Raw genomic sequence first — 72,089 nt, 5'->3', positions numbered from 1 at the left:
ACAAAATAGACGGGGAGGTTAAAGACAGTAGAGGAAATGGAGAAATCAAAGTACTTATATGTACGACCCATGGGCATGAACTAAGGGTGGGGGAATGCTGGAGGGAAGGCGGTAGTGGGTGGAGGGGGCAAAAGAGAAAAATTGGACAACTGTAATTGCATAATCAATAAAATACACTTTAAAAAATAAAATAGGTGAATGAAATGTTTAGTATTCTGAAAAGATAAAGTTGCCTTCTCTTACTTCCAAATAAACTAGACAATTTAAAGAGTGAACCAGGTATCATTTTTACCATTCTAACTTAAGTACCTCCTCAGTAATTCTACCTCATTTATATGGTTCATATTCACTGACATTTATATGAAACTATTTTTAATTTGGAAATATAAAATAATGGATGAAAACTATATTACACTGGAAGTTCCTAGGTAGGACAGGCCAGAAGTGTAGAACGGATAAGAAAGTTTAAGGGCCACAAAAATACTTGTGGTTATAGATCTGACCCCCTGAGGGAGGAGTGGACCACCTAAAACAAGAAGTCATGAGAAGCTTATTCTTGACCTGGTTTGTTACCTTGGCTTCAAGGAGTCTGATCTGTTGTGAGGTGCAGGGGTAATAAAAACTTCTAGGTAAAGACAGTATTGAGGTTTCTGAAAACACCACTTCCTAGTAATACTTTATTAGGAGCCGTATCACAGGTCACTACTTGGTGAAAAGAGTATCTAGGAACTAATAACCACTTTTTAAAGAAATAGCATTAAAACTGTGTCAATACAAAAACCTGCACAAAGATGTGTAGAGTCAGTTTCTTCATAATTACCAACTGCTAAGCCATCCAGATACCCTTCAAAATGTGAATGGATGAATAAAGTATACTACATTTCTACAAGGAATATTATTTAGTACTAACAAGAAATAAGCTATAAAGACATGAAAGTCATAGAGAAATCTTAAATGCACATCTCTAAGTAAAGGAAGCCAATCTAAAAAGGCTAAATACTGTCTGAGTCCAACTATGACATTCTGGAAAAGGCAGAACTGTGGCTACAGTAAAAGATTGGTAGTTCCCAGGAGTTTCTGGGGAGGAGGTGGTGACTAGGGCTTGGGGGTTTTTAGGTCAATGAAACCAAATCTGTATGACACTGTAATAGTGGACACATGCCATTGTACATTTGTTAAAATCCACATACAATACAATACCAGGAGGAAACTTCAAGGTAAACTATGCACTTTAGTGCTGATAATCTGTCGATATTGGTTCATCACCTGTAACAAACGCACCATTCTGGTGTGAGATGTGATCAAATCGCTTGGGTGATTCAGCCCCATTACCCAGATTTGGTGTTGTGCAACTTCTGGCTTTTCCCAAAACTAAAATCACCTTTGAAAGGTAAGAGATTTCAGACAGTCGATGAGATTCAGGAAAATACAACAGAGCAGCTGGTGGTGATTGGGTCTGTGTGAGGTCCCAAGGTACTTACTTTGAAGGGGACTGAGGCGTTGTTCTCCTGTGGACAGTGTTTCTTTTATCTTCTTCAAGAAATATCTTTAATTTTCATATTTCATGAATCCCTTCTGGACAAACCTCATATGCTCACTTTAGTTTATGAATCGCAAATTTCAGGGATCCTTCTATTGTGCTCCTTATTATCTTAAAAAATAGCAGTGTATGGTCTGTGCTAGTAAATATCACTCTCTGTAATCTGTAACATTAATTTATTAGATATTAATTTAATTAGAGTTAGCTATTGCTGGGAAGGTCTTCAACTTCTGCTCTTTGAATATGGTGGCAAATCATTAGTTTATAGACATGTGTGTAAGTCAGAATAACCCATGCCTTTTCAAAATAAATGTATGTATCCAATGTTTCCACAAGTAGTTTGTAATACAATGTGTCTAAAATGTGGAATAAGCATATGTGTTTTGGAAAAACAAAACCACATCTGCTATTTGATTCTTTCAGCGCATGCCTTTTTTTAAAAATTTATTTTTATGTCTATGCAAAGTCTTTTATCTTTGTTTATAAATAACAAAAACATGGAACTGACCCAAAAGCAAATTCATCAATAAACCCTGACTATGTTAAATTCATACAATGCAATGTTATATATTGGGCTAAAATAGCAATGCACATATTTGCACATTTACAAAACACGATATTCATTCTAAAAAGTGAAAAATTAAGCTAAAAAGCTATGTACACATATACATAGGAAGGTATAGAACATGCCTTTTAAATACACATTTCAAAAAATAAAACTCAAAATAAGTTCTAAATTAAAACACTGGCTTTATATAAAGAGATATAACATTATTTTGTATTATTTCAAAATGTTAGACAAAGTTGAAAATATCACAATATGGTATTATTTTTTGATCTCATAAAAGTGTTTTTAGAACTCCACAGTTCTAGTCTTCCAAATAAAAATAAATAGGAGTTTTAATTACAAATCATATGGTTGATAAATAAGAAAGTGTTATATATGTAGCCTTGAAACTTACTCAGTTTTTTATCATTTGGGATATGAAGAGTGATTTAATCATTTAAGAGATTAACTGCATTTACTTACAATTATACTAACATTTTACAGATATGATTTGTGCCTAACACTAGTATTCTTGGAATAAATACTGACATTTTACCTTTTTAAACACTGGAACAGTACACAATGTGACCATATATGTTAGTTTACATTAAACCCATTTCTGCATACCTCTGCGGGTGGGAATCTTCCCATTGATTCATCGCTGGAAACATTGCAGGTGAGGGGGTTTTATTGCTTGCACACAAGGACTTAACTGGGACAGGAGCTCATGCCAAACCTCAGAATTTTATTTCCAAAGGTTCTTTAACTGCATCAAGGAGAGATTGTAAAAGTGCAGCAGTAGGCTGTAAATTATCTCCCATCTTTTCCACTGAACCCAGAAAGTATTCAAATACTGAACCTTACAATTACAGGTTCAAGCCCTGGCTTGAGTTAAATGTTAAATGTTAATTAAATGTTAAAGCCCTGGCTCTCAGAAATATCCAAATAGATATGCTGCATTTAATTAAATAAGCATTTTATGTGGTAGTTTTAAATTTTTAAAAAATATCATTTCTATATCAAATGTGTCTGTTTATTCACTAATTACCTTAAATATAAAAGTCATGTGAATCATTCACATCCTTATATATTCAATAGTTTTTGCATATATTATATTCTTGTCTGGAAAGTGAATACACAAATCTGATTTTAATATTGAATGGAATTAAATATAAGCCTAAATTTTGTGGGGCTTTTATTATCTTATTTCAATATGATTTAGACTTGGGTAAAGTTTAATAAAATAATTTTGTAAAATTGTGATTTCTTTTAAACCATTCTAAAACCAAAAACATTATATATGTATATGTATATACATATACATATATAATGTATATATATATATTACTATTTTTGGCCTACAAGATGCGATTTATATGTGTGTATATATTTATTTACATGTAAACTTTTTTACACATATAATCTTTTTAAATGGAGATAGCCTTTCCAGAATGGAAATAAAAATTGTATGAACAAGATATTCATGTGTCCATTTTTTTCTCTTTGGTTTCTAAATCTTATTTAAGAACTTATACAAAATATTCTAGATGAGTGAGTTTTAATCCCCAATCCTTTTTTTTGTCTTTGTCATCCTGGTTAATCCAGGAGTAATGGTAATTCATAACTGTCTTTGATCTATTTCAGTAAATACATGCAACCAATCAAGCAGATTGTTCTTCTTTCAGATACTTTTGCTGATGTATTTCAAGTACTTTTCAGGAGGAGAAGAAGCACCTCTGCAGTTACAGTAAACCTTGCTCTTGCTCCTTTCAATCAGTGTTTACAACTCCTCCACTGAGTCCCAATTTTAACCATTCACTTTGATCTTTGATTCTTTCCTGAAGAAATTGCTCAAAATTAACAGCATCCATGATTCCATCTTTTCCAGGGTGGGTGCAGTCAGGGGTTCACTTCACAGCCTGCTTCTTTTTTGTGCCCCCTTTCCACAAGTTTTTTCACAGGTTCCCTGGAGACAGCTGAGGCAGACAGTCCATTTTCAAATGTAGCACCCAATATACCTATTGCACGTGTTAATAAATAAAAAAAATGACTAGAATCTTAAAGATTATTATGCAACACTAATGTCAAATTCTACAATAAGCTGTGCTATAAATATCGATCGTATGTGTGAAAATGTACATCAAATTCTCATGATTGTTTTATAACTCTTATTTGTGAAAAATCAGCGTCTGTTTGAATTTCTACTGCCCTTAAGAAACATAAAATTAAAGATAAAACATGTAATTTTGCTCATGCTTTCTGCAGAATGACAACAGCTATTTAAAGTGTACTCTTGTCAGGAAGAAAAAAACCTTTGAGCTATGTTGTTTGGGACTGTGTTGAAAGGGAAAATTGAATTTCAATTATTTATGAGAAAACCTGCATAGATAGCCTTGACAAACAAAACCATGCTCTGAAAATGTTCAGGGTGAGCTCCTTAAATTTCCATGCAAAGCTCTTAGCAGATGTTTCTCAGAATCTCTTTTCTCTATGGTTAATTTTATTTCTTTCATTATCTTACAATCTTACACATCTTTCTCATAAAATTTAGAAGAAAGTTCTTAGAAAATTTGAATGTTCATTAAAATATATATATATATTTTTTGTGGAGTCTTCAAAGTCTGTAAACAAAATATATGTGATTATTATGGATCTATTTAACAAATTTCAGCAATGTATTGTGATTTTTTGATGAGATAAATTGTAAAGGATAAATCATAATTACAGTTTCACTGCAGGAAAAACTGCAAGTAGAATTTGTTGCAATTCTTGCTATAAATTCATTCCTTCTCATCATTGTCATGTGTGAATATATTAGCATACAAATATTGATGTAAATTTTAAATTTAATGTATGGATTCTTGAGAAGCAATAGTACTGATGATGATGATGATGACAATTAAATTAAAAATAAATGTTTGTGCAAAATAACTTATGTGAAGTTGTAAAAAAGGCAAAGATATATGTAAATTCATTGTCACCAGTGATCTAACACTTTAAAACTAGAAATTTACCATTCATTTAATTCAAGCTTGTCACATTTTAATGAAAATACAAACACAACCTTGAATGATTCAGTGACATAGTTATGTTCTCACAGACACGTGCTGTTGTACACACACATCAACTGGAGTTACATTCAGTGCAGGCGTAGATTTAATGGGTTCCTAAGAGTAAGAGCTTATGTAAGCCCCTATATCTCAAAGTCACTGAAGACATTAAATGGTTTTATAGCATTCCACTATTTCTTTCAATTGCCAGCTGACAACTTAATAGAACCTAAAAAGAACACATTTGGTTGGCTGATGGGCCCTGATTTATTGGTAAAGATCTACCAGTGAATGAAATATATTTTGGTCATGAGTGCCAGGGTTGAGGGGGTGGGGAGGTGGGTGAGGGTAAAGAGAAATAAGTGATGATGGACAGAGACTTGACCTGGGGTGGTGAACATACAAGACGGAGTACAGATGGTGTATTGTAGAATTGTGGGCATGAAACCTGTATAATTCTGTTGGCCAGAGTCATCCCAGTAAACTCAGTTAAAAAAAGAATGTGAGCTTCGGCATCAAACTGTCTTCACATCTCAGCTCTCTAACTTTCTAGCATGAGAAAATATATGCATGGTTACAATCTTGGAGGCCAGAGCCAGACAGCTTGGATTTGAACACCAGCTTCAAACATTTTTTTAACTGTGAGCCTTCAGCAATTTATAATATTTTATGTATTTTAGATTTCTCCTTAGAAAAAATGAAAAATATAGTGGTACCTGCTTCACGGGGTTTGTTGTTCATATAAAATGAACTATTGTATCTGAAGCTCTTAGAAGCTCACCTCCAATGATTATATATTGGTGAGAATAATATCTGTGACATAAGGCACTTAGTACGGAGTCTGACAAACAGCAAGTACTTATTAAATATTAGCTTTGTTATTTCATTTATGTAAAAAGAGACAATCACACATCCATAACTTTGTGGATATTTGGGATACATTAGCAAACCAAATATTTCTGTTTCTCTGCTAACAGCTATTAGGAAAAATAAAAATTACACAAAAAGCATAATTTAAGTGCAAAATAATAAGTTAGAACATGCTAAGGGTATAGGGGGAAATGTAGAGCAGGGCAGGGGGGTTGAGAAGGTCAGGAATGCCACAGACTGCAATTTTATGTACATTGAGCAAAGAAGGCCTAGTGACATGGTGGTTATTTGGGTAGACTCAACTGTGAGCCATACGGATATGTGTGATGGATGGAGAAACATTTGGGACAGAGGCAACAATTTGTGGAAAGGCTTTGTGGCAGAAAGGGCCTCCTATGGTATTGGCCCAGAAAGAAGGTCAGCATGGTTTTTAAAAAGTGAGCAAGACAGAGGCTATCAGAAACTGGAGTAAAAACAGTAACTGAGGGAAATCATATAGGGCCTTGTAGGTTCTTGTTGTTGATGTTATTGTTTTGTGTGTGTGTGTGTGAAGTGGGAATCACTGCGTAGTTTTGAATAGAGTAATCATATGATCTGAACTACATTTGAAATGGACCCCTGTGATGCTATATCAGAAGGAGATTCTTGAGAGTCAAGGGTAAAAGCAGGAAGATCCGTTAGGAAATGATTGCAACAAGGTTGGCTAAAGACGTCCGCTGCCCAGAACGTGGAGGTGTTGGAATAGGGGAATTGGGAAAAATTAGTAAGATTCTGGATATATTTTGAAGGCAGAAACCACAGGATTCTCTAACAGATTTGACATAAGGAAATAAAGGATATTAAGAATCATTCTGCCCTGGCTGGTGTAGCTCAGTGGACTGAGAGCGGGCTTGTGAACCAGAGGATCGAGGTTTGATTCCCATACTATACAAATGACATATAGTATGTCATTTGTATACTGCATTGTGTTTATCACCCAAAATCAGGGCACATGCCTGGGTTGCAGGCCAGTTCCCAGCAGGGGACATACAAGAGGCAACCACACATTGATATTTCTCTCCCTCTCTCCTTCCCTTGCCCTCTAAAGATAAATAAATAAAATCTTTAAAAAAATCATTCTGTGAGCTTTGGGTCTAGTTGTCATTGAGAAGCAAAAAGCAGTATGGGTGCAGTCATCATTGACTGAACGGGGAAAGGCTGTGAGAACAGAGGTTTATGGGGGGAAGAGCAGAAATCCGACTTTAGGTGGCAAAGATTGAAATTTCTGTTAAATATCCCAGTAGAGAGGTCAAGCAAGTAGTTTAATACACCATTGAGCCTGAAGTTCATGAGAGAGTTCGAGCAGGAAATTTTAGCAGATAATAAAATCAGAAGAGTAGACAAGATTGAAAAAACATTGTAGCTATTGAGAAGGAGTTCAAAGCCTTAGCCCAGGACAACATTAGATTGAACAGATTGAAAAGGAGAAAAAGGACCACCAGAAAAGATCAAGAATGGATAGTAAGTAAAGCAGGAGGGAAACCGAGTTTTGGTTTCCCTCCTGCTCTTTCATAAAATCTGAAAGAAGAATATGCTTGAAGGAGGATAAAGGAATCAACTGTGTCAAATTCTGCTGATGAATGCCGAACATGGGTCAAGTTGACCACTGAAAATTTAAAAAGTATGTTTAGCACTATGGTGAGTATAAGGTTGCTTTAACAGGAACATTAACTGGAGTGTTGTTTAATTAAATTTATTGTGTAACATTGGTTAATAAAATTATATGGGTTCGAAGTGTACTATTCTATAGTATGTCATTTGTATACTGCATTGTGTTTATCACCCAAAATCAAATCACCTCCCTCCACCATACAGTCGAACCCCTTTCACCCTTTGCTCCCTTCTCCCCAACCTCCTTTTCTTCTGGTACCATAGACCGTTGTCTCTCTATGAGGTTTTTTTGTTGTTTATCTTGTTTGTTTCTTTGTTACTTTCAGTTTAGATCCCACATACAAGTGAAATCGTATAGTTCTTGAGTTTTTTGTCTGACTTATTTCACTTAGCATGATATTGTCAAGAGCCATTTATGTTGCCACAAATGGCAGTATTTCATCTTTTCTTAAGGCAATGTAGTATTCCATTATGTATACATTCCATATATTCTTTATCCAATCATCAGTCGAAGGACATTTCAGTGTTTCCATGCCTTGGCTGTCATGAGTAAGTGGAGTGTTCTTACTAAGAATATAAGCAGTGACTAAACACTGAAACAACTCTTGAGGTGGTTTGTTATAAAGAAGAGTGAAGAGAGGAGTATTAGCTGATGGACTGTCAAGATGGGAAAGTAAGGAGATATTGATATTCTGAAAGGAATGATAGAGTATAGATGACTTAATGTAAGAGAGGGAAGAATTGCAGATGGATGTCATCAAGTAGGTGGAGGAAGATATGATCCCATGCATAAATGGAAAGAGTCTTTAGCTAAGAGAAGGTGGGAAGATAGAGCTTATGGGTAAAGATGTCAGCAGGTAGATGAATATAATGTTGGTGATTTCTTTTTTAAAGATTTTTATTTATTTATCTTTAGAGGGGAAGGGAAAGAGAGGGAGAGAAATATGAATGTATGGTTGCTTCTCGTGGGTTCCCTGCTGGGAACTAGCCTGCAACCCAGGCATGTGCCCTGACTGGGAATCGAACCACAATCGTGTGGTTCACAGGCCTGCACTCAATCCACTGAGCTACACCAGCCAGAGCTGATTTCTTTAAGTTATCTTAATATTCTCAGTTAATTAGGCAGTAACATCATCACCTGAGAAGGCAAATCAGTTACATAGTAACTGGAGGCTTCAGGAAAAAAGGAAACATGAACTAGTCATCCAAAGCAATTGAATAAGGGGTGTAGAGTACGCCCACCAGGCAACAGCAAAGCCCCGTTTGTTCCTCAGCCATAGCTGAGAACCCATGGTCCAAAGGAGACAGTGATGGCTATGGGATTACCACAGAGTGGGTGGTGGGCAGGGAAATCAAAGTTTACTGGCAGGGGTGATTGTAGTTCTTGATAAAGTAATACAAAGTGAGCGAGAGAGGAATCTGCACTTGAAAAGATTTAGAGGAAAAAACGTGGTAGTATAAGTGGTCCAAGGTGGGTGGTAGGATTGCTGGATTCAGTGTGCCTAAGATTGAAGGAAAATGATAACGTAATTAGTGAGATAATGGGGCAAATGATATTGACATTAGAGTGTGTGTGTGAAATTACTGGTCATATCAAGATCTTGGTAACACTAATGGGAGCGAGAGGCTGAAGTGTAATGGAAAATAAGATCTTAGGAGGAAGACTTTCAAGGAACTGAAAGAACAGGGAACTGGAAGGATATCTTTACTTTGAAAACACCGGGACTTAAAAAAAAAAGTAGTATTAGCCTCACCTGGTGTGGCTCAGTAGATTGAGCACTGGCCTGCGAACCAAAGGGTTGCCAGTTTGATCCCCAGGCAAGGCACATGCCTGGGTTGTGGACCAGGTCCCTGGTGAGGGGCACATGAAAGGCAGCCACGCATTGATGTTTCTCTCCCTCTCTTTCTCCTTCCTTTCCCCTCTCTGTAAAAATAAATAAATAAACTCTTTAAAAAATGTAGTATCCCTAATTAACCAAACAAACGGGCAAGCAAAATATAGCCGGAGACATTGAAATTGACAGCAAACTGACAGTACCCAGAGGGCAGGGGAGAGGGAAGTATGTGGGAAAGAAGGGAAAGGGATGTAAAGGAAGATGAATGAGGGCCACATGGATGGAGACAAGAGGGCCTGGGATTGAGGGCGGGAGGTCGGGGGGGTAGGTCAGGGGAACGTGGGGGTGGGAAAATGCAGACAACTATATACAAACACCAACCAATAAAAGTAAAAATAACAATAATAAAAAGTAGTATCAAGAGAGCCAGGAACTAAAATCTTCTTAGCAGTATCACTCTTGACTATTTCAAAGATTTTCTATGAAACTTGAATCTGGGAGAAGTGATGATAACTTGTGCTTTATAGTTATATTTTCCAACAATAGTAATCAGATTTGAATAAAATAAAACCATTCATATGGGCTATATTGAACACAAACAATTGATATTTTGTTAGTTAATGAATATACAGGGGTAATTCTGACTAAAGAAAAAAATTTACCAAAGTCTGTGTTTGGTGAAAAAATACAAGAAGCATATTTTTATTTAAAATTGAGTTTATGGTTATTAACAGTATTGTTTTCTTTTAAGTAACCAATTTATAAGAGAACCATTAATACATTCTATTTAAATGCATGAAAGTAACTCAAATAAAGCTAGATATCTGTAGGTAAAATTCATTGCTCACTACAGAAAAACAGATCAAACTGTAAACCTGCATATGAATGTACTGTAGCACAAGGCTTCATTTTATGTAAAATTTGTAAGAGATTTATACTGAGCTGAGTATAATACTCACTGAATTATCCTCGGATGTTTCAACATCAGATCAGCATGATACTCTGAAGCACAAATTTCAAAACCTAATAATTCAGTTGGCACTATAGAGACAAAAACATTTGTGACTAGTGAAGTGAGAAACATGACAGAAATGTTTGGAGTACGTGGAATTTTTCCTTTGGTAAATCTTTAAAAATCTGTAACACTTGACCAAAACCAGCTTAAAAGCCTCTGTCCTTAATGTGATGTTTATAAAAGATAACATATACATCCCATTATGTTGTCTTATTAGGATCATAAACAACAGAAATTTTTAATACTACAATTAATGCATTACAGATTTTAATGCATAGATTTTAATGAAATGTTGCCCCTGACTGCCCAATTCCTGCTTGCTTTTCTCAGATCCAACAGGGGTTTAGCCTCTATTTGCTGACCAGTAGAGAAAGAAAGACTCTTCTCAGTAATTACTTTTTAAAGATTTTGTTTAGTATTATTTTATTTTTAGAGAGAGGGAAGGGGAGGGAGAAAGAAGGAGAGAAACACTAATGCATGGGTGCCACTCATACGCCCTCAACTGGGTACCTGGCCCAAAACCCAGGTATGTGTCTTAACTGGGAACCAGTCCAGTGACCCTTCTGAGGCTCACCAGCCAGGGCTCAGTAATTATTTTTAATGGCCTTTCTACAAGACCCAAATTTACCATAATTCATAGGATGGCCTACTAGGCCATTTGAAGATCTGCCTCATTACCTGTCTTCTATCATCGTCTACACCTCATTCTTTTTCTCTCTCTGCCTCAGACACACTCATCTCTTGAACACACCTTGACTTTCCAAATATTTTTTTAACATGTCATCTCTAGAGTGAGATAACTGGCAATAATTATAAAGCCTCAACTTCTCTTATTTTCTTTCTCCTTCACTAGGAGGTAGGTTCCATGAGATCAAATATTTGTGTTTTATGATCATCCATTACCAACATTTTAGTGTCTATCATGTAACAATAAGAAATGTTGGATTTCCCTGGCTGCTGTAGCTCAGGGGATTGAGTGCAGGCCTGCAAACCAAACCACTGCAGTTCCACTCCCAGTCAGGGCACATGCCTGGGTTGCAGGCCAGTTCCCAGCAGGGGGCGCAGGAGAGGCAACCCTACATTGATATTTCTCTCCCTCTCTCCTTCCCTTCCCCTTTAAAGACAAATAAATAAAATCTTTAAAAAAAGAAATGTTGGATTATTGAATAAAAATTTATAATCAGTCTGAAACTGAGGGTTTATAATCATATTCTTTTGAAAGATCTTAGTAGTTATTTAATTCTATTTTTACACTTTTGAAAATGAGGTGCCCTAGGTTCAGGAAATTCAAGAAATTCTGATAGTCAATCAGAAAGTTAATGACTGAGCAAATACTTGACGACAGCTCCATTCTCTTCAGGTAAAACTGATTCTGCGCCCTTTCCTTCTTGATTGTTAAGCTTGGATAGGCTTTACTTTCTAACCAATGGGCATTGTCCATTCTTCTGGACATAGCTGCTGTTTCAGGAGAGGTTGTAGGCCAATCAAGATGAATTTTAGGATGGCTGTTGGGAAGGCATAAACAAAAGTCTTCTCTTGCACAGGACATTTATAAAGCAGCTCCTAGATGTAACTGCTGCCGGTTACCACCCTACAACTCTGGGCGTAACTGCTCTGATGGCAAAGCAAGGAGACAAAATAGCCTCTTGAGAGAGCAGTGAGCCAACAGATCACCAAACCTGGAATTCTGCCCTACACCTGAACTTCCACTTATACGGACTAATGCATTTTCTTTGTATTAAAAGAAAGCAAGTTTTTTACTCTTGACACTTTTCCACTCTCCTTTCCCCATGAAGATTCTAGAAGAGTCAGAAACCATGGAGGATGAAGAGTTTAACAACCAATCAGAGAAGAGAAGGCAAAACATACGGCCATCCCCAAATCCTGACTACTGGTGGCTCACCTACAGTAGACCGGATGAGGGAAGGGCACTCACTCCCTGTTAAGTTGGATGTGTGTGTGTGTGTGTGTGTGTGTGTGTGTGTGTGTGATTTGCTTTGCTTCATGGACTGGACATAATTATTGGAGTTTTCACCAGGGAGCAAGATTGGCAGCCAGGAGCGTTAGCAGGCATTGAACTCACAGACCCAGGAATATCAAAGCACTGAGGCATCCAGGTATATGAAAGCAGTAGNAAGAGTCAGAAACCATGGAGGATGAAGAGTTTAACAACCAATCAGAGAAGAGAAGGCAAAACATACGGCCATCCCCAAATCCTGACTACTGGTGGCTCACCTACAGTAGACCGGATGAGGGAAGGGCACTCACTCCCTGTTAAGTTGGATGTGTGTGTGTGTGTGTGTGTGTGTGTGTGTGTGTGTGATTTGCTTTGCTTCATGGACTGGACATAATTATTGGAGTTTTCACCAGGGAGCAAAATTGGCAGCCAGGAGCGTTAGCAGGCATTGAACTCACAGACCCAGGAATATCAAAGCACTGAGGCATCCAGGTATATGAAACCAGTAGCCCCAGCAAATATTGATACATTTAAAGTAACAGTAAATATGTTTTTTGTGACTGTGCAATATATTATTATTTAAGTTTTCTTAGGATAAAAGGAAAACAAGTTCAGTGGTAAAAATAAGATTTTGTGAATACTATAGTTTCTTTAATTCATCCTCCATCCTAGATTTCACCCCATTTCAGCAGCAAACTTCACAAAACACCCTGTTATCTGATGTGAGTAGAGAAACCTCTTTAACTTTCTTTAATATGATCTCTACTAAATGTTTTGGCCAAAATACATTTTATTCCCCTGGAGTACTTAACCATCTTTAAGGGCATCAGTAGACCACAGAAGAGGATTTGAAAAAGTCACAGGCAATTTCTCAGCTCACTGTTTGCACAGGGGTACTGCTTTTATATTACTCAGTATTCGATCACACTCTATTCCTTAGAGGTCATGTTTATGGCCTCTTTGACTTACTCTTTTCCTCTTTCAGCACTTTGCTGTGGTCTATTCTTTAAAATTCACCAATATTCGGTAACAACAACACGTTGATTTCTCTTTCTGGTCCCATGTAACCTTCCCTGGTAATCTACCACTGGAAATGCCATGTGAACAGTCTATCTTGTTCCTCCCCTCACACCTCACTATGATACCTTGAAGCAAGATGAAGAGTTGCCATTCCTCTGTGCCTTAGCAGAATATATTTCTGTACACCTCCAGAGCTTTTTGTCAAGAAAATTAGTTTTGATGTAAAGCCTGGTATTCATCCTAACAAAGACTGAATTTATACATGTACAAAAAAATTTATGACAACCCCAAGTTAATATTAATATACATTTTATGTGTTTGGGTCAATGTAAATTTTTCTAATCATACATAAACCACAATATCACCAAGAAATGAATGTGTATGTAATGTTGCAGTTTTAAAGTTCTCGTATAGACTAGTCCTCTTTGGCCCATTTTCATTTTTCTTAACAATTATCATATTCTTTGTTTACTCTTCATTTCATTTGCTAATATCTCTTAATATTATTTAATAATATTACATTTGTATAAGACTGGGAAAACTGTACAATGTTTCCCATAAGGATTACATGTTACATAACCATGACACTTATCACAACTTAGCAGTTAAAACTGTACAATAGTGTGACCCAAACTACAGCTTTAATTAAAATTTTACCAGTTTTTTAAAGATTTTGTTTATTTTTAGAGAGAGGGGAAGAGAGGGAGAGAAACATCAATATGTGGTGGCCTCTGGAGCGCCCCCTACTGGGGACCTGGCCCAGAACCCAGGCATGTGCCCTGTCTGGGAATCAAACCGGTGACCCTTTGGTTCCCAGGATGGAGCTTAATCCACTAAGTCACACCAGCCAGGGCATTAAAGTTTGCCAGTTTTTTTTATTGGTATCATTTTTAAAAACTATATGATACCTTGTTGCATTTTCCACTTACTGTTCCCCATTTGTTAGTTCTCAATATTTTTTTTCATAAGCTTGACATTTTTGAAGTGTACTAGTTAGGATATTTGTAGAATGCTCCTCACTTTGGGTGTGTCTGCTGTTTCCTCATGATTAACTGGATTTATGAATGTGGGGGGACAATACCACCCAAGTTAAATTCCTTCTTCATCACATCACCCCCATTTCTTTCTTTAATCTAAGCTTCCCTCTGCTTCACTCTCACAGCACCAGTTTCTTAAATGGATTTATTTTCTATGACCAGGGTTTGTTCATAGACCTGGAATTTATATATTCTATTATTTAACTCTATGATGCTTAATTAACAACCATGATTTCAGATAATTTATAAAAACCAACATCCTGACTTGTAACAATATATTCTAATGATTTATGTAACTCATGGGTATAATGTATTTAAAACCCCTTTTCCCATTACATAGAACTTTACAGATTTATATAAAAACTTCAAAAATAATTGTGTTAAATTATGAACTCAAATGATTGACACAAATTGGTAAATTTCCCTGACAACTTAGACAACTCACAGTTAATATAAAATTTTATAATACAAATGAATCCAATGCCATTTATTTTAATAATCGCTTCTCAAAAATCTAAAACTAAATAAGAAAATCTATTACCAAGGGGATAAAAATGCAAAAAAGGGGGGCTAATATTCTAGATTTAAAAGATTCCTCTAAAATTTTTTATTTTAATTTTATGCTCTTTTGAGTTTGATTGAAAGCTAAGAACTACTTCTCATTAGGTCAAATTAGATAAAATGTGGAATGACATCCATCTTTACTTACATCTCTTATTATTTTTTTTCTTTTGAGTTCCCATACATAGACACATACTACTTTTTAACTTGTAAGAAAAGCATTTTGAAAATATATTACCTTAAGATAATACATCTGCATGATCACCACTTTAGTTAAATTATGAAATATTTGATCATGTCACTTTTGGAGCTCCTTCTCGTCTGTAAGGGTAGAGGAGAGCCCAGCAGGCAGATGAGGAGGTGGAACAAGGGCGTCTCCTGGGAGCCCCTCTTGACTCACCCAGAGCAACTTCACCAAGCTCACTCTCCATATTTGGTTTCTCCCAAAGGCTTGCAGGTCTCCTTTTTACCTTTTGACCACCATGCCTCAGCAGAAAAAAATTTCATGTAACCTTTTGCAATATGGTAAATAATTTCTTTTAATAAATAAGCATAGAGCAAAAATAATAAGGTAAATTTGATAAAATCTGGATGCGATTCTCCAATATGTATATAAAAAGAATTATGAGTTCTAAGAAACAGCAATACTACACTTTCAAATACGTATGTATATTTTCTATAATAAAATTGTCATTTTATTCTGTAATGTACATATTTAATGTCAGTATTAAATTTATTTTTCTGTAATCTTGTTGGAGATTAGGCTTCTTTGTTAATAGTTATCTTTACTATTATATTCACTTAACTATTTTATGGACAATAACTTCAGTTAGAATGAACTCATTTATTTTCAAATTAAAATGTTTTTCACATGCCATTTTATTTCGTTTTTATTTTTTATTTTTAAATATATTTTATTGACTGTGCTCTTACAGTTGTCTCATTTTCCCCCTTTATTCCCCTTTGTTCTACAACCCCCTCTCACCTGCATGCTCCCACCCCTTAGTTCATGTCTATGGGCTATGCGTACAAATTCTTCAGCTTCTACATTTCCTATGCTATTCTTAACTTCCCTCTGTCTACTTCCCTCTTAACTTCCCACAACCCCTACAGGTTTTTTTCAGTCAGTGGTTTTGAGGCTTTATTTCCTGGTGCTGGATCCCTGGATCCCTTGGTCTGTCTTGCTCTCCAGTTGTTCCTCCCTGTTCATCTGTACACAAATGTGACACTGCCCTATCCTCCAGCCACTGCCTTGCCATGGGTCCTCTCCACCTTGGCTGCCTGTCTCTGCCCCTCCTACCGGTCTGGATAAATATTTCTTTTTTTAACTCCTTGGTTGTCAGACTTAAGTACAGTTCAATTTCCTGGCAGTTCTGGTTGTGGTTTTTTTTGTTTGTTTGTTTTTAACTGTTATTGTCCTTCTTTTGACTGTGCAAGGAGGCAAAGTATACATACCTCTTCCTCTATCTTGGCCAGAAGTCCATTTCACAAGATATTTAAAATATTTTATCTTTTATATATAACTTGAAGCTTTAAGCTACTTGATTTTAAATACGGCAATTTTAATTCTTTTAAAAAGAAGTTATTTCCTGTCTTCTTTCTTTCTTTCTTTCTTTCTTTCTTTCTTTCTTTCTTTCTTTCTTTCTTTCTTTCTTTCTTTCTTTCTTTCTTTCTCCTTCCTTCCTTCCTTCCTTCCTTCCTTCCTTCCTTCCTTCCTTCCTTCTTTCCTTCTTTTTCTTTTATTTACTATAGCAAAATCCCCCAGGCTGTTGTAGCTGTGGCAGTCCCCACACAAGTAAAAGTAAAAGACAATGAGAGAGGAGGAAGAAAAGGAGGATTGAGGAAAGAAGAGAGGAGGGCTCTGTTTTAGAAAGAGGAAAATAAGTGATTTGGGTAGAATATGAATCTTAGTCCATAATAGATACAATGTACCCAGATTACAGATTTCCAACTAGTCAATTGTTACGGGTAAGACAGACTTATCTAAAAGTAAATGACAGACCCTATAAGGCAAATCATAACAATAAAAATAATAAACTTGTTATATAGGTTTATAATCTTTGAAAAAAACTAGTGTTTATATTGAGATATATTGACATATGACATATTGTTTTCAACAAAATGATTAAGTATATGTATATATTACAAAATAACAATAAATCTAGCTAACATTGATCACTACACATAGTTACAAATTACTTTTTTTGCAGTGAGAAACTTCAACATCTACTCTTCAATGACTTCTGAATATAAAGTACAGTATCACTTAGAATAGACACCGTGTGCACATTTTGTCCTAGGACTTAGGCTTTTATAACTGCAAGTTTGTACCTTTTGAGAAGCTTTGCCCATTTTGATGTTAGAATATAGAATAGAACTGAAAGGATATGGTTATTGTTTATCTTTGTAACGGTTATCATGGTGGACCCTGTCCAGCAGAGTCCACCTGTTGTGGCTGAGGATGAGAGTGAATGCACAGGTGAGAACAATCCTGTGGAGAAAAAGGGAACGGCACAACTACTCTCTCAAGGGGAGAGTGCCTATGGTGCCTCGGCCACTCCCTCAAGAGGGGAGCACCCTGACCCTTGCCTAGACAGGCTTTTATTGTTTTCCTGGGGTCTTACATCATGGAAAGATTTATTATCTATCACATAGAATATTATTGTCTACATTCTAGGTACAATCAAGGAAATGAAAATAACATGCAGAGGGGAATGGTGATGAGCGATCAGCTCTGTCCTTGGGAAAATTCACACAGACTTTGGAAGTTACCTTGAAGATAGATAATACACATTTGTTGCTTTAGACCAGGGTGATGGAGTTTTAGCAAGAGCAAGCCATAGCAGCATTTTCTAGGCCTGATTCCCACGGGAAAACTCGGTTTGAAGATCTGGCTCCTGCCCACCATTTTGCTTCTGTAGGTTTTCCATACAGAGCTGAGTCACATTTGCCAGACTTAAACAAACCGGTCCCCTACAGGTTATTGCTAATATATATATATATAATTTATATACATATAAATATACATATATATGTATATATACATATATGTATATATAATTTATACATATATATATTTCATTTTCATATCCAATTCATTATCATGTTTTACATTTTATTTTTTATTTTTTCTTTTATTTTTAAAATATTTTATTTATTTATCTTTAGAGGGGAAAGGAGGGAGAGAGGGAGAGAAATATCAATTCATGGTTGCCTCTGCTGAGGACACACAATGTATCCTGTGTCCCCTGCCGGGAACTGGCCAGCAACCCAGGCATGTGCCCTGACTGGGAATCAAACTGCGATCCTCTGGTTCGCAGGCCCACGCTCAATCCACTGAGCTACACCAGCCAGGGCTATCATGTTTTACATTTTAGAGTCAACATTAAACATAAATTGGCAGTTATGTTGTCAGCATGGTCAATGGAGATGGGTAATTTATGTTTAAGAGAGTTACCTTATCTATTGCAAACTAAATGATTGCCAAATACTCCTAGATTATTACAATTTAATGTAATCCTTTACTTCACTTTTGTTCCAGTGAAATATTAACCAATATCAACATCTGTGGAAAGCAAATACTTACTAAACTCAGTTGTTTTCAGGTTAGTCAACTTAAAGTGAAAAATTTGAATGGCTTTCTTGAATAATGTATTAAAAGTATGACTACATCTGCCTTAAGCAAATGTATCAGGCATTCTATTTAGAATGCTTTTCACAGTTGATTGTAGAGTTAACAGAGAGAAAATACAAAAAAAAATCCCCAAAACCTTCTGACATGCATTACTCTGTTTCTGCACAGAGCCAATTTCAGACATAAACCCAATAAGCCCAGAGGCACACTCACACACATGCACATGGTATAGCATATTCTAACCACCATCTAAAAGTTATTGCAAAATAGTCATGGGGATGTAAAGCACAACTTGGTGATATAGCTGATAATATTGTAATAACTGTGTATGGTGTCAGGTGGGTACAAGTCTTACCAGGGGAATCACTTCATAAGTTAGATAGATGTCTAGCCACCAAGCTGTACACCTGAAGCTAATATAATGTTGAATGTAGCTATAATTGAAAAGTCAATATATTAAATAAATGCATTATATATATACATACACACACACACACACACACACACACACAAAACATGTTTTGGCAAGAAGTTTATGTCCTCTTTTTCCTTTTTCTTTCTTTTTAAAGTAAAATGGTAGGTTACTATTACTAAAATAAGAGTACTATTATCAATCTCAAAACTTTTACCCATTTTGTTTTGGTTTATGGGATCAATTTATTTAAATAATTCAGCATTTACTAAATCTACCTTTGGACCCTTAGATTAAACAACTCAGTAATGAAAATGAATACAACTCTCTGACAAAAACAACTCAATGTTCTTGAATACTTAATATATTCTATTTTTATTTTTTCCTAGACAAAGATCTTTGGTCAATTTCTTAATTCCTCTTTTGTTTTCTCTCACAGATAGAGTGTCAACTATTGTTTGAAAGCAATTCTCTGTTACTTTCTAATTTTACCTCTGAGTTCAACATAGAATTCTATTCTATCAAGTTTTTATTATAATAGATTTTTTTATTGATCAATGACTTTAACAGAGTAAACATGCCTCCTTGCTAATAAAAGGAATAACATAACAGTAAACCAACAGAACTAAAATAATCCAGTCAGATACAAAATTACAATGACAGTTTCCTTTCCTGTAATCAAGTACTTATAATACAAAGTATAGAAAATATAAAATATTAGGCTATTGACTTTGCCATTATTTTTTCCCTGAGTGGGATTAACAAGGAGATACTTTGGGCCAATGTAATCAGTGCACACCATGCTTCTTTCAATTCTATGTGCTTGTCAATTTCAGTGAGAAATTAATAATTTGTGTTTATAATCAAATGTTTAAATAACTTAGCACAATGAAACTGATAATATATATGATTTAAATCAAATTCAGTGAAGGATTTTTTTTTGGAGTCACATATTGAAATAGAATATTAAATGATTCTTTTCAGTGTTAATCCAACTTGATTCTCCTTATCCTAGAAAACCTGGGCTCTTTGTAGCTGAAGATAATTATTCCTGTGTTTGATATTGAAAATGAAAATTTTCTTTTCATGTATATTGACTGTAGGGAACTTCTTATAATCACTGTTAAAAAAGAAGAAGAATCTCAGAGCATATTTGGAGATTTGCATCATAAAATATTACAATCTTTAAAAAGCTATCTTCCCATATGTATTTCGACAATCCGTTATTTCTCTACTGCTGCCCTTGCTAATTCTACTGCACTTCTCTATAGCAAATGACTTCTTCAGACAAATGCCTCTTTTGTTCTTTTTTTGGCCAGTATTACAGCTAATAATACGCATAAGTGCTTTTCATCTTCAAAGTCCTTTATAAGTATAAACCCACTTTCTCAGCAACCAGAAAGGGGAAATTAACATTATCTCCATTTTACAGACAGGAAAACTAAAGAACAACAGAAAAGGGTTGCACGCTGATGCCAAAATACAAGGCACAGAAAGACATTTAAAAAGCAGTGTTTTTCCATGTCAATGAAAGAACATTCAGTTTCCTAAAATGTCCAAGTGACTGTGGGGCTGTTCAGGCGAGCTCACGTAGGTCCCCTGCGTGCTCTTCTGAGTGTCCTTGGATGCATTCCTCCAGAGCACCTTCTCTAATTAAGCCCTGAATATTTATTTAATCTATAGGTTTGAGCCCATAAATGTTTTATGACAAATTAAAAGCATACCAATATGCATCATGTGCCATACGGTATGTATTTTCTGTTTTTCATACTTTTGTCTGTAATTATGTATCTTCTTTTATGCTCCTTTACCCTCTGACAGAAGGCATGATCTTTCATTTTAATAAACTTGGTATTGAATTGAAGTAAAAAAGTGATCTACTTCCAGGAAATACTTTGGATGTTTCAAAAATATTTCCCAGTGTATCTATAAGTGTTGTTTCTCAAGCTAAAATACCAAGGATCTCAACAAAAAAGAATCGGTCTGCTTAAAGAGGATGGGGAATGTGTGAAGCCTGCTACAGTGTCAGACACGCCGTGCCTCCAACGGCAGTTGGATGAAGGATGTAAGTAAAAAGGAGATGGGAATAATCAGTGTTTTTTAAATTGGGAATAAGGTAAAAGGTATAACTCACTGAAATAAGGAACACAAAATAAAGTTAGGAGAGAATGTTTGCTTTAATGGTAGACCTATTTATTTGAGATACAGGTAAATATACACGCACACATTCATGCATGCATATATATATATACATATACATATGTGTGTGTGTGTGTGTAGCAAATGCACATTTGAAGGTCAATTTGAAATATGTTATGAAATACCCAGAAGTTGTCAAACTAAAGAGTGCTGCTGAAATGATACTGGAAACTATGATTATGTAGGTAAAAAATGTAAAGTTACACAAGAAAGCTAAGGTTTGAATCTGGAGCAATTGCAATATCCATGATATAGGCCAAGAAGAGAAACCTTCAAAGGACATTGAAAAAGTAATTGAAGAATTAGGAGAAGAACTAAGAATTTTTTTTTCTATCACAGATATTAAAGAATTGCCGTGAGAAGTGAATTTGCCAAAAACGTCAAGTGTCATTTTGGAAGGAGACACAGCAATGTCTCAGAGTCCACTCATCTTTGACTAGCAGTGTAGTTTGTGGGAGAGCTCAGTGAATGCCTTTCTGCAGTGATGGCAAATGCCATTTCAGGTTTTCAGCAATCAAAAATCAAGCAAAAGCAATCATTATTATGCACTTCAGTAGTGCTATGAACAAGATGTGTGTGTTCCATGAAATCCATATAAAGAAATCCTGCCTTCTGATGTGATAGCACTAGGTGGTTTGGCCCTTTAAGAGGTGATTAAGCCATGTGGTTGAATAAAATCAATGTCTTTATTAAAAAGACCCCAGAGGATTTTCTCACTCCTTCCACTGTGTGAGGATGCAGTGAGAAGGTGACCATCTGTGAATAAAACAGTGGCTTCTAACCAGACATCAAATTTGCCTGTGTCTTGATCTTGGACTTTTCACTCCCCAGAACTGTGGAAAAGACACGTTTGTCATTTAAGATACCCAGTTTATGGTCATTTTGTTATAGTAGCCCAATGGACTGAAGCATATTAAAGAAAAATAGACAGTGAAGGTATAGGGAACCCTGAGCTAGAACCAATTCAAAGTCCTATAATCAGGGTGTGGAAAGATTTCTGAAACATTACATATTTACAAATAAAGTGAAAGGTTGATATGATTGCTTTAAAATTAAAGAGTTATGTATTCTAGTAGTGCTATGAGTAAAGTAAAAAGGCATGTCCAATCCTTGAAGGAGGTACAAGTAAGGAAAATGTTCAAAGTTGTTTTGTATTTAAAGGACATGTATAAGTAGATAATAAATATAAGTTTTCACAAAATCCTAGATATAAACAGTCAATTTACAATTGAAGAAGTGCCAGAATATATTCAAATATTTCCAACATTTAAAAGTTTTGCAACGTCCATCCAGAAAAAGTCCAGCCATTGGTAATATAATAAGAATGGTTTGGGCGACATCTATGTAAACTGGCAGCCGAGGAGAGTGACTGGAATGTGCATGTGTGAACAGTGATGACTTCACTGTACTAGTCAGTGGGGGTGGTAGATGCTGTTGAGTGAGCATGTGTCCTGTGTGGCTGTCACATTCAAAATGACTGAGTGAGAACAGTAACGAATCTGCATCAGATTTCACATTAAGCTTGAACACTCCTCCACAGAAACTATTTGGATGATTTTAGAAGCCCGAGGCTATGAGCAACTGGTGATCAGTAGCTTTAAAACAACAGCGTACCCACTCTGCATCACGTCTTGTGCAGAGTTTTATGGTGACACATTAAATCACCGAGGTGACTCAGCCCTTTTACAGCCTAGATTTGGTGTCCTGAATCTCCTGGCTTTCCCCACACTAAAATCACCTTTGAATGGGAAGAGATTTCAGACAGTTGATGAGATTCAGGAAAATACAATAGGGCAGCTGACGGTGATTGGGAGAAATGCAGGAGGTCCCAAGGTGCCTCCTTTGAAGGGGACTGAGGCATCATTGTCCTGTGTACAATGTTTCTTATATGTTGTATCTTCTTTAATCAATGTCTCTATTTTTCATAGTACATGGCTGGATATCGTCTGGGCAGACCTCATATATCCATTAAGTGACAGATTTAAATATCAAAAAAATACCAAACATTTAGAAGATACAATTAAATGAAAATCAAATCTTGGAAGTAGGTTAGATCTTTGATTAGTATGCATATGATTTGACAGTCTGATCTTTTGTGTCACACAGAGTCTAAGCACCAACCGTACTGTCACCGGACCCTTGCCTCTAGGGAAAAACTGGCTGCAGTGTCAGCCCCTGGGGTCCTCAGGCTGTAATGCATTTTTTAATGAAAAGTGCACCCTCCTCTGACTTCTTCCAATTCCCTGTTATGCTCCCTTGTCAGTTACTTTTATGGCACTTTCTTATATAAATCGCCTGCGTATGAATTTTTATCTCAGCATCTGTTTTTCAAAAAACTGACCTTCTATAAGCTATACATTACCTAGTGAGATATTTAAACTTTAATAGACTTTTATGCATACAAAAAGGGAAGCCATTGAAGGATTTGAGATAGAAGAAGAATTCCTAAAATGATGAGAAATGAGCCATGATGCATGCCTTGAAGAAGAAATGACCACTTTTCCTTTCATTATTGATTTTTGGACCTTGTTTCGTTTATCTTTTCAGTTCTTCATTTTATGCACTGCAGTGTTTCTGAAGCCCAATAATATAAACACTGAGTTTGAAAGACAATTCAATTTTTATAAGGAGCAGCACTTTAAATGTGTTAAGATCAAACAAATAAAGTAGGCGATGATCAGAAAACATTTCTTCTGGGTAGTATTCTATAAATGGCAATATATACATTAAATATGAAATCCTGCGAATTACCAATTGAAAGAACCAATTAAGCTAGGGAAAATTTGAAGAGTTATAAAAACAAATCAGTGCCATAATGATTGTTAGAACATCAGTTCATTGCTCCAGATACTTTAGAGACATCTCAGGCCTAATCGAGACAAAATAACTTCCCAATTCAATTTGATCCAGCATCTCATTCATTATGTCTGATTAAGTGACAGTGGGTGCAAAGACACAAAATTCAAAGGGGATCCCCAAAATGGAATTATAATGATCTTCTGGAGGGTGGGCCCCTTATAGTACAGGCTTCCTCGATAGGTGAGTATTATAGGAGCCCATCTAGATCAGTGTACTAGCTGGTGTTGTTGTGAGAGGATGCATTCAGCTTCAGTGAATACCTTTTGAAGACTTTCAGCACATTTGCCCATTTCACAGTGGGTAATTTATGAGCATACCCACAGCACTGAGTGTTCATCAGTTTCTGATCTAAACAGCATGACCCCAAGCCCCACCCTACCTATTCACCCCATCTTGCCCTGAGTGACTTTCTTTTTGGTTTTATCAGATGAAAAAATGTCCTAAAAGTGAAACATTTGTCAATGTGGAAAAGATAAAACAAAAACTGCAGAAGCATTGAAAGGCATCAAAACCAATGAGGTCAAAAACTGTTTTGAGCAGTGGAAAAAAGGTCTCAGTAGGTGTATTGCATCAGATGGAAAGTACCTAGCAGGTAACTGAAGTCTAAACATGTGAGAATAAATACACAATTTTTATATGTAAATTCTGTTTTTTGCATCACACCTTAGATGAAGGATAGAAACAAAAATATATTCAGGAAGTAATTTTATATTAAGAATTTGTTAAGGTCTGTTATTTATTTACAACCTGGGATATGAAAATAAAAATTATTTAAATCTAATTTATAAAGACCTATGGACTGTCTCCTATAATAGATTAATAAGAAAATTTTAAGTCTTGGATAATAAACGTTTGTCTAAAATATTCTTGAACAGAAGAACAAATTTTTGTATATTAATTGTTTAATGCTACTGCCAATTCAATTAACTCACGTATATCTCTGCTAAAACTGACAAATGTAATTTAATTAAATTTCAGCATAACACTTTCAACAAGAAAGCATAAGAAAACATGTGCCTATTTGAAATAATAAGATGAAATGATTGAAATAAAATGAGACCAGTTATACAAAGGCAACATAGCTTGTTGAAAAGTAAAGAATATAAATATATTCTGTCTGGGTTCAATTCTTAGATCTGATATTTAATAGCAGTATGATCGTGGGTAAGGCACCGAACTATATGTCATTTTTCCATTCTCCAGAGCAGAGATAATCACCGTATCTGCCTCACAGGGTGGTTGAGGACACTACAGATAAAGCCTTTAACAGAGTATATGGATCATATGTAAAACACTTAAAATGGGGCTGTTACAGAGCAAAGCACCATCTAAGTGCTTATTCCTGAATAATAACTGAGGAATAAGACAATGGGTAGAAAACGGTATTTAAAAATGTTTAGAGCCCTGGCTGGTGTAGCTCAGTGGATTGAGCACGGGCCTGTGACTCAGACGATCGCGGTTCGATTCTCAGTCAGGGCACATGCCTGGGTTGCAGGCCAGTTCCCTGCAGGCCAATTCCCAGCAGGGGACGCACGAAAGGCAACCATACATTGTTGTTTCTCTCCCTCTCTCCTTCCCTTCCCCTCTAAAGATAAATAAATAAAATCTTAAACAAATGTTTAAATAACACATAGGTAAAATATGCTAGTACTTAAGTTAGGACACTAAAAATGTCAGGCCTTTAATATTGCCTTCTCATTAAGCAAATAAATGTACTTGTAAATATCTGATTATTTTTCTTTTAGACTTGCTCACTTTTGTCACCAGCATTTTAAAATGCTTATGTAGGAATATTGCTTCAAAATATTTATGAGATAATATGTCCACCTAAGCAAATTAATTTGTTAATACCTACGAGAAATATAAAAATGAGAACTGTTAATATCAATTGCTACATTAATTAAACTACTAATTCTGTTATGAAATTCGGAATTTCATAAATATTACTAAAATTCTGTTATGTTTCTGACCCTGCAATACTCAGAGGAAATACACAAGTGAATGGGACAGACTTTCTACTGTTGCACAAGCCCACCAACCTACCAGATGATGGAGACACTTTTGGTTCCCACGTGGTCTGGTAGGGTTTTCTCCAGGGAAACAAAGACATGGACCCCTTCCCCTTGCAGTTGGAACCAAGTATGGCGTTGCATAACTGAACATGATTACACTGAATTTCGTTAAGTTCTACATATGAACTGTTATTTGTCTACTATAAAATGGACTGTGAAACATTTAAGAGCTTCATAAAAACACACCCATCGTATATATTGTAGGGGTCCTTATTTAGAAGCACCACAGGCATTTTGAACAAAATATGAAATGTCTGTCAGCAGATTGGCCTTGATTTAATTTCAGAATTCATTCTATCGTATTTACTGCAATGAAAGGTTAACTTCTCTACTGATATTACTAAATGTGAACACAGAGGGAACCCACCTCTCTGCATTTTCATATCTGTGAAATACTGATAGGTAAATAGACATAACTGCCAAGGTTTTATTATAAGCTGCAGTGCCTGGAAGATACGTGAAGTAGGCATTCACTATGCGAAGGCTAGTACTTACATTGTTGCATTCTTACTATTGTTAGGAGCGCATTAAACTTAACAGTAAAAGCCGTGCAAAAATAAAATTTTATTCTTTATCATATTGTTCTTTTCTGGAAATAATGGCAACCTGTCATAAACCAATGTCCTTCGGAAGTTACTTATTATAAGATGAATAATAAATACAAATCTTCTGGGACTGGACAGAAGCCCGTAAAACGTGGTGTTTTGCTTTGGGTGTACTCATGAATTACTCAGAAAATCTTAGGAATGTTATTTACAATCATTCCAAATGAATAGATGTATGTATGTATATATATAGTCTTTACATAAAAATGTCATCGAGCCAAGGTTAAAAAACATAAACACACATATACACATATATGAGGTTGGTCCAGAAAAAGTCCAGCCATTTTTAGTACAACAAGAATGGTTTGTGTGACATCACTTTAACCTGGTAACCAAGGAGACTGGATTAGAATGTGCACGTGTGAGCAATGACGACTTCACTGTACTAGTCAGTGGGGGCGGGAGACGCCAGTGAATGAGCATGTGTACTGTGTGGCCGTCACATTCAAATGATTGCATGAGTAGAGCAACCAATCTGCATGAAATTCTGAGATAAGCTTGAACATTTCTCTGCAGAAACTATTTGGATAACTCAGAAGGCCACAGCTGTGGGCAACTGGTGATTGGCAGCTTCATCATGACAATGCACCAACTCATGAATTACGTCTCTTGTAGTTTTTTTGGTAAAACATGAAATCACCCAGGTAATTCAGCACCCTTAGAGCCCAGATTTAGTGTCTTGCAACTTCTGCCTTTTTCCAAATCTAAAATCACCTTTGGAAGGAAAGAGATTTCAGACTAACAATGAGATTCAGGAAAATATAACAGGGCAGCTGGTGATATTAATTTTTAATAAGCTGGCAAATATTAATTTTTTATCTTGATTTTATTGTCATGTGTTTTTAGTATTTATTTATTTAGTTAGTTAATGTAGTTAAATATATTTATTTAGTTAATGTAGTTAAATTTATTAATAAATGTTCTAATGTTTATTAATGTCTTCTTTGGAATAAAATGCTGCTGCATTTTATACTATAGATTCTTAGAATGCTAATAAATAACTGGTTGAAATTTCACTGGTTGAAATTTTCTAGTGTTGTATGAAAGGAGAGAAGGTAGCACTCCCCTTGACAAGGATGGAAGAGGCCCTTGGGCCTAACAACATGCATACGGTTAAGGCATTGCCACCTACTTTATGGCATCTAACCACTGTTTTTCAAAACAAACAAGCAAGCAAAATATGACCAATGACTCTCAAATACGGAACAGGCTGACAGGTGCCAGAGGGGAGAGAATCATAGGGGAAAAGAGGATGGACTCACATGAACAAGTATAAAGGACACATGGACACTAACTAAGGTGGGGGTGGAAATGAGAGGGAGGTGGGGAGCACTGGGCAGGAGCAGGGCTGGGAATATGAGACAGAAAACTGTACTTGAAAAAAAATTAAATAAAAATAAAAATAAAAATAATATAGGTTAAGAAATGCAAATATATTCACCAACAAAACAAAACAAAACAACAATGGCCAAGGGACAAATTCTCTCTAAACCATTTTCACAAATCTTTCAAAGAGTATGGACAGTTTTAACAATACCGATATTACAGATGGATACCTCAGAACTGAAAAAGCCATGACACAGAAACACATGGAAGTGTTTTGAGAGTGAATCCTTACTCTCTTACCAAAAAGACCAAAGAAAGTAAAGTCAGAAATTAAAGTGATTGATTTGAAAAGTTGTCTTCAAAATAGCCATACTGTTTGGTCATCCTTATACTACTTTCTGTATTCCTACTGCCCAGTGGCACAATATTTCCCGATCTGAAGACAAACAAAGATCCTCCAGGTAAACTTTCTCAGAAGAGCTAGAGCCCTCAGAGTGAGCCTTGGTCTCACCCAAACCCAGTGTGTTTGGCTCTTGATGACTTGGGATGAAGCTGTGAGAGAGAAAACCCACATTCTTGCCTCTCATCTGTTTACCATAAATTTTGAATTACTAGTCCAAATACAGTAGCTACTTACAAAAAGAACTGCAATAGATCTCAATCATAACAGGATAGTAAAAGTAGAGAAAACATATTGATAGAAGTCAATCCCTAATTTTATTTATAAATAACCATGAGTGGAGCCAAGAAGAGATACACTCAAGATGTAAAGAAAAGTTTTGGAAAATGCTAGCTGTGAAAAGAAGACAGATAAGTAGAAAGAACATGATTTCACAAAATTCATAAGTATGTTGCTGAAATGTAAAAAGAAAGTTACAGGAAGAAATGATAACATTTTCACATTTCGCGGGATAATTTTCTTATAAAGTGGGGCAAAGAAAAATTCTCAAGACAATCCATATGTAACAAATAGGCATTTAAAGAAGAAAATGGAGGAGAGTAGAGTATGGAAGAAAGAAAATGATTTTAAAGTTAAATTTTACCAGAGTTTCAGAAAGACAGAGCTAATCATGTGTTGGACAACATGGATAAGTCATAGTCTACCGAGACATTTGTGTGACATTTCTGAACACCGGGGCTAAAGAGAACATCCTGAAAATTATCCTGACAGAGAGCACAAAGAAACACAAATTAGATCCATGTCAGTTCTCACCACAAGCACTAAAACTAAGTCAAGTCTTGGTAATCTAGGAGAAAATAGTATTGAGCATAGAAACATATCGATTAAGTGTGAGAACAAAGTAGAGTCATTATATGCAGGCAAGGACTGGAATATTTTTCTCAAATACACACTTTGAAAGAATTAATTTAGAATAAATCCTAACAAAATGAAAAGAAAAGCCAAGAGAGAAATCAAAAGAGAACTTAATTGATATGTCAGGGATATTAATTACTTGAATTTATTATATATTAAGCATTATTTTGAGATGGCTGGTGAAAGATGAGGGTGGGAAAAAGATTAAGGGGTTTGCTACATTCTTTATTCAGATATCAAGGTGTCCTATGTAGTTAAGAAAGCAGAAGCTAAACACACAAACAAACATTGAAACACACAATGTTTCAAATTAAAAGCAGAACTGGTTGTGGTATCTACTGTCAGTTCTTTTTGCATATGGCCTTTTCCAGAAAATCGAGACACTCAATTGAATAGCCTCTTAATAATTCACTTGGGAAACATGGGATCAGAATTTTTTGATGATGATTAAATTGACATTTTATATTAAACAAACATATTCAAGATTGAATTTTATATTTGTATTGAATATCATATCAAATGTAGATTATTTGAACTCCAGGGAAGTTTGCTGCTTTGTCTCGGACTCAAATCTATATTTTTCTAAAAAAACACTCCTAGCCAAACACTACTCCTGGCCAAACGACTCTAATAATTCCACGTTAAAGACGTTTCATGAGTTCCTGACAGTGTTGCCGCTGCACCTTGGTGATCGGGTGCCTCTGTGTGCCTTTATGTATTTCTACACAGTAACTGAGTTATTTCTACAAGTAACTGAGTTTACTGATGAAAGTTCAAAAAGTGGATGTATAAACTGTGATATAACACAGGTTATATGCATTCCATATAGTGTGAACTATGTAATGCAAATAATATGATTGACGCAAGTAAAAATTATTCCCTCCATAGCGTACTCTGTAACTTAATTCAATTAATGCAGTTTTCTAATAATAAAGGCTTAAGAGAAATATAGTCTCATTATATAAGAAACCACACACCATATTCTAGCTTTGGGGACATAATTCATATTTTTGGGAACATAACATTTTGACCATTGCTCTGGGGCCCGTTACAGTAACAGGGGATCCTTTTGGTATCGTTTTTTGGAGGAATTCACATAACTCAGAAATATTCTTTTCCAAGATAGCCAAAACAGAACTTCTTTAAAAACACATACTGGATATTTTGAAAGGGAGGTCTCTACACTAATCTTTATATACTCTAATTTTAAAACACTTGTTTAACACTGTGTTTAAAACACTGATTTTGTAACTCCTTTTGATATAGTTAACTTATATTTTAGCTCCCAGAAATGCAAAAGTGATTGTGTTTCCTCTGACTCTGTGCATCTAGGTCTCCTTACAAATCTGCTCTCTTATAAGTCTGTTGTGGGAAAATATCCTCTGGACTCAGTCATGTTTTCACGGAAGCAAAGTAAACTGGTAACCAGTTTTCCACCTCTCTTAACCATGTCTGCACACACTTTATCACAAAAAAACACATATTTACTTGAAAATAAAGATATGCTCTCCAAAAACGATTTGAAAAATCACTCTCAAGAGAAATAAAGTAGTTTTAAAATTATAGATGATTTTAAAGATTCTGGTGATTTATAGGTGATTTTAAAGATTTTATTTACTTATCTTTAAAGGGGGAAGGGAAGGAGAGAGGGAGAGAAATATCAATGTATGGTTGCCTCTCGTGCATTCCCTGCTGGGAACTGGCCTGCATCCGAGGCATGTGCCCTGACTGGGAATTGAACCTCGATCCTTCGGTTCTCAAGCCCATGCCCAATCCACTGAGCTACGCCAGCCGGGGCGGAAATAGAGTGGTTTTAAATAACTGTTTCCTTTGTTTACATTCTCTGTTGTCAATCCGTGTGTACATGTTTACCTTAAAAATATGTATGTAATATGAAGCCTACTTTGGTTTAGTTAGTACCATCTTAATGAAACCCTTGGTAACTAAACTGAGCAAAATTTGTTTGGGATGTGCCCATGCAAACCAAGCGAATATGAAGACAGCCATTACTCACAGAACGAGACTGTCTCAGGAGAACAAGGGAAACCCTGAAGTAGGTCTGAAAATGGCTTGAGGAAGCTTGAGACTGACTTGGCTGTTGGGAATGTTCCGATTGCACAGGATGGGTCAGCTTTGAGGGTTGGGTGCCTTGAGCTTCAGGCAGCAGCCAGGGAGCACTCAAGCTTTCTTATCAGTTTTCCTGGATTTGGAGACGGGGAAGAGGAACGGTTGAGGCTTAAAAGCTATCAGCCAACAAACATATTCATTACAGCAGGAGATGAGACACTTGCATATTTCCTGTAGTCTGGGGACAAAGACTCTATCTCATTAGCAGATCTAATTTTCACAAGTCTGCATATTATAGTTAAGCTTATTGAAAAATAGGCATTCAGCATCCTACTCAAGAAAGCCAGATACGATCGGGTCTATCTTATTATATTCCACTCACCAAAATTCATTTGTTCTTGTTTGTTTGCTTTTTGTGTGTGAGCTGCTGTACTAGGAAAGAGTTCCAGATGTCAACAGATGAATCTAATACATCCTGGCAGTGTTTTACTATTTATCTCCTTAAAGAGATAGCTACCAATTGTGGAAGCAGGCTACCAGGAGCACAGTACTTCGTAGGTCCCAGAAGAGAATTTTTACCAAAATTATACAACTTATTCAGATATTATTGTATCAAAAAATTCTAACATTGGATGTTCATATAGTAGATGAACAAATTACTGGTTCATCAGAATATAATACTGCAAAATGAATGGATCTTTTTGTTGTCAATTATATTCACCAAGGGGGACTATCATTTTATATTATGTTGTTGTATTTCAATTTATTATTGAATTGATGTTATTTCAATTCACCTACTGCATGAGGTTAAGATGTAGAATTGAGTTACATTTACTGTGGTTTTAATAAACAACTAAAACTAATCCTTACTTTTCTTTAAAAAATTACTGCCAACAGATGCAATAGGTATAGCATGTGAAGTCAGTGAACCTCAGTGTGAATTTATTAGTGACTTGCTTCCTTCGCTGTAGCTGGCACCAATCAGCAGTGAGAAGGGGCGGAGGTTCGGAGAAACAGAGTAAAATCTGAGGAAACAATAGTAAGTTGCCAAAGAAAAGTGAGTCAATTTCTGTGACTGCGTGTGTTCACTTTGACTCTGAGTCTCCATATTCCGGCACCAACAGCTCATTGGAAAGAGCAGCTTTTCCTCAAACAACACTTCAAAAGTCCTGTGCATATCGGGTATAAAACAATATGAATTTTTAAGGAGAATTTTTTGCCTAAGATTAGTGAACACCATTTTCTCTCAGTCCCTAGATTAATTAATAAATTATTTTTATAGAGCACCGCAGTGGTTTCAGGATTCCAAATGGCAAACTCTGTGAACAAGGCCTCCCAGCTTTTTTATTCGAGATAACATTGAAATACTGGGTAATCAGATACCATTTTTCTTATTTCTCAGTCCCTTGCTGTTAAATTCTCACTTTTTGAATTGTTTCCAAAACCCATGAGACCGAAGATACATGTTTGAAATATGTAAATTTCACAACAGTTGGCCAAAAATTAGTTTGTCCACAGTAAGACTTCAGGAACATAAACTTCTTGCTACTTAATCCTTTTGAAATGACCTTTTTATTCCCAAGATGATTGAGAGTGATGCTATACATTTCCAGTTTTATTTCTCAGTTGAAGATGTTAAAATTTGGATATTCTCCAAAATACAATATTTTATATCTCACAATATACTAAAAATATAAATACTGATACTTTATCCCTATTCAATTGCAAAAGCATATAATAAATTGATAAATGTCAATATTAGACCTCATTTCAATGTGATCTCTTTGTTAATCCTCAAAATTTGCTTACCAAATAAATGTGGTCATATGGCAAATGGCAGGATTACCCCAGAGTCCCGGATGAAAAAGTGCTAGTAAGTCATTGTGTCTTGTAGTTGATATATTTAAAACTATAAATATTTGCAAGTACACTTAATTCTTTACAGCAGTTTCTTTTTTTAGATGATTTTATTTTTATTTTTATTTTTAGAGAGGGGAAGGGAAGAAGAAAGAGAGAGAGAAACATCAATGTGTGAGTGCCTCTCGTTACCCTCTCCTGGGGACCAGGCATGTACCCGATTGCGAGTAGAACTGGTGACCCTTTGGTTCATAGGCCAGTGTTCAACCCACTGAGCCACACCAACCAGGGCTACAATAGTATCTTGCAAATGTATAAGGCAGATAATTTTAGTATATCCTCACTTTAATAATTTCTTGATATTACATACTTTCATTGAGATGTAGGCTTAGCACTTGATTATCACAAAACATTTACCTTACTTGTGATCTTGCATACATTATATAACTTGGAAAACCTCTATTTTGAATTATACAAATAAACAACAAATGTCTGGTCTGTCTTAAGGCTATATAGAGATGAGTTCATTTAATCTTCACAACTATTCATTTGTGTGGATATTTTTATTATCCCCTGTCAAAATACATAGGCAAAAATTAAGAGGCCTGACCAGAGTGGTTCAGTTCACTGGACATAGTTCCACAGGACAAAGGGTCACAGGTTCCATTCCTGGTCCCGGCACATATTAGAGACAACTGACTGATTTTTCTCACTTCAATGTTTCTTTCCCTTTCTCCCTTCTTTTCCCTCTCTCTAAAAATAAATAAATATTTTTAAAGTTAATATATAATTTGGTACCTGAAATGAGTACAAATTATAACACCTACAATGTTCAGCCTGCTGAATGTGAAAGATAGAACAATACTGGTGAATAGACAGGTAGTGTCTGTTTTATGTGGTGGCAGAGCATCTCATCAAACTGTTACTGCTACACGTTGTCTCCCAGAATATAGGCTGAGGAAGGCTGTAGTACTAAAATTGATCCATCAGAATATCATATGATAAAATGAATGTACTTTCTTGTTGGCAATTACATTCACCAATAGTGATTATCATTATATTTTATGATAGGACTATCAAATATATGATAGTGTATAGATATGTGTGTATCTATCTATTTCTCTATCTATGGGTATGTGTGTGTGTGTGTGTGTGTGTATGTATGGAACATACAAATTTATCACCACTTTCAACAAGTCTTTTAAGAGACACATATAATTCCAAACTGGAATTGATCTGAAATCAGGGATTAAAGAATATAATGTTTCCTAAAAAACTCAATCTCTGCCTGTAATCCACTGTCTAAATTAACTTAGAGTACCAAAATTTGAGGTTTACAGAGTTTAAATTCTGAGTTTTGAAACATGCACTGATGGTAACAAATGCTTCAATATAAGGGAAAACCTTAGCTTTAGGATTTTGTTAAGCATCTCACGTTAATATTTTTGTCAAGCCCATGTAGATTGAGAGGATTGCCTTTGGACAAAAGGTTATTGTTTTGAAATACTTCAAAGCAGTGGCCATTGAACTAAACCAAGACTAATGGAAGAGGAGAATGCATAAAATAGTAAGATAACAAAATAGAAACAGAAACAACAACAAAAAAACAATCCTCAGGCTTAAAATCTGTGCCTAAAAATTCACTGGCTACAGTTAGAAGGAACCGTAATGGCAAAATAAACAAAGGGAAAACAAACAAACAGCAAGACATTGTTAACTGCCCGCCCAATAAAAGCTCTAACTCTTCTTTATTAATAAAATCCCAATTTTATTAAGGGTGACTCTGGACCCAGCTTAAGAAAATGGGTCTTGAATTTATATAACTCAATTGTGTCTTAATAAGAATGATTACATCTTCCTAGTACAGTATCAAATATATTTAACAAGATGAAATTTTAAAGCCAGATTGCACATAAGAAAAATATATAATTTGACTGTGTCTAGGCAATTTGGAACTCCATGCTACCAACAGGGAGGCCAACTGTGTGTGTCCCTCTGTGTACGTGTGTTTGACATTCTGGGAGGAATGCTATTTTCTGAAAATTTCACCAGCTGTTATTCAGAATCCAACTTTTATTATATAACGAATATTCTCATTCAATAAAGGAAGTGCGCATCTCCATTTCTGTGGAATGCCATAAACTGGCTGTTTGCCTTTTTCCAATATTTGCTTTTGCCTCTGCAGAGTGAAAATGATCACTACTGGTATAAATTTGGATGATAAGAAATGACAGAGAACTCTGGGTGCTAGATACTTAGAAGGATATGCACTCTCTTTTCATACCTAGAACTTTGATTAAGATATAAAATTAATGGGTGGTTGTATTAATTTTTAATTGCTGGGTAACAAATTACTGTAAGTCTAATATCTTCAGTTTCTGTGATCAGGTGTTTGGGTACTTATTAGTGGGTCCCTAAATTAGGGTGTCACCAGGATGAAATCAAGTTGTCAACAGGGGCTGAAGGACCACCGGAGGCTTGAGTCCTCTTCCAAGCTCACTGGTCACTGGCAGAATTCAGTTCTTTATGGTTGTATACTGAGACTCTCAAGTCCTAGAGGCCACCTATTGCTCCTAGTCAGGTGGTCCTCTCTGTCTCATGGATGTTTGTTTCTTCAAAGCCAATAAGAGATTGTTCAGTTGCATTGAGTTTTCTTAGTTCCTGTCTCAGATATCTAGATGCTTTTATGGAACACGCACTGATTTGGTCAGAACCACCCAAGATAATCTTTCATTAATTAATTTAAAGTCACTCGATTACAAATCTTAATTACCTCTGTAAAATACATTCACTTTTGCCATATAAGGTGATCACAAAAGAGATATCCCATCATATTCAGAGATCCTACCCACCCTCAACAGCAGGAGATAATATAGGGCATATACATCACATCAAAATATTGGGGGTCATGATTCTGCTTACCACAGAACTAAACTAACCCAGCAAAACAGAGCTCTCACATCATTAGTAACATGGGTAAGCAAGCACCCATTTGGAATAAGAAGTCATCTCAGCAAAGTTGCTGAGAGAATCTCTTGACTATTGCAGTGATACCACTCAAATAAATTGGAACTAGCCCTGCGGGCACCTGCACATACACACATAAGTCTTGCATGAGCAAATGGTTGACAATGCTCTTCTCAGTGAGTTTTCAGTAAAGCAATGAAGTATCAGTCCCTAAAAGGATGTGATGATGTGATGTGTTCCACCTAATGATCTCTCATGAGATGGGAGATAGTGAAGTGAGTTTGTTTAAAAAAAAAACACTTAGAAATAGAAATTAGATCTTGTGATATACATGAGGTGAATGTTCAGAACTGTGGCCCCAGACACCTGGGACTGAGTGGCTCTATTGCTGATGTGCATTGCATGAATGGGCCCTTTTCAAAGCAATTCTTTGGTAATGAAAACTTAGCAGCTGGTGTAAGAGTCAGCATAACCTTTTGAACAGGTATTGTATATGTAAAAATGTCAGGCATCTTTTCAAAAAATGAAACCAAAGATTCTTCTATAGGATGCTGGTATGTCTAACTGCAAGATAAATGACAAAAAATTGTTTTTTTTAATTCAAATTGTAAAGAAAACATACAACTTTGCTCCTTTGCTCCACAGGAGCAAAGTTTCACCGTATACCCAAATCTGTATCATGTCTATAAAAATTTGGAAGTCTGTTAAAATACTAATAGATGGGCCCATTCCAGACAAATTCAGCTTTAAAAAAAGTTTTAGGATAAGACCCACATATCTGTGCTGGACAACTTATTCAACTTATTTTATTATTTTCTTTGATTCAAATGAATGTATTTCTATTCCTGGAACTTGTTTTGTTTCCAAGATATCTGTGTCTATCTTGATACCAATAATAAACTGCCTTGATCATCATAGCATTATTGTAATTATTAAAGTCAGACAATGTATCTCTTCCAACATTATTCTCTTTTTTAAATAGTTGTATTAGTTATTCTATGTTCTTTGTATTTCCACATGAACTTTAAGTCAGGTAGTCAGCATCAACAACAACAACAAAAATGTCTGCTCTGGCCAGGTGGCTCAGCTGGTTGGAGTGTTGCCCAGTTCCCAGGGGATTACAGGTTTGATCCCCAGTCAGGGCACATGCCTAGGTTGTAGGAGAGTCCTGGCTGAGGGGAATTCAGGAGGCAGCCCACAGATGTTCTTTCTGTTTCTCTCTCTCTCTCCCCAACTCCTCTCTCTCTCAAGTTGATAAATATATCTTCAAGTGAGAATTAAAAAAATGCCTGCTAGAGTTCTGTTTGGGATTACACCAAATCTATTTGGAGAACATTAACATATTTATAATAATGACTCTGCAGACACATGATTAAAGTATGTTGTTCCATTTAATAAAGACTCATTTCTCTCAGTAATATCATATATATTGTACTGGGGTCAGTCCAGAAAGTACCCATCTATGTAATATGAAATGTAGAGATGTTTACTGAAGAAGATACAAGAAACATTGTACATAGGATAACGATGTCTCAGTCCCCTTCAAAGGCACCTTAGGACCACACACAGTTCTCCCAGTTGTCATCATCTGGCCCATTGTATTTTCCTGAATCTCACTGATGGTCTAAGATCTCTTCCCTTTCAAAGGTGATTTTAGTTTCGGGAAAAGCCAGAAGTCACAGGGCATCAAATCTGGGCTTTAAGGGGACTGAGTCACTTGGGTGATTTAATGTTTCACCAAAAATCTCTACATAAGATATAATGAATAAGCAGATGCATCATCACAATGAAGCTGCCAGTCACCAGTTGTCCATAGCTGCAGCCTTCTGAATCGCTGGAATAGTTTCCTCAGAGAAATGTTCAAGCTTAATGCAGAATTTGATGCAGATTTGTTGCTCTACTTGCTCAGTTATTTTTAAAGTGACAGCCACACAGTACACATTCTCACTCAGTGGCATCTACCACCCCAGTGAATCTGTCATTGTTTAATTATGCATATTCCAGTCTACTCTCCTTGGCTGCCAGGTTACATCAATGTCACACAAACTATTTTTGCTATATTAACAATGGTTGGACATTTTCCAGGAAGACCCTGGGGTGTGTGTGGGTGTGTGTGTGTGTGTGTGTGTGTGTGTGATATATATATTAGTATTTTAGCTTTGGGAATTCAAGCCCTGCACATCTATTGTCAGATTTAATCTTGTTAAATTAAATTCATATTTTAGCCCTGGCTGCTGTAGCTCAGTGGATTGAGGGAGGGCTTGCAAACCAAAGAGTTGCCAGTTCGATTCCTAGTCAGGGCACGTGCCCGGATTACAGGCCAGGTCCCCAGTAAACAGCGTGTGAGAGGCAACCACACACTGATGTTTCTTTTTTTTTTCCCCAATTTTTTTATTTAATTATTTTTCAAGTACAGTTTTCTGTCTATTACTCCCATCCCATCCCATCCCCCATCCTCCCCCCTCCCTCCCATTTCCACCCTTCTCAGTTGTTGCCCATGTATCCTTTATATAGGTTCCTCTAAATCCCTCCCTTATTTCCCCTGAAATTCCCTCCCCTCTCCCCTCTGGTCACTGTTTCTTTCTCTCTCTTTCTCCTTCTCATATCCTCTCTTTAAAAATAAAAAAATGAATCTTAAAAAATGTATATTTTTAAATGTTTGTAAATATTATTTAGTTGCTAATTAATCTTTGCTAAATTATGGACCTTAAAATTGATTTTTTCAGTTTTTTAAAATATTTTATATATTTATCTTTTTTATTTTTTATTTTTATTTTTCTAATTTAATTCTTATTAAAGTACAGTTTTCTGTTTTATATTCCCTGCCCTGCCCCCCCAGTGCTCCCCACCTCCCTCCCATTTCCTCCCCCCACCTTAATTATTCTCCATGTGTCCTTTATACTTATTCATCATGTGAGTCCCTCCCCTTTTCCCCTATGATTCTCTTAAAATTGATTTTTATATTACTGGTCTTTATCCTGTAACTTGGACAAATTCACCTTTTGATTATAGTAGTTTTTTTAAGATTACATTTGATTTTATATGTAAATAATTAGGTTGTTTGTGAATAAAGGCAAACACCTATAAATCTAGGTGTTTCTTATTTGTATTCTTGCCTTATTTAACTAGCTGAAATCTCTAGTACAATGTTTTTTAAAAAATCAATGATCAGGCACTTCCTTGTCTTATTCCTGATATAACTGGGAAGAGATTCAATCCTTTTCCACTAAGTATAATGTTAACTTTAAGTTTTACACATGTAACATCTATCAGCTTGAAGAAACCTCTTTCTTTTCCTTCTGTGCTGAGAATTTATCAGCCATCAATATTGAATTTTGTTCAACACTATTCGGCAGGTACTGCAATAATGAGAGGGTTTTTTTTGTTTCCTTTAATATGGCCTATTACAGTGATTGATTTATTAGAATTTAAAAGATTTGATATTTATTAAACTTTATTTTAGTCATGATATGTTATCTTTTTAAAATATTGATAACTCCAACATGATAAAAATTTCTAAGAATTCTTGCACTTATGCTCATGAAGGCTATTACACTTAGTTTTCTTTTATTTTAATATGTTTATTAGGTTTGGATAGTGAAGTGGTACAGGCCTCATATAATGATTTAAGAATTACTTCTTTCTCTTAAATTTTCTGGAGGAGTTTGTATAGAATTGTTTTTATTTAATTTTTAATGTTTGGTAGAGTTTTTACCTAATACAATGCTGGAATTTTCTTTGTGGAAAAAGTTTCAATTAAGTATCAATTGTGTTAACAGGTATATGTACATTTATGTCTTCTATTTCTTCTTGGTAGCCCTTAAAGTTAGTATCTTTCAGGAAATTTGCCCTTTTCACCTCGCTTCTAGAATAGTTATTGGTGATACTGTTTAATTATTCTGTGGATGTCTGAAAAGTCTGTCGTGATGTCTCCTTTCTCATTCTTCATATTTGCTACGCAGGAAGAACTACTGCAAATTAACTCTTTCCTCAAACATTTTCAGAATTACTTTCTGAAGAAAGAATTACTGCAATACATTCGAGTTTATTAACATGACTTTCAAAGTTTGGGTTCTATGATATCTTTTATCTATCCTATACTTTTAAATCCAAAACCCAAGTTAGTTAATTTTAACTTTTAGAAAAAAATTAGTACTCATTAAAAATTTTCAGAGGAAACAAGAAAGAATAATATTTACACAAAGATCAGCTTTCTGGTAATTCAAACTCATCTGTTACTAGAGCTATTCTAGATATTGTGTCTAGATACTAGAATTTGTGTTTGAGTGCTTTATTTGTTAAAAATTTCATAATATATTTTATTAATTTAAAAAGATGAAGCTGTGAAACAACCATCAAAAGACCTTATTGTATAAATGAAAAACCTATTGTACTGTGATATCCAAATATTCTCCCCTGGAGTACCTAACTGGACCAACAATAATTTTATGGCCCAAGTAATATAAATTTTATCTTAAAAATTTTAAAGTTGTCTTTATTTCTTTTGACTACTATTATTGTCTTCTATATCCATATTCAAAAATCAAAGGTTTGCTATTCATTTTCATAAACAAAGACTTAGTTTTAGGATATTAGGAGCATTTGGATTTAGAGTTATTTCACAACATGTAAAATTTACTTATATTGAGTTATGGAATCTAAAATTTAGACAGATGATTGACATTTTCCAGTGATTTATTTTTGGGGTGTTGCCATGAATTAATAAGCTCTATTTTTTCATATACCTTGATATCAAAGATGCACAATAGAATTAATTAAAAAACCAATACTAAGACTATTCCTTCCCACTTTCTACAGTTAACAGGATGGATCAGTAGATGGCAGACATAGTGGCCATGAAGTGCTAAGATTTCTCTCCAGAATCAGATGGACAATCTCAATACACTGAGGGAAGGTTGTTTCCTACTTGACTGACATCATAATTCACCCTAATAATTATGCTATTGTTTTCTATAGACAAAATTCTCATGCATAGTAATTGGGCTGAGGCCGTATGCTTTTTTAAATGATGTCAAATCATAAGCCCTTATCACTATACCTGTTAGGAAAATGTATAGCCCATAGCAACCAGTCTTACAGAAATAAATTAAAACTTAGACCACTATATAAGAGATACAAACACAAACACCCTCGCTTGTTAATCATTTAGAAATCTTTGTCATTTTAGAGTTCTATATTCATGCTATAACTGACCCAAAAAGTAAGAGAGTGATAAGTCAGCATTATACAGTGAACTGTTCTTAATAAGGTTCATTTCAGAAGTGAGAAGGGGGAAAAGGATTCTGCAAAACAACTCATTTAGCACAGAGATGAACCTGGAGTTAGCCACTGACCCTAATTAGACTGCCAATTTTTTCCCTAGTGTTTCTGCTGCCTTGGATCTGGACTTGCCAAGGCTCTTTTTTAAAGAGAGATCTCAGATAATTTGTTTACATCTATGCCCCAATGCTTTATTCCTGCTGACAATCAGAACTCTTTAAGGAAACTTGGAAATGCCAAATGGCCACAGGAGTGGCTGCATGTAAAGTCACAGTCAGACGAGATTACTCTCCATTTAGAGCCTGGTCATTAGGAGCAGCCCTGAGGAAGCAGATAAAGACAAATTGTCTTCATTAAAAATTATCTTCCACTCTGAGTGAAAACATGAGTTTATATTAAATTCATCACATTAGCTGAAACCTGCTTTTTAACTTCAGTAAAAGCATTGGTATTTCCCAAGGCAGACATTTGCTAAAAGATACGGTTACAAACCTCCTTTAGTTCTTGATTCTCTCCTAGGGAGGTGTAAGAAATATCCAATTTTGTCTTGCTTGGTTTTGCTTTCCAAGAAAAATCATAATCTTTTGTGTAGCCTACGCTAGTAAACTCAAAAGTCACTTTCAGCTCCCCTTTTTAGAATCCTTTCCTAGACTAATGAGATCTTTTGTTTGGACTCTGTTGTTTGGGGATCTTCTTCTCTGTTGGTTGGCAAGCAATGTGTTACTTGTATAAAGTGTTACAAGGAAGTTTTGCTTGGAGGCAGGTACTTTCCAAGTGTTTGCTGGTGATGTATGCAAGGGGGTGGGGGACTCCTGAGGGTCACCCACCTGTATTGCAGCCATATGCCCAAACTAATCAGAAGAATTGTTTCTAATCTCAAGGTTTGAGAGGTTTGGTTGTTCACTCTGTATGAGTGAGAAATAACCATAACATACCTGGGGTGAATGGCCATTTCTTCACTCAAACAGAGAAAGAAGAACTGATGAGGACAGTGCCTGAAGCACTCTGAAGTAATGTTGCAAGTAGCACAAAGACATCCAAGTTGAGAGCTTTTCTTTCACTGGAGAATCAGGGGTTTCAGGGAAGGTTTGGGCTGCCAAGTGAACAAACATTTGGTTAGAGTAGGTAAAAAGAAGTGTTTCTTTTTATTGGTGGGGGAGCACTTAGACTATTTAGTACCCATGAAATAAATACCACTTTCCCATTTCCCTTTTGAAATCTAAAATAGAGAAATGTGTGGGATAAAATTCACAGGCAAATATTAATTTCTTCATATATTAGAAATAGGTTTTCATGTTGTTTAGAAAATTCAGACCAATTTATGTCAGTATTTGATTTGTGTGTACTTTTAAAAATTTGACTTGGTGACTACTTTTATTTTATTTTTTTAAATGATTTTATTTCTTTTACACTTTAAAGATCCTATTTATTTTTAGAGAGGGGAAGGGAAGGAGACAGGGAGGGAGAGAAGCATCAATGTGTGGTTTCCTCTGGTGTACCCCCTTCTGGGGACCTGGTCCACAACCCAGGCATATGCCCTTGCTAGGAATCAAACCAGTGACCCTTTGGATTGCAGGCCTCTGCTCAATCCACTGAGTTACGCTAACCAGGGCTGGTGACTACTTTTAGAATCCTACTTTTTGCTTTTTAATAGAAGAGAGACAATCAGTTTTAGAATCTACTATCTCATTTTGAAAGGTGAGAAAGATCTATAAACTTAGTATAAAACAATTAAATATCACATTTTGAATGTGAGTGTAGACTCGTTTGGTGCATCTTTTTTACCATGAATTTGTCAATTGTTTAGTTCAGTTAAAAAAGACAAATATCATATGATCTCACCATTAACAGGAATCTAAACAAACCAAACAAGCAAGCAAAATACGACCAATGACACTCAAATATGGAACAGGCTGTCAGGGCCCAGAGGGGAGAGGGGAGAGAATCATAGGGGAAAAGGGAATGGACTCACATGAACAAGTATAAAAGACACATGGACAATAACTAAGGGTGGGGGGTGGAAAGGGGAGGGAGGCGGGGAGCATGGGGTGGGGGGCGGGCAGGGTTGGGAATATAAGACAGAAACCTGTACTTGAACAAGAATTAAATAAAAATTATATTTAAAAAAATAAATAAATAAAATAAAATTTACCTGAGATTAAAAAAAAATCCTAAATTTGTTAAGATTAATATAGTATAAGAAAAACTGGAACTTAATGGGAATTAAAGTAAACACAGGAAAAAAACAGCTTCTCTAGTTAAAAATACAAGAATACCACTAAAATGGGTTTGCACCTGAGTCTTTCAATGCATTCAAATTATAATAAGCAAGAAAACCCATTATATTTTCTTGTAAAAATATTTGATGGCTTTTAGACACTGCATATATGAAAGTATTTAACCAAGGAAACCTAATTACATTTTCCTCAAATTTTGTGCCTTAGAGCCGCATTGTAGAAAATACCTGGGAGCTAGTTAGAAATCCAGAATTTATGGTCACATTCAGACCTACTGGGTCAGCACTGTCTCTTTAACAAACTCCCCAGGTGGTTACTAAAAGCATCAACATTTGAGAATTGCACATCAAACTATTTATGTAATACATCTAAAAATAGTAAAGGTAATTTTTAATATATACTGAATGTTCACAATGTTCCAAAGATTGTTTGAAAACATATATATACAATTATCTCTTATGTAATCCTGGAAATAAACATATAAACTGTTGCTGTTATTATTATATCATTATTTCTAAAAAGACACAGCTAGTAGTCAGGAGGGAGAGCTCCCATTAAGGGAGTCGGATTCAGAGCTCACACAATCACTACATGACACTGGTTCTCTATTATAGCAACTCAAAGGAATATGATTTTTTAAAGAAAAATGTCACCTAACACTGTATTATTCAGGGAATATTGACTGGGCACCTATTATGTAGGGGACCTTGTTGTTGCCTCCAAGGACACAGAAGTGAATAAAGTGGATAAAGTTTCTGTATCCCTGCAGTTAACTTTTTTTAGCATGGGAGAGTTATTTATAATAATGACAAAGAAAACTTCCTTTGGACTGTGAGGGACAACTCTTAATACTGCCCCAGTATCTCCAATGCCTGCTATTTACAACCCTTTTGTGCTTCTCCATTTGATAGCTGATGGCACCTGTGACTTGCTTCTAGTCAACAGAATATGACAAAAGTGTATGTGATTACATGATGTAGTACTGTTACTCATCCTGCCAGCAGAGGTTCTCTCACTGGCTTTCAACAATGGCCATACTGGGAGCTGCCTGTGAAGTACATGGCCAGGAGTTAAAGACAGTCTCTGAGCAACAGCTAGTAAGAAATGGGGTCCTCAATCAAATAGCCTGCAAGGAAGTAAAATTTTTCAATAACCACATGAGTTTCTCAGCATATCCTCTTGTAGTCAATCCACAGATGAAGCCCTTAATTGCAGGCTTGCCAGAGACCTAGCTAACCCAAGTCTAGATTGTGACCAACAAGAACTGCGAGATAAGTGTGCATTGCTTCAATCCACTAAATTTAAGATAATTGGCTAAGCAACAGATAACTTAAATGTTGTCTCATTACAAATAAAGTTTACTTAGTATTTCATATAGATCTATTATTTTTCTTTCAATAAGCATTTATTATCAATACTGTCATCTATTAGTCTCATTACCAATATATTGAATTATCAAAGAATGACAGTTTCTTCCCATGAATCAAAATCTAAACAGATATTTTAAAAATATCACCAAAACATAATTATTCATATTAAAATGCTAAGTAAAATTCGACCTTTTAAAAATATTTTATTTATTTATCTTTAGAGGGGAAGGGAAGGAGAGAGGGAAAGAAATATCAATGTATGGTTGCCTCTGATGCGTTCCCTGCTGGGAACTGGCCTGCAACCCAGGCATGTGCCCTGACTGGGAATCGAACTGGGAATCCTTTGGTTCGCAGGCCCATGCTCAATCCACTGAGCTGCACCAGCCAGAGCAAATTCAACCTTTTCAAGATGTTTAGTAAATTCAATCAAATTAATTGTATTAGTCAAATTAGATATTTGTTCTAGAAATAAAGTTCTATATACTTCTCATATGTTTTCTAATGCTTATAACATATAGTTGAGCCCAGCAAAATAATTTATAAAGTGTAGAATTTAAGGTTCTCTTACAGATTATTAAGATAAATGACATTTGAAACTGCTTTCTCTAATAAGCTTTAGTGTTACAGAAAACAACTCAGCCACTTTTAGCTGTATGGAGTGGAACTTTATTTCCAAACTCGGACCCAAAGGAGGCAGTCTCCAAATTCTGAGCCCCGAGCTCAGGCAGGGGCTTGTTTATATAGTGTGGCAGGCAGAAGGGAGTTTACTAAGCAAACATGACAGAAGCAGATTTACAGAAGCAAGAAAGCAAGGCTGCTGATAGGGTCACACAATGTTCTTTTGTTCTTAGTTACTTAGTTGCTCACCGTTTCTTATCTTAGTGGCTCAGCCAAGGGACCGGGTCCTCCTGACTTGTATGGGCTTGTTTAGGCAGGGTTCCTGCTACATTAGAATTTTTAATGGTAATATTTATAGCATTTTTATTTAGTCAAAATTCCTAGTTTATCAAGAATAAGGTAATTATGACTTCACATTGTTGACTGCGATTGTCTCTTCATGTTTTAATTCAGTATTATTCAGTAGTTTATTGTTTACAACTGACACTCGAAGACTATAACTACATGCCTTATCTCTGTTCTTCACTGACAGAGGGGAGTAAATCACTTAATGCTGGAGAGCTGATCCTCCAAGGCCTGTATTACCAACAAAAATAAGTCAGTGAACAATATTTGGTATTAATAAATATACTGTGTTTAACTGATCTTAAAAACAGTTTAATAAATCCCTAAATGACCTCTGTCAAAACAAAAACAATCTATGTTCTCTTTACTGCCTTATTCCCATGTTAGAGTTAAAGGAACAATCCTACTCGACCAAACCCGAGAGACAGAGAGAATGGCTTCTTGCATAGAAACTCAGTAATGACAATATCGTTGATAATATTAAAACTCAGCAGATCTTTGAGTAGCTAAATTAGCAGTTATTAAAAGCCCATCGTTAAGTAATGGATCTATTACTTCTTTTTGTCAAGTACAAGCGTGCAAAATTTAAAAGGAAAAAATAATTAAGAGAGATAATATTCTATATAATGACATTAAGCCTGCCGCTGCAAGTGTGACCAACAGACTAGCCACATTAGTGTCACTTGTGAGCCTGTATAAAAATATAGTCTTAAGTTGCATCCCACAGTCACAAAAATCAGAATTTGCTTTTTAACAAGATCTCCAGGGAACTAGTATGCAAATTATAGTTTGAAAGGCAGGTAAAAAAATTAATAACTATCAAGAGATGTGGCAGTAAAAATGTTTCACACCTCTTTATGAGTTCATTTGTACTGTCACTAAAATGTATTTTGTTCTTAAGAGATATTTATGTGTGTTAAGGGTAGGAACGGAATAAAGTCTTTCTGAAAGAAGGTTAACTGCCTCAGAATTCTGCCTCAGAAAGAAGGTAGCCCTTTGCACAAAGATCATAGTCCAAACACCACCCAGTGAGGCTGGAAACTGGTGTGTTCCCTAGTCGATAAAGAATATTTAACTTTTTTATTCTGGTAGCTCCAGATACCAGACTCCAGCTCCATGTAATTCCTGCAAGTCCAATGCAGAGTGGTGAATAGTACAATACTAATAAGTGCAGAGATACATTTTAATAGACTTCCAGAATGGCACCAAGAAGAGTTCCACGGACTGCCCCTCAGTAAACCAAGCACGACATTATATGTAGTATGTCTATACATATACACATATATGAACTCTGCATGCGCACTATGTACACTTACATGTACAGTGAGCAGTAGGTTTCATTCAGTGGCCAAAACCAGGCATTTAACTCTTATTTGAGCCTACCTGTCACCAAGTCTTCATAACTTTATATCGAAAATAGATCTTAATTACATTTCCTTATTTTGATATCCAGTGATACTTTAATTCACATCTCTATGACCGCCGCAGCACTATTATATTTTGTGTAGCTGCTCTTTTATCCAACAACCAAGATATGTGTTATAGAACATAAAGTATATCATGCTATGCTGACCTTGAACTCTTCAGTTCCTTCCCTTTGGACTGTAGGCAAGGGTTACCATGTTTGTCCTTTCCATGGATGGCAATTTCGTGTCTTACCTGGCAACTGTCCACTGCCTGGTATCTTCTGCTTGCACTCTCCTATAGGGTCATTATAATTCAGCCTTAATCCTTTTATCTATCTTCCTTCCTCCACTACACCAAGTTTGTTTCTCTTCACAGTCGTCATCCGGGTTGTATAAACCTACATTAAAATCTTTCACTAGTAGGCTTTTAGGATAAGACAAAGAGAAGTAGTAAAACAGCCGTCAGTAAGATCACTATACTCCGGCCATGTGCTTATTAACTAATCCAGTTTCCCATGAAATAAGTGTTCAAACTCTCAGACTGTTTGGAGGGAGGAGGCTTTCTGTACATAGTTCAGATAATAAAAAATATCCAGCAGAATCTAACAAGAATGCCTAGTTTTTGGCCAAGCTACTCCATCGTAGCAAGCAAAGAGCTAAACAAACTGAAAAATCAACAACTCTTATTCAATCTGTCAGAGAAGTGATGTCACTGGGCAAACCACAGTCCCTCAAATTGGAGAGAACAATAAACGAATACAGAGAATCACAATCCACCTGAGCAGAAACCTGGATAGGAACTAGTACCGGGGTAGAAAGCGCTGAACTATAACTGACAATCTCCTGAAGACTCAGTGTGGGCAAGTCCGAGCAACAAAAATTCAGAGGGGTCCCAGTCATCTGGGAGACCCCCACCATTTCCTGAGTTTTACTTCCTGAAGCTCTACAACATTCTCACAGTGAATGAGGATGAAAAATCCCTTCATCCTTCTGGTTGGGGAGGAGGAAAATAAACCATTTTGAAATATAAAAAAAAATATCTTGATCTAGTGTTTTCAAAACAGAACTGTATTACCTCGAGTCTATCTTTCAGAGCCCAGAAGTTATCTTCCTTCATTTCTTATTTGTGTCTCGGTTATTCTTTCAATGTACTGTTTTATTTCATTCTTCTTTGTTGGTGGTAAAAAAGAACTGCCTCACATTGTATAAAACATTAAAGTAAATCTCAAAGACGAAGTTGATTTCTGGTTGTCACTTGCGTGTTTGAAGGAGGAGTAGTTGAGGGTCACACTCTGAGTCGACAGTTCATCGCTACTCTGATCTAATGTGGCGTCGTGGGCAGGGCTACATATAGAACCAATACTGGAGCCAGATTTCTCCCTTCTGGGGAAGGTTTTACAGAAGGGGTATCATGTACTCATAAAATATACCAAAAAGAACTTATTATCAATCTCTTCAAATACAGCTTAAACATACACTTTAGCATTATATACCTCCCTATGGTCATATAATCAACGTTTGACTATTGAAGGCCACTTACTGGGAAATAATATAAGTGGACATTTTTGTAGTTAACACTGTCAGTGCCCAAGTACTCAAGAACACTTAAGCTTTAGCTAGAAGCAGGCGACAAAAGCCCATGTACAATTCTGTACTAATACAAGCCCTCCTTCAGCATCTATGGCATATGTTCCTTTATTTGTACGCTTGCTCTGTTAATTCTCAAGAGGCCATATCTCATATTTTCCCTGTGGTTACTGTTCTTGCCAAGGACCTTATAACTGCCAAAACCCAACTTTGCTTCTAACATACAGCACAATTTTGAAGGGTTTCTCATGCTTTCTAAGCACCTCTCTACTTTAGGACACTTCTGGTCCTTCTGCAGAGACAGGTCGCAGACTTGCCTGGACATATGAAAAAGGTGAGGCACACAAGCTATTCTGTGCAAGGTAAACATACCTGCCTTACACTCTATTTTTTTTCTGACATCTCTAGCTCTTTCTGCCTTTTTTAATGCCTGTCAAAGTCCTTCTTTAAAACTTAAAAATTACTGCTTTAGCAACATCTGAAAACTTGAGAGTGGAACTAATTGCTACCTTTTTGTGATCTCACAAAGTTTTTTATTGAACTTATGTCAAAGGTTTTCTTCACAGATGCTCTGAGACTTCAGATGAATGTGTACCATTCTTGTCTCCTCCACATCACTATTTCCTGGCAAGGAGAAAGTGTTTTGGTTTTCTCGTAACCACCTTGCACAATATAGTACCTGCTAAAAGACATGCACTTAGCCAACGTTTAGCGTGTGAATAGGTTGCTTTAGTTATTTTTTTCCTACTTTAACTGAAGCACAGAATGAAGGAGCTGCATTATGAGACTGTGCTCACATAGATTTGGAAACTTGGTACTGAAGAACCTTATTCGTCTAAGAAGACAATGTGACGTATGAAAAATTGGAATCTTTTTGCAGAAAACCCTTCAATTTCATCTTTTAAGTAAGATGACCACATGCTAAAATAATAGCTTATTTCATTTATTAGGTATTTTGGAAAGGGTGGTTGAGTAATAAATGTAACATGTAAAAAATGTAGGTTGCAAAATAAAAAACCTTCATGTCTTCAGGAGGACAAGTTGTGACCAAAATTCTAAATTCAATAGCAAATGTCAGGTTTTGTGGATAGGAGAAGCATTATATGTAGTACATTTTGAATTCAATAAATCTTTTGATTTTTTTCTCTATGATCTATGTGTTTTGATTGTAGAAAAATCTGGCCTCCATAGTTATACTGTCAGGATGGAAGATGGTGAGAATGACGGATAGTCATTCTTGGTTCAATTCCGAATTAACAGAGAGGGAGCTAGTACCTATCAAATGGTGATGTACAAGCTAAGGACCTCAGGCCAAGATCACCTAAGTATTCTATAATCTCTAAATGTTCCAAATGTGTGTCTGTGTGTGTAAGGGAGAAACAGCAGAGAGAATACATGTAAAAAACGTCATTTATGAAACAGTGGGTGCAGCCAATGCACTAGTACCATTTACCTTGCACACTAGCCTTGAATGATTGGTTTATTATCTCAATTGTTGCTGAAAAATCTGAAGTTCTGAAAGTACAGTGAACTAACAAATATTATATCAACAGTACACGACAGAGTGGGGATTCAAACCCAGTTCTGTTTGATTCAGAAATTAACAATTTTAGTCATGATGCCTCTATTATTTTCTGAAAGAAAATGAAATTATACAACAGAGTTGTTTTCATTCTTGCTTTAATTTTAGCACAGATTATTCATAAGTCTAAATACTTGTCAATGCTATTGTCCTATTTATACACATTTGTTTACACTTTTAGAACAAAGGAAAATAGATGGGGATAGGGCATCTATCTTGTATGGATCTCTTACAAATAGTTCTTTAAATTTAAAAAATTGGGATTTTTGCCCTGGCTGCTGTAGCTCAGTGGATTGAGCATGGGCCTGTGAACCACACGATCGAGGTTTGATTCCCAGTCAGGGCACATGCCTGGGTTGCAGGCCAGTTCCCAGCAGGGGACACACCAGAGGCAACCATACATTGATAGTTCTCCCCCTCTCTCCTTCCCTTCCCCTCTAAAGATAAATAAATAAATATTTTTTAAAAATTGGGATTTTTTTAAATTATAAAATCAATAATATTTGTGATATATTTACATTATGTAAATTTAGCCAAGTTAAAATTGTATTTGCCAAAATGCCTTTCCTTGCAGAATTCAGAGTAAGTCTAGACCATATTTTGTATGAAATTTAGAAGGCAGAGGTGAAGCAGCTTTATTCTTATTCCACTCATCAGGATTGAAAAAGCACAAGATGCTGTTGTCCTCATGTTTACGTTGCTTATCAGCTATCTCACCTTATTTGCTGCAGCAGCAGCTGGACCTGCTACTAAACCAGCTGCTGTCCTTCCCCTGGACCAAGTGTGCGTTTAACTCCATCAGAAAGACAGCCAGATTCTCCTGAGAGGCACTTGCATATCCAGGCTGTGGGCTTGTGGGTAATGTGAAACTGACAAGGATTATCTTCATCCTCAGGAGTACCAATTTGTCCTTTCTTGTCCATCTTTTTTTTTTTTTCATCAATTACTGATCTGCTTACTTCAAATTGCCACAAACACAAAAGAAATGGCCATAGATTATTTAAGTGCTTTCCACAATTATCTGGATCAGGTCTGTATAGTTTCTTATTGTATAAAACTTCTCATGGTTCTACCCATGTATTTTACAGTGTATAATATGCACTATTTTGCCTAAACTTTTGAGGGAAAAATAAGGATGCACATTCTACATAGGTAGTAACTGAACTACCTTGTATTTTGTAATTATTCATTACATAAAATTACTTATATCATAATATGTTCAAAAATAAATGCTAAAATTTCATAATAAAAAACTTTCAAGTATCTAAATATAAATAAATAAAAGTTGAATTAAAAATTAAAATGAAAAGTTTTTTTTCTTGAAAGTTTGGACCAAAAACATGGGTGCATGTCATACATGGCAAACTATCATACTTCTTCGATCAATCTTGAGTGACTTTACATCTTTGACAGGAAATCCCTGCACATTCCACGATGTGGCCGGGAGTAGCCAACCTAGCAACTGCTGTGTGGCTGACCAAAGATAAGCAGATACATGGCCTTAGTTGCCAATGTAAAAAATAAGTTTAAAAATAGAATTTCACCTAATAATGTGGAAGAAATAATAGAATAAGAAATCCACAGTTTGCAATGCTTAATGAGATAGTTGATTTAAGTAAAGAACATTAATTGGTGAAAATACTAGATGAACAGTGGGAAAATTTGAAGTTGGCTTTCTTCACCTCAACCTGCAGATTTTTCTTTAGATCATTAAGTGGGAAAACCAAACGTATGTACCCCTTACTGTGATGAAATGTGAGTTCACAACTTCATCCACCATATATTCTCACACAAGATGTTCAGTCTAAAGTGAATAAAGTCTCTAAACACAAATTCTAGTATACAAGAAATAAGGGAATTGGAAACCATATAAAAAGGTATCATGAGGGAAAAATATCTGGAAGGCAAAACATTTTCTGAGATAATTGATGCTTTTTTTTTCAATAAATCAATGTCATGGAGGAGACAATGCTTAAGAGACATAATGATTGAAAGTATTGGATGTACTGCATTTGAAATCTGATTTGAATAGATCTTTTAAAATATAATGAATAATGAGAGATTATTGTTAATTTTCATATGTAATTTTATCACTGTGTTTATGCAAACAAAAACTTTTTTGAAAGATGCAGAAGCAGGTATATAAGGTGAAAAACCATAAGGCCTGGAATTAGGATTTTTCTTAAATAGTCAAAAACAACAATAAAAAAGCTGGGTAAAGCAGGTTTTAAGAAATCTTGAGAGTTATTGAAATTAGATCACAAATATAGGAAGACACATCATTCTACTCTCTTCTCCTTTGTTCTACATATGAAATTGTTCACAATAAAAAAATTAAATGTTAAAAATGCTGTGTATTGCCTTCAGCACTAGAAATAAAGAAAAATTGGGAGACAATCCGGTGCCTGGTTAAAGTTAATAAGGATCAGGAGAATGATAAGCAGAGGATGGATAAGTCTAAAAAAAGAAGTGGATAGGATTGTAGATATTACAAAAAATAATTTAAATGTTTATTTGTTCAAAAGTCAAAGAAATAAGTTTTAAGTATAGCTATGAGAAATTGAAAAAAATAGCTTAGTAGGTAAATTAGAATTTTATTTCATATCTTTGGATTCCCTATACTAAGGATGTTAATATTCAAATGCATTTAAAAATATATGCTGTATTTCTAAGCTACAAAAATTGCAAATATAAATAATTTACAAAATTTATATATAAACACATGTATTTATGCTATATAATATAAATGTACATGAAGCACATATATTGTATAGTATACATATATGCATTATACATGAGTATCTACATAATATGTATATATACATTATATGTACACAGTGTTTATTTATATAACCTACACATACATGTATTTTGTGTATGTATATGTCTATTATTATATGCCTGTAAGTGTATATCTTATATATCTAAAATAGTACCCAATTAAATAACAAGATAATTTCCTCATCTCTACAATACATTGAGAAATTTTACAGGTAAGCTTCGGCTCCTTGAAGGACTGATTTGAAGGGTTAAGTAAACTCAAAAAAGTTTCTAAGATTTACACAAAGTAGAAAAACTATACCCCCCTTTTTTTTGCTAGTTTAGTGCGGCACTCTCTTTGGTCCTCTTCCACAATACTTTTCTAGATACCTAATTCCTCTAGGTGTTTTGGTACAACATAAGTGTAACTATTGTCCAAATATGCTGTGAAGAGAAACAAAGAAAATATAAGTTTCTGTGCAGCTCCAAAGGAGTGAATTGCTGCCGGAAGCCTGTGCCGCGGCCATGACATGCAGCAGGCTCGTGAAAGAGGGGAAGAGAAGTGGAGCAGGCCAAGCGGTTTCAAAGTATTCTTGAAAATGCAGAAGGAAAAAAACAACAACTGTGCAACAAATGTTACATTTATGCCCCAGGCCACTTAAATTCTGTCAACAATATTTCAAGCATTTAAATGTTTGTGCAGAAAAAAATAAACAGCAATGTTCCATATTTTAACCTAGATTTGCCTTGATAATGATAAAACCCTTCATGTACAAAATCAGTGTATCTGATTGTAGCAGACAACATTTAAAATGACTCCCATGAATGCCAACTCCTGTTTTTTATGCCCTAATGGTGTACCCACATATTAATGTGGTCTGGACCTATTAACTCTCTTCTGAACATACTGCAGGTGGCAAAGACCATCAAGATATTCACAAAGCGTGTCTCCCTTTCTTCCTGGGAGCACAGCTTCAGCTAAACTTTGATTTTCTATTCTTCGTTTTCCTTAGGGGTGGTCTTGTGGCCATACTGCTGAACTCTCACACTTGATTAATTGTTGTCACGGAGAGGTTTGCTTTTGCAAGTCAATACACAACAAAATAAATCCCATTACACAGGATACCCTTTCAATGATTAGAAATATTTAAACATTTATGAGACTTCTTTTTGGAGCAATATGCTTAACTTCTGTAGGTTTCTTTACATGTATTTTGTCTTTTGCCATATGAAATTATTTATTGGATGAGCATGTTCTAATATAAAATATGATATCCAGAATATCTGAAAGAAGAATAGACAACTCATATTTATTTTGTGTTCTTATACATATACATAAGAGGAATTTCTACATTCCTTATTTACATAAGTACATATATATTTATCTTGACTATAATTATTTTTAGTTTTTTTTGTTTTTTTGTTCAGCTGGTTTTTGTTTTTTCCATACCTCATGGCAAGCTAGGAAGATATGAACAAATAACTTGTCCTTCTTAGATATATTAATTATGTTCCTTCAATTCAAAATTTTACTATTTAGGTATTTGTACTCAAATAAAATCCTTTTTATTTGTTTCTTTATAAAATGTACTCCTTTATACTATAATATCATAAACAGTAAAGTATTTAAATTTAAAAAGTATCCCTTTAGATGCAATTTATTTTCATAAGGTCTTCTTGAATCAATCAATTAATTCCATTTACTTTCTATTATACACCAAGATGAGCATTTTTTCAAGTTATCATCCAAATCATTACCATACTGCTGAACAAAAACAGGACTAAGGATTGAGATTGTAGATCAGTCTTTCGGGATATCTATCAATCTAGTTGGATGCTAATCATTGCGAAATACTATTTCAATAAAATTGTTTAGAAATTAACAATGTATAAGTGATCATATTAAAATGTAAGTAACATGAATTTAAAAAATCTGACTTTCAACATTAAACAGAATCTTTAGTATTTTTATTTAAAAAGCATTTCTTATTTGTTACATTATTGTAATCTTCTATCATGAAGTCCAGTTTGAAAGACAAAACAATTCCCTAAAGTCGGCAGCACTCAAACCATTTACATTAACTTTAAGTTGTGCTTTACTTTACAAGCCCAGAACCACAGCCACAACCTCACTGGAAAGCTTATAAAAATTGGAAATGCTCCAACAATTTTAAATCTTGTAGAAGCCTGGTACCTTCCAAATTAAAGTGCTAATATAAAAATTAGCACTGAAATTCAAATCTCCATGAGCAATGCAGACTGATTTAAAACTTTTGAAGCCTTTCCACTTTTTTTATGAGCTTTCAATGTGGAAATAAGTCAAATGACTTCTTTAGTAGCAAAGTATTCACTTAAAAACACAAAAACAACACTGTTAAAAATGTAAAATTTCCTGGAGCCAATAAATTCCTGTCCTGACAAATACAGTATGAAGAAAAACAATTGGCAACACGTGTTTAAAGATGTTATTTATGTGAGCCCCACAGAGGCCAGTTGCTGCCGTTCAGCTGCTTATTTGAAGTTCCCCCGATGTCAAGTGCTGAAAAGATGGGGGGCAAGGACTGAGGCCTTTCAGGAAATACACAGACACTCGGGCCATGGTGATCTCTACCTTAATTCTTCCTGTCTTTGACCCATTCATCTTTCCTGATACTGAAGCCCACTGGACACGCATTAAAAGCCTTGAACACATCATACAGTAAGCATATGCTTTAATAAGGAAAACTACCTAGTCTCTTCTTACTGTTAGGAAATGGGTGCCCTGTTATGTGTGCAAGTGTATACTCATTATCAAAGATAGAATATGCTGGTTTCAATTGTGGAAGTGGTTGCTTTGAGATGATCTATGTTTCCCTTTTATAAATTCAGAGGTTATTTATCTCGTAAAGTTGTAAAACATATTAGACTTCTTATATACATGGAGACACATACTTTATGTTTCTATTGACAAACGACTCAATTTTCTAATCTCAAGTTGATAAAAAAGCAGTGAGAGAGAAAAAATGTCTTCTCACCTTTATTACTAGTCTTAAAAACGGATTTATAATCCTGATAGAAATACCCTTTCTTTGTTTCAGCAATTTGGTATGTTTTTATGTAGAAACAACAAGAGAGTTTTGAAAACTTCAGTATCTGAGACTTCTTATAATTATGGCCTATAAAATTTAAATAAGGCCCTGGCTGGTGTAGCTCAGTTGATTGAGCATATGCCTGTGAACCAGAGGGTGGCCAGTTCAATTTCCAGTCAGCGCACATGCCTGGGTTGTGGACCAGGTCCCCAGTGAAAGCCACATGAGAGGCAACCACACATTGATGTTTCTCTCCCTCTTTCTCCATCCCTCCGCCTCACTCTAAAAAATAAATAAATAAACTCTTTAAAAAACTAAATAATATACTTTTTTGGTATTAAAAATGTCCAAGACATTCAAGAATGTGGTTAATTTAATATATTTCCATGATTAAAAGCACATCAATTAGCCCTGGCTGGTGTAGCTCAGTGGATTGAGTGCGGGCCTGTGAAACAAAGGATCATGGTTTGATTCCCAGTCAGGGCACATGCCTGAGTTGCAGGCCAGTTCCCAGTGGGGGACACATGAGAGACAACCACACATTGATATTTCTCTCCCTCTCTCCTTCCCTTCCCCTCTTTCTGAAAATAAATATATAAAATATTTTTTAAAAGCACATCAATTTAAAAAAGACTTGTTTCCTAAATATACAAATTAAAAAAAATTAAAAATGTATGTTTCAGGTTCTATCCTCCAGGAAATAATAATTTGTCATGTTTACAATTGTATTTGAACTTTCAATGTTTCAAAAATATGTACCGAGCCCTGACCAGGTAACTCAGTTGTTTAGATCACCGTCCTGATATGCCAACCTTGCAGGCACCATCTCCGGCCAGGGCACTTACAAGAATCAACCAATGAATGCATCAATAAGTGGAAACTGGAAAGCATTATGCTGAGTGAAATAAGCCAGGTGTTAAAGGACAAATACCATATGATCTCACCTTTAACAGGAAGCTAAACAACAAAACAAACCAACAAGCAAAATATAACCAAAGACACTGAAATAGAGAACAGGGGGACAGAGACCAGGGGGGAGGGAATTTCAGTGGAAATAGGGGAGGGATTTAGAGGAACAAATACAAAGGATACATGGACAACAACTGAGAAGGATGGAAATGGGAGGGAGCGGGGAGCACGGGGGGGTGGGATGGGATGGGAGTAATAGACAGAAAACTGTATTTGGAAAATAAATAAATTTTAAAAACTTAGAAAAAAATAATAAAAACAATTCAAGAAAAAGTAAAAGAAAAGCTAGTGGAACAACAGATCCACGTTTCTCTCTCTGTCCCTCTGACTCTCTCTCTCAAATCAATACATAAAAATGATCTACTTAATTCAGAGGTAAAAGTACTACATTTTCATGAATTTTTTCAGCATTCCATTTAAATTTGTTTGGTGTTTATAGTGTGTTTATCTGTGTATATGTTTGTGTGAAAGAGAAAGAGAAAAGGAGGGCGTGAAGGAGGAGGAAGAAAAGGAGAAGGCGGTGAAGGGTTGGCAAGTAGAAAGATTCCCAGAGCTGCAGTCTGGGCCACCTGTCTTCCTGCATTCTGAAGTTTTCTGTGTATCAGCCATGGTTCAATTGCTGGCCATGAAAGACAACTGGTAGTGATTAATCACGTGCAAAAACCAAGCTTTCTGCTCTCCTTTCTGACCTCCGGAAATAAAAAAAAGAATTATTCTTCTCTTTCTAAAGGAGTTTCTACAATAGAATGGCCAGAATAATAATAGTACAGATTATTTTATATTCATTTTCTATTTCTACTACCATTGCCCCACCATCAGTGCCAGAAAATCACCAGACTTTGTTTAAGTGAAATTGTACAATATGGATTCTTTTGTGTCTACCTTCTGTTCACCTTAATAATGGTGCCTGCCTAAGACACTGCTCTGGAAATTAAATTGGGTAACACATGTATTTGCCAGTGTCATACTAAATGTTCCAGATGTGTTTTTTTTTAATGTAAACAGTTTGTGAACTGAATTCATTCTGTTTCGATTTTAACAGAAGCTAAATCCAAAAGGTAGCAATGATTGCACATTGTAAAAATAAGTGCTATACCAAATGTAAAATTAGGAGAGAATGGAAAAAGCGTCATTTTTGTGATGCTGAGCCTCATATCTTCATTAAAGAAAATTAAGGAGTTAAGAATGAAAAACTGGAAGTGATACACTCATGTACAGGGAAGAAAGGAAAAAGGGAGGGACGGAGGGAGGAAGGGAGGGAGGGAGGAAGAGCAGCTGCGTAGACGTCAGCGTTTTGCTGGGCGTACAAAGCTGCCTTTGCAGTATTTGCACACTCCCTTTCAGGAGGGATCAGAAAGGTTTGCCTGTTGTGGACCAGGGAAGGAAGGTCAATACTGCGTGTCCAAGATTATCACAGTGAAGCAGGAGACGTATATCAGGAGTACACTAGAAACCTCGTTTAAACATTTGTCACAGCCAGAATAAATCAACACCTAGTTACACTGTGTATTTCAAAAAAAGACCCTTTTTTTTTCTCCCTCTACTTTTACCACTGATGAGTCAAAATTTGTGATGAATAAATAGGGCAAATTATGGGTGGAAGAACAGAAAATCTTCCAATTAAGACTCCTTTTTCATAGTCCAGTTTAACAGATAAAAAATGGCCTTTCATTTCAAATAAAAATTGAAGTTCCATCATTATAATTGATGGATTTATTTTTGAATATTCAATTCTCAAATAGAATATGTTTAATATTTATTAATTATTATTTGATTATTTATAACTAAGTATAAACAGACTTTTAATACCTGAAAATAAATAGGTAACATATGTGTCCTACTTTATATTTTATCCATGGTCAGGGAAAGATTTAGTTTCACAGGGTGAGCAACATTGAGAGAGAAAGGTAGAATCTGTACTCTATTACTATTTGCATCTATTTGTTCACCTGTTTTTCATCTGGCTATCTTCAACAAATCATTCAAAACACTGATTAGGCGTGAACTCTTCAGCCAACTTCCCTAATCCCCATCTCATCTAGAACACGTGACCTTCCAGGGAATCCACAGCACCCAGTGATAAGTTTTCCCTTGACATTATCACTCTAAATGTCACTTACTTTTTAAAAAATAAACATTGAAAAAGAGAGAAAATATGCTTTGACTTCTGCGTGTCTTTTATTTCATTGTCCACTCCTGAGAATACACTTGGTAAGTGTTGATCTAGTGCATAAAGAAACAAACTAAATGAATACATATGTGGTGCCTTATGAAGTTGTATTTATGCTGACTTAATATAAAGAACCACATAACACTTCTATGCTAACATAGTTTTGTTGCTTTTCTGTTATGTGAAATATTGAAACTGTTATTTCAAAATAATTTTGATATGTTTGCAAAATGTAGTTGAAATAGAAAGTTCTCTAAGAAGGTTTTATTTTAGAGTAGTGATAATTAAATTATGTATTACCTTAATATAATATTTTCTATCCAATCTCACTTTTTGATAACATTTAATAAGTTGTAGTAATAATATATGGCCATTTAAATTAGGTTTTTATAGTAGAGTTCTTCACAAAATATTCTTAGGCCAAATTTAATTGCTGGTTATTTGTCTTTTTTTTTCCAGAGGAAAATATGTGACAGTTAAGCTATGATTCCATGTAATTCTGAATTTCATTAGATAACAACTAAAAATATCCTGCATTTAAAGATAGGCATAGACTGGCAAAAGGCTGTGCCTTGAAGACACCCCTTATCTAATTTATCTTAATGTCGTCATGTTAGAACAACACAAGCATGAACTCAAATTTCAGGTTTTGAATTGACCATGGCTTCTCTTAAAAGTATGTGCAGGTAATTTTGGTAAAAAAAAAAATCCCTCAACTCTGTGATTCTGAAAACTCTACAACCCCATAGACTCTCACCTACTGTTTCTTATCGCAGAGCTTCCTCTTTGCTCAGCTTCCATGTTTCTTCTGAACTATTTCTCTTTGAAATCTGTTCCCTTTGAACTGTCTTCATTTCCTCAATCTCAGCAGTGTTTTATTCCCTTCATTTTCTCTTTTAAAATTATTCTTTTTTGATGGTTGTTCAGTTACAGTTGTCCCACTTTCGCCCCATAAAATTATTATCTATGAACGAAATAAATTTCTAGAGTATTTGTATTATTTAAATTAAAGTCTATCAATATTAGGAACACCCTCCCATTCTTTTTAGCTAATACTCTCATTAAAATCATCTTTGAAATATTTTAATGCACAGATTCCCCCAATTGCATCCTTAGAAACCGTACCAATTATGGGGGTGGAACTTGGTAATCACTATTCTAAACAGCGTCATGCATGATTCTCTTGATCAGTAAAAGTTAGATATTGTTTCATTAAATCACATTTAAATCAGCCTGTGTTAAAATACCTTATCATATTTAAAAGCACAACTAGATAGGATTATTGAGTACTTCTCCACTTATCTTGATATATGAAACCTCTCTCTTTGCAAAAATCATTTTCTAGTAGATTAACAGGGCAAATTAATGTCAAAAAAAAGTAAACAATACATAGACCATGCAATACCTACTGTACTCTAAAGGTTTTAATATCATAAATCAGAAAGTAAATGTTCACTAAGAGTGAATATCTTCAAGTTTTTATAGTGAAATGAAATTTTAAAGAGTTTCACTACTAAAAATGTCCTTACATCATATTTTGTAATATCATAGACAGAACAATTCTGAATTTGACTAAGAAAACCTAGGCCAGTTAAAGATTTCCATAAAATTTAACAGGAATTGGGTAATGTATTTATACTTAATGAAGCACAAAGGACTTAATTGAGTCTGAATTTTTTTTTTTGTATTTCATGAGTGGTTTCTGGAAGTTGAGATATGAGCTGAGTGTGCATATAAAAAAGTACAGTAAAATTTTAATTGGCATATTTTCACTGGAGCAAAAACTTGCCAATTAAGTAATATGCTGATTATAGTGATAGAAATTTGATTTTACACAATATTCTTTTCAACACTGGCAGCAATATTTGATGAGGAGACTGTGTACACTGGGAAATTAGGTGACAGCTTGGGAGGCAAAGGTGGAAAGTATTAGGTAGACCCATTGACCATATATGTTTTCTTTAAGTACAGAATCTCTCAAAAATCTCTTACAGACATTCTTAGAACTTGAAAAGGTTTTTCTGCTTTTTAGGTTATTTTGTACTAAGATATAAATTTATTTGAGAAGAGAAACACCTATAATCATTAATTAGTAATTCTTTTTTAAAGGTGACAGTGAAAATGCTTAACAAAGGGTAGAACTCAGTGAAGCTGAGTCCCCAAAATTGTATCTTTGAGTACTTGAACATCAGCTCTCCCAAACTCATTTTAGTAAGAATGAGAAATGAAATAAATACTTACAAGGATCAAGAATGATTAAAGTAGAACAGGGGCATACATATTTTTAAAGACATTTCTAATAGACTATTATTTTAATGTAGGAACAAAGTTGTACATGTAAAATCAATGTTACATTTTCCTAAAGAATTTACAAATACTAATCTACATATCCAATGCACAGCAATTTGTAACCTTTAGCAAAGGACCTTTGAAATAAGTTCATATAAAATATTTAATACTTCTGAATTTCTTTTAAAAATTGGGAGATTTTTATATACTGTAAATGTGCAACAGGGAAATACGTGTGACCTGAAGAAGTAATTACAAAATGATTTCTGGGCATTTTAGGTCAGTAGATTCTACTCAATAATACATGAATTATTTTAGCTACATTTACATAAACTGGTAGGATTGAATTAATGAAAGTACTAAATAATGATTTCATATTAACTGCTTGGTTAAAAAATACAACAGAAATTTAATGAAATTTAATATATGTAAGAAACTGCTAGGCACCATGATGTCATATGATATCATATGACATATAATATATTGGCAATCTATATCTTCAAGAAGTCAATAATTTATTTAGAAAAGCAAGGAATATAAATATTATTATATCATGCGAAGTAATATAATAAATGGCACTGAAGAGAAACAAAAATAAATTATAGTAAAATTTCAAAGATGGGAGCAAGACTTTTGGGAATTCAGGAAACATACTACACAAAGAGTTTAAGGGGCCAGACTAGCACCAAACTAGTGAGCAGGGCTATCAGCACGGTCACACAGTGTGGGGCTCATCATGCTCAAAAAAAGAGAGAAAAGTCTGATTTCTTATAAAATTAAAAGAAAAATGACCTTTTATATCAAAGAAATGTTTTAATATATAATATCAACATGCTTATCTTTGTGTCCTGGCAGTAACAAAACACAGTTTTGTTTTGTTTTGTTTTACCATTTTATTATATTTCATGGAGGAAGGGTCTTAAGAAAAAAAGTGCCTAAGTCTCATGGAAGTCATAATGTGGTTCTGCTGGTGAGATTCCCAGCTTCAGTTTTCCCTGTAGACACTCAGCCTTGCCACACTTCAACTTTCTCATAAGCAAAATAGTGAAAATAATTGTGCCAAAGTCGAAAGATTGTTGTAAAAATTAACTAAATTATTACATGACTGTTCTGGTACCTAGAACAGTCTCTGGAATATAGGAATACAATATAAGTATTAATTGTCAATGTCGTTGAAATCAGCCATGAAGTTCAAATGAAGTAGCTACAAGGACAGAAGTAACAATATGTTTGGAAAGAACAGATATTCTGACAGATGATAGCATTGAATGTTCATAGAGGAGCAAGGAGATGAACGTGGTGTTTGTGCACAAACAAAGCTCAAACANCATATGATGTCATATGACATATAATATATTGGCAATCTATATCTTCAAGAAGTCAATAATTTATTTAGAAAAGCAAGGAATATAAATATTATTATATCATGCGAAGTAATATAATAAATGTCACTGAAGAGAAACAAAAATAAATTATAGTAAAATTTCAAAGATGGGAGCAAGACTTTTGGGAATTCAGGAAACATACTACACAAAGAGTTTAAGGGGCCAGAGTAGCACCAAACTAGTGAGCAGGGCTATCAGCACAGTCACACAGTGTGGGGCTCATCATGCTCAAAAAAAGAGAGAAAAGTTTGATTTCTTATAAAATTAAAAGAAAAATGACCTTTTATATCAAAGAAATGTTTTAATATATAATATCAACATGCTTATCTTTGTGTCCTGGCAGTAACAAAACACAGTTTTGTTTTGTTTTGTTTTACCATTTTATTATATTTCATGGAGGAAGGGTCTTAAGAAGAAAAAAGTGCCTAAGTCTCATGGAAGTCATAATGTGGTTCTGCTGGTGAGATTCCCAGCTTCAGTTTTCCCTGTAGACACTCAGCCTTGCCACACTTCAATGTTCTCATAAGCAAAATAGTGAAAATAATTGTGCCAAAGTCAAAAGATTGTTGTAAAAATTAACTAAATTATTACATGACTGTTCTGGTACCTGGAACAGTCTCTGGAATATAGGAATACAATATAAGTATTAATTGTCAATGTCATTGAAATCAGCCATGAAGTTAGAATGAAGTAGCTACAAGGACAGAAGTAACAATATGTTCGGAAAGAACAGATATTCTGACAGATGATAGCATTGAATGTTCGTAGAGGAGCAAGGAGATGAACGTGGTGTTTGTGCACAAACAAAGCTCAAACACTTGAGCTTGGAGTTGGAAGGCTGACTGTACTGTAGACCCATGAAGAGCCCCTGGGTCACATAAAAAACTAATTAGTCATAGAATGAACAGAAATTTGAAATATTGAAAGACTAGATTCAGGGAGAAAGAGAGGGTGACAAAATACATAGGAATGGAGGAATAGTTGAGAAATATTAAACCTGAGAAAATGAAAGACTGATTTTCATCCTAAAAACAAGAAAATAAAGTTGAATTTTTTATAGTAACTCCTATTTTTTTAAGGAAATTTAACTTGCTTCATAATTAAATAAAAGTTGGGGCTCACATAAAGACATTTGAAGTTTTTTTCTAAACTTGGAACCTGTATTTGTCAACTTCATAACTTAATTGGGCTCTGAGGCTGACAAATTGATTTTTCTTGCCCCTAATTTATTTAATTCAGTTTTCACAATTAGGCAAGCAATTAATCAATGATGAAGTCATTAAGATTCATTGCATTCAAATGCTGCCCTGACAATCATACTAAATAAGAACTATGCAATTTATCAGAAGGCAGATCACCTATACATGCAATATTTGATACTTTAACTTCACCTAAAATTGTAAGGTAATACTGAATTTGATACTTTAAGTTTGGCTTTTTTTAACTTAAAATTTTATTAGAAATAAGGTACATTTACCCATAATTTATTAAATCAAAATATGAAGTAGACTGTTGGTGTATGACAAGATTATAAAAGAATAATGGTCCAATACAATTATTAGTTATTTCCTGTAATATGAAAAATACAGTGTCTAGCCAGTTAAAATTTAAGCTTAGAATATCATGGTTCTGTGTTTAATATTAGAAATATAAACATTTTATGATGGGTATTATGCACTGGAAAAGTCATTGAGTGTGGAATTTGTAAGTCTAAATTCCAGGAAGTTCTACTACATAGTAACTATACGTCCTTGAGGAATATTTCAGTATTATAGTTTTTAAAAATATATGATTGATGTTAATTTAAAATGAAACAATGCACATGACAACACTCTGTAAACTGTAAGCCAATATAATTTTTAAATACTAAAATAACTAAATACTATTTAAATACTAATATTTAAATACTAATATTTAAATAATATTTAAATACTAATATAAATACTTTATATTGTTTATTGTTTTTAGCAACATATCAGCCATAATAAATAGATGAATAAAATTAAAATACTTTTTAAAACTGTCTTTACACTCACCAAAACTGGTGCCCAAAACTTTGAGATAAGGTCTTGTTGTCCTGGTTCCCAATGCACCCAGTCTTTCTATCCTTGTTTTAGTTTACCCCAAGCTTCAGAAGTTTNTTCCAGGAAGTTCTACTACATGGTAACTATACGTCCTTGAGGAATATTTCAGTATTATAGTTTTTAAAAATATATGATTGATGTTAATTTAAAATGAAACAATGCACATGACAACACTCTGTAAACTGTAAGCCAATATAATTTTTAAATACTAAAATAATTAGACCTTTTTAATATGTAAAATTAAATGTTCTAAACAGTAATATATTTTGTGTACTTTTATATTGTTTATTGTTTTTAGCAACATATCAGCCATAATAAATAGATGAATAAAATTAAAATACTTTTTAAAACTGTCTTTACACTCACCAAAACCGGTGCCCAAAACTTTGAGATAAGGTCTTGTTGTCTTGGTTCCCAATGCACCCAGTCTTCCTATCCTTGTTTTAGTTTACCCCAAGCTTCAGAAGTTTAATCCTTGTTACCCTATAAAGGCTGCTGTAGCTGGGTACCTTGAGTCTCTCTCTAAAGGTCCATTTCAGCTACTGTTGTCAGACTGAATCTCTCTCACTGCTGCTGCCCATTTTCCTGGATTGTACACTCTCACATACCTTGAAGATACTTGTGAATCTTCTGTAGTTCTCTGTTAATCTTTGGACATTGCACTCATACTACTAATCTTAAGACATCCCCTAAAAGCTCAATTATTCTTGCTATTAAATCTGAAGTGGCTTTGTCAGAGTACTCGAGGATTCCACAAAGCGTGCTCATAAAAGTTACTCAATTCTGAAGCATAAGTACTTAGGATTGCTTCACACCTATAACTAGACACTGAACCTAAAGCTTTTCCCTTGCCCGTGTTAGCACAATTGTTAAATACATCAGCACTACTACCATCAGAATGACTTTCTGCACATTTCATTGCCAGTAGAGTGCTTTGTCATCTCTGCAAAGTTGTCCAGAGGCTGAAACTCTGTGCATGCTGATAATGATGCTGTAATTCCTCAGTCATGGCTGTGCCTTCTGGTTCAGAAACACGGAGATACACGGCTCCTTCTAATAGGGGGCAGTGAGCACAGTTACTGATGATATTGAGTCTTGTTTGGTTCTTCCTTTTTCCCTTTTAAATATTTGATCATTTATGTTACAACAGTTGTCCCAATTTTCCCCATTTTCCCTTTCCACAGAGCCCTCCCCCCATTCCCACAATAACCATTTCCATGTATATAGGTCATGCATCTATGTTCTTTGACCATTCCCTTCACCTCATTTCAAACCAGCACACCCTTCCCCTCTCTCCTCTTACAACTTTCAGTCTGTTCCATGATTCTGTGCCTCTGATTCTATTTTGGTCATTAGTTTGCTTTGTTCATTAGATTCCTCTTATAGGTGAAATCATATGGTATTTATCTTTCATTGACCGACTTAAGTCACTTAGCATAAGACTCCAGTTTTGTCCATGCAGTCACAAAAAGTAAGAATTTCTTTTAACTGCTGTGTGTTATTCCATTGTGAAAATGTACCACAGCTTTTCTTATCCACTCGTCTACTAATGGACACTTAATCTGTTTCCATATTTTGGCTGTTAAAATAATGTTGCTATGAACATATGGATACATACAGTCTTTTGAATAGGTATTTCAGTATTCTTAGGGTATAATTCCAGCTGTGGAATTGCTGGGTTAAAAGGAGTTCCATTTCTAGTTTTTTGAGGAAATTCCATACTGTGGCTGCACCAGTCTGCAGTCCCACCAACAGTGCACTAGGGTTCCCTTTTCTCCACACCCTTGCCAACACATGTAGTTTGCTGACTTATTAATGATGGCCATTCTGACTGGTGTGAAGTGGTATCTCATTATGGTTTTAATTTGCCTCTCCCTGATGGCTAGTGATGCTGAGCATTTTTTTTGGACGTCTCTGGGCCCTCCGTATGTCCTCTTCAGAGAAGAGTCTATTCAGGTCCTTTGTCCATCTTTCAATTGCATTGTGTGTCTTCCTGGTGTTGAGTCATGTTAGTTCTTTATATATCTTTGAGATTAAACTCTTGTCCAATGTATCACTGAAAAATAAGTTTTCCCATACAGTATTTCCTTTTTCATTTGGATCATAGTCTCTTTAGCTTTACAGAATCTTTTAAATTTGATGTCCCATTTGTTTCATTGTTGTTGTTGTTCGCTCATTTGTTTTTCTTTGTTTCCCTCATCCTAGGAGATATATTGGTAAAAATATCACTACGAGAGCTATCTGAAATTTTACTGCCCATGTTTTCTTCTAAGGTTTTTATGGTATTGTGACTTATATTTAAGTCTTTTATCAATTTTGTGCTTATTCTGGTGGAGTAATAAGTTTGTGTTTTAGTTTCAGTTCTAGTCCTGTTCTCCCAACACCATTTATTAAAGAGGTTGTCTTCACTACATTGTGTGTTCTTGCCTCGTTTGTCAAATTTTAGTTGACCATAAAGATGTAGATTTATTTCCTGGCTCCTGGTTTTGTTTCATTTACCTACGTGTCTGTTCTTATGCCAGTACCAGATAGGCTGTTTTGAATACAGTGGACTTATAGTATAATTTGACATCGGGTATTGTGATTCCTCCAACTTTGTACATCTTTCTCAAGATTGCTGAAGCTATCCAAGGTAGAATTGATTCCATATGAATTTTTGGACTATTTGCTCTACATACGCGATACATGACATTGGTATTTTGGTAGGAATTGTGTTAAATCTATAGATTGCTTTGGGTATTATGGACATTTTAATGATGTTAAATCTTCCAACCCATAAACATGGAATATGCTTTAACTTATTTATATCTTCCTCAGTTCCTCTCTTTGGTGTGCTAGAGTTTTCCAAATACAGTTATTTTACCTGCTTGGTAAAATGTATTCCTAGGTACTCGATTATTTTTGTTGTTGTTGTTGCATTAGTAAGTGGTATTGTTTTCTTAGTTTCTGTTTCTGGTAGTTCAGTTTTGGTGTATAAATGGCATCAATTTCTGAATGTTGATTTACAGTTCTGCTATATTGCTAAATTCATTTATTAATTCTAGTAGTTTTTTGTGGCACCTAGAGGTTTTCTATGTATAATATGTTGTCATCTGAGAATAATGATAGTTTTATTTTCTCCTTTCTACTTTGAATGCATTTTATTTCTTCTCCTTTTTTAATCACCTTGGCTAGGACTTCCACTACCATATTGAATAAGAATGGTGAAAGCAGAAATCTCTATCATGTTCTTTATTTTAAGAGTAACAATTTTAGGGCCCTGGCTGGTATAGCTCAGTGGATTGAGCTCGGGCCTGAGAACCACACGATCGCAGTTTGATTCCCAGTCAGGGCACATGCCTGGGCTGCAGGCCAGTTCCCAGCAGGGGACTCATGAGAGGCAACCATACATTGATATTTCTTTCTTTCCCTTCCCCTCTAAAGATAAATAAATAAAATATTTAAAAAAAAGAGTAACAATTTTAGGTTTTGCCCATTGAGTGTGATGTTGGCTATAGGGTTATTGTACATAGCCTTTACTATGTTAAAGTATGATCTCTGTATTGCCATTTTGCTGAGATTTTTTTTATCATAAGTGGGCACTGGATTTTATCAAATGATTTTCTGTACATCTATTGATATGATTATATAATTTTTATCTTTCATTTTATTTGGAGATTTATCACGTTTATTGGTTCGTGAATATTGTACCAACCTTACATCCCTGGTATAAATCCCACTTGATCATGGTGAATAATCATTTTAATACATTGCTGGATCTAGTTTGCTAATATTTTGCTTAGGATTTTAGCATTAATATTTATCGTTTTTTCTTTGTTACATCTTTATCTGATTTTGGAATTAAAATAATATTTGTCTTATAAAAAGAACTTGAAAGTTTTCTTGCTTCTTGAATTTTTTGGAATAATTTGAGAAGATTAGGTGTTAGTTCTTTGAATCATTGGTACAATTCACCTGTGAAGCCATCTGGTATAGGATTTTTGTTTGCTGGGAGATCTTTGATTACTGCCTCAATTTTATTTGTTTTTATCCGTCTATTCAGGTTTTCTGATATTCCTGATTCAGTTTTTGAAGATTGTAGGTTTCTAGAAATTTCTCTCTTTCACCCAGGTTGTCCAATTTCTTGGTCATATAGTTGTTCATAGTAGTTTCTTACAATCCTTTGTATTTCTGTGGTATCAGTTGTTACTTTTCCCCTTTCCTTTCTGATTTGATTAACTTGAGTTCTCTCATCTTTTCCTGATAAATCTAATTAAATGTTCATCAATTTTGTTTATCATTTCAAAGAACCAGCTCCTAGATTTATTGATCTTCTGATTTTTGTTTGTTTCCATGTCATATATTTCCACTCTTATCTTGATTATTCTGTTTCTTCTACTCACTCTGGGCTTTGTTTATTGTTGTGTTTCTAGATATTGGGTTAGATTGTTTACTTGAGATTTTTCTGTCTTCTTGATGTAGGCCTGAAATGCTATGAACTTCCTTCTGAGGGCTGTTTTTACTGTATTTCATGGGTCTGGGGTTGTGTTAATTTTAATTTGTTTCCAGGTACTTTTTTATTTCTTCCTTGATCTCATGGATGACTCATTCAATATTTAATGACATGCTATTTAGACTTCATGTATGTGTACGTTTTTGCATTTTTAAATTGAAGTTGGCTTCTAGTTTCATGTCATTGTGATCTGAAAAAATGCTTGATATGATTTTGATTTTATTGAATTTGAGGAAGAGATAGACAGCAATACAGTCATTCTAGGGGATTTTAACACCATATTGCCACCAATGGATACATCTTCCAGACAAAATATCAACCGAGAAACAGCAGTCTTAAATGGTATCCTGGATTGAATGGAATTAATGGATATTTACAGAATATTTCATCCTGAAGTGTCAGAATACACATTCTTCTCAAGTACATATGGATCATTCTCAAACACAGACTAAATGACAGTACACAAAATAAGGCTAAAAAATTCAGGAAAATTGAAACCATTTATTACTTATTAAGTGCCATGAAATATCACTCTCACTGTCCAAAGTCACTGATCTTCCTGGCACAGACAGAACAACTGCCAGGTTCAATTTTCCTCTCCCTTTTAAATTCATCAATACCACCTCTGGAGTGTTTTTCTTTTGTTCATTTTGGTTTTAATTATCCAGATATTGTGCCCAAATCATATTGATTCAGTTGAGCTAAGATGAGCTGCTTACATCTAAAATTTAAGCTGAATCATAGTTGAATCTGATGGGCTTCAAATGGTGGAGGACTATGTTCCTAAAGCTGCTAATCTATGAGATAATCCAGACTGAGTGAGACCCCTCACTTCCAGAGTTACTAAGTAGTCACGCGTTGTTCATTTTAGATTCCCTTACTGGGACTTAAATGGACACACATACCTAACAGAAATGCTTTGACAGTTATATCTATAGGTAATGTTCTGTCTAAATTTCTTTCTTCCTTAGATCTTATTCATTCTTGAAAAGTTATAAAGAATTTCTGTTTCCAACTAAGAGAGCTAACAGGGAGCAGATGTTGAAAGAAAATTTGTCATGAATCTCTCACACGTTTCCACACATCTAGGCAGTAAAAAGCCACATGCTATACAGGTATTTTTTTCAGAAATATCTGTACAAACATGTAACTCTGGAAAGACAGAGAAAAAGGCTCCCACGGAAGCAAATGTATTTACATTTTTAAACAATAAAGTAGGAGGCAGTCTCTTTCCTGAAGCCATTCCAAGCTAATAAAATTGAGATACTTCTCTTCCCAGAGAGATTAGCTTCCATTCCAAGATCGTGTCACCCTAGCAGGGAGCATGGGCATACTTTCAGGAAGTGCTTGTATAAGTCACTTAATCTTGGAGTTTCTTTCCTGTCACAGGCCTCCATAGCATGAGAAAACAACACCTGACCTTACTACCTGTGGTAATCACGGTTCAGGAACTCCTGCTATGATATTATTCTGGATGCGGTTTTCACTTTGAGTAATAAATGATATTTGGTCACTAAAGCAGACATCTCATGTCTCACTGCCAGTGTTGGTGAAACGGCGATAGGTTAACTTATTACTTTGCAAGACAGATCAAATTTCATGTTCTTACCTTACTTGACAATTTAGTACTAAATGTACCTTTCTATTTGAAACAAACAAATAAGCAAAAAAGAAACAATAAAGAGACAAAATTCTAAAGGCAACACTTTTAGGGTCATGCAATATTTTCTTTTTCAAATATAAAGAAAGTGAGGTACAAAGCTCAAGCATTTTGTCTAAGATCTTATATCCTTTTACTGAGATCAAACATTAATTCAGATTTAAAGAAAACATTACAATTTGGATAATTTTCACAGCTCCATTTCAGATTAGTGTTTGTAAAGTAAATTTTGACAAGATGTATCTCATTGTTAAAAAGATAAATGAAAAGTAATTTCAAAAAGGAGATTAAGTAAAATAAGTCACTGTAATGAGGTATATGCAGTGTGGAATGTGATGCTGGTAGTGATAATGCCTTACCTTTGATAAGAGTTTTAAAGTTGGATGACGTGC

The 72,089-nt window shown here is 35.1% G+C and overlaps 1 non-coding gene across 1 annotated transcript; it reads left to right on the top strand.

The window, feature by feature from the left end:
* The first annotated feature begins 27,896 nt into the window (after positions 1-27,896).
* On the top strand, positions 27,897-28,021 carry LOC118994569 (U6atac minor spliceosomal RNA). Its single transcript, XR_005068087.1, has one exon. It is a non-coding gene; the product is annotated as a U6atac minor spliceosomal RNA (small nuclear RNA).
* The last annotated feature ends 44,068 nt before the right edge of the window (positions 28,022-72,089 follow it).

Source organism: Sturnira hondurensis, unplaced genomic scaffold, assembly GCF_014824575.4.
Source record: "Sturnira hondurensis isolate 20B ecotype Veracruz unplaced genomic scaffold, ASM1482457v3 Scaffold0000880, whole genome shotgun sequence".
Classification (NCBI taxonomy): Eukaryota; Metazoa; Chordata; class Mammalia; order Chiroptera; family Phyllostomidae; genus Sturnira; species Sturnira hondurensis.
Note: the sequence above shows the minus strand (reverse complement) of the source record. Positions and strands in the feature narration are given on the sequence as shown.